The sequence below is a fragment of the Helobdella robusta genome (assembly GCF_000326865.2).
Source record: "Helobdella robusta unplaced genomic scaffold HELROscaffold_80, whole genome shotgun sequence".
Lineage (NCBI taxonomy): Eukaryota > Metazoa > Annelida > Clitellata > Rhynchobdellida > Glossiphoniidae > Helobdella > Helobdella robusta.
In genome coordinates this window covers 435,387-507,475 of record NW_008705460.1, presented here as the reverse complement: position 1 = coordinate 507,475, position 72,089 = coordinate 435,387, and the positions used below count along the sequence as shown (strand labels likewise).

At 31.1% G+C, this 72,089-nt stretch overlaps 8 protein-coding genes across 8 annotated transcripts; 6 read left to right on the top strand and 2 right to left on the bottom strand.

Moving 5' to 3' along the window:
* Positions 1-2,584: 2,584 nt before the first annotated feature.
* On the bottom strand, positions 2,585-4,914 carry HELRODRAFT_182127 (hypothetical protein; the record flags this gene model as incomplete). Its single annotated transcript, XM_009032424.1, has 3 exons — positions 2,585-3,778; positions 3,969-4,318; positions 4,407-4,914. The coding sequence occupies 3 exons, from the start codon at positions 4,912-4,914 to the stop codon at positions 2,585-2,587; spliced, it is 2,052 nt and encodes a 683-aa protein (XP_009030672.1).
* A 10,133-nt stretch (positions 4,915-15,047) lies between these two features.
* Positions 15,048-16,660, bottom strand: HELRODRAFT_194507 (hypothetical protein). Its single transcript, XM_009032423.1, has 2 exons — positions 15,760-16,660; positions 15,048-15,566 (listed from the first exon to the last, which is right to left on the bottom strand). Exons 1-2 carry the CDS (start codon positions 15,881-15,883, stop codon positions 15,355-15,357), a joined length of 336 nt encoding a protein of 111 aa, XP_009030671.1. The 5' UTR covers positions 15,884-16,660; the 3' UTR covers positions 15,048-15,354.
* Positions 16,661-24,336: 7,676 nt separating this feature from the next.
* Positions 24,337-27,111, top strand: HELRODRAFT_182125 (hypothetical protein; the record flags this gene model as incomplete). Its single annotated transcript, XM_009032422.1, has 9 exons — positions 24,337-24,394; positions 24,660-24,683; positions 24,974-25,116; positions 25,628-25,773; positions 25,848-25,921; positions 26,154-26,278; positions 26,422-26,510; positions 26,776-26,881; positions 26,941-27,111. 9 exons carry the CDS (start codon positions 24,337-24,339, stop codon positions 27,109-27,111), a joined length of 936 nt encoding a protein of 311 aa, XP_009030670.1.
* Positions 27,112-30,580: 3,469 nt separating this feature from the next.
* On the top strand, positions 30,581-37,163 carry HELRODRAFT_182124 (hypothetical protein; the record flags this gene model as incomplete). Its single annotated transcript, XM_009032421.1, has 10 exons — positions 30,581-30,793; positions 31,013-31,173; positions 31,311-31,476; positions 31,979-32,146; positions 32,574-32,768; positions 33,023-33,198; positions 33,311-33,402; positions 33,757-33,881; positions 34,329-34,472; positions 37,023-37,163. The coding sequence occupies 10 exons, from the start codon at positions 30,581-30,583 to the stop codon at positions 37,161-37,163; spliced, it is 1,581 nt and encodes a 526-aa protein (XP_009030669.1).
* Positions 37,164-37,766: 603 nt separating this feature from the next.
* Positions 37,767-48,223, top strand: HELRODRAFT_182123 (hypothetical protein; the record flags this gene model as incomplete). The annotated part of the gene is made up of 16 exons (XM_009032420.1): positions 37,767-37,951; positions 38,181-38,343; positions 38,413-38,550; positions 38,885-39,040; positions 40,969-41,081; positions 41,219-41,381; positions 41,448-41,564; positions 42,028-42,165; positions 42,375-42,500; positions 45,381-45,545; positions 45,691-45,994; positions 46,134-46,283; positions 46,590-46,764; positions 46,923-47,031; positions 47,122-47,317; positions 47,922-48,223. 16 exons carry the CDS (start codon positions 37,767-37,769, stop codon positions 48,221-48,223), a joined length of 2,700 nt encoding a protein of 899 aa, XP_009030668.1.
* A 13,807-nt stretch (positions 48,224-62,030) lies between these two features.
* On the top strand, positions 62,031-62,252 carry HELRODRAFT_90300 (hypothetical protein; the record flags this gene model as incomplete). The annotated part of the gene is made up of 1 exon (XM_009032379.1): positions 62,031-62,252. The coding sequence occupies one exon, from the start codon at positions 62,031-62,033 to the stop codon at positions 62,250-62,252; it is 222 nt and encodes a 73-aa protein (XP_009030627.1).
* A 1,526-nt stretch (positions 62,253-63,778) lies between these two features.
* On the top strand, positions 63,779-65,478 carry HELRODRAFT_182122 (hypothetical protein; the record flags this gene model as incomplete). The annotated part of the gene is made up of 3 exons (XM_009032419.1): positions 63,779-64,302; positions 64,353-64,428; positions 65,389-65,478. 3 exons carry the CDS (start codon positions 63,779-63,781, stop codon positions 65,476-65,478), a joined length of 690 nt encoding a protein of 229 aa, XP_009030667.1.
* Positions 65,479-67,793: 2,315 nt separating this feature from the next.
* Positions 67,794-68,820, top strand: HELRODRAFT_182121 (hypothetical protein; the record flags this gene model as incomplete). The annotated part of the gene is made up of 3 exons (XM_009032418.1): positions 67,794-67,834; positions 68,209-68,437; positions 68,653-68,820. The coding sequence occupies 3 exons, from the start codon at positions 67,794-67,796 to the stop codon at positions 68,818-68,820; spliced, it is 438 nt and encodes a 145-aa protein (XP_009030666.1).
* Positions 68,821-72,089: the final 3,269 nt, after the last annotated feature.

Below are 72,089 nucleotides of genomic sequence, written 5' to 3'. Positions count from 1 at the left end.
TATCTTCAGCTTTTGATGAGTGAGTATACGCCCTGTTGACAAAGGCACTGATCGTACTGGCTAGGAATGTTTCAGTGCACCCACTAATCCCATTGAGACAGAGTCTTTTGTTTGTTGGTTTTGTGTAGACCGTAGTTGTGAATTTATTTCCTTTTTTGTGTGTAAGCACGTCTAGGAATGGTAATTTATTATCAGTTGATTTTACAATTTGGATTTGTTGTTTATTTCCAGTAGTTTGGTGATTGTATTGGGGTTGTTGTAGGCAACAAATATATCGTCGATGTATCGACAGTATATTTGTGGTTTAAGCTGTGGATGATTTGCGAATGTAATCTCTTCTAAGTGACCCATGTAAAAATTTGCAAAAAGTACATCCAGTGGAGAACCCATTGCGATGCCGTCGATTTGTTTATAGAGTTTGTTGTCTGGACAGTAGAATGGCGTTTCCATTGTGCAGGTTTCTAGTAGGGATTTTAATTATTTTTTAGGTATGTTTAAAGGCGTATGTTTAGAATTATAGATAGTGTTTAATATGATTTCAATGGTATCTTTGACGGGAACATTAGTAAATAATGATTCCACATCGAGTGAAGCAATGTTTGTGTTAATTGTTGGTGTGGATGGAGGATGAAATGATGTCTAAAAATTCTTTACTGGATTTTAAATTATATCTGTTTGGTGTGTATGGAGTAATGAGTTTATTGAGGATTTTAGCAATGGGATAGGTGACAGTGAGTATTTGGGGTTATTTTCTTTGTTTTTACATTACCATACATATAGCCAGGCTGGTGTTCGCCTATCAGTTCTGGAATCAGATTATTAGTTGATGAAACACTGATTGATTTTATTATTTTATTAAGTTTGGTTTTTAATTCAGTTGTTAGATCTTTTTTAATTGATTTGAATTTTGAATTATCGGACAGTATTTCGTTGATTTTGTTTCTATAATCCGTTTTGTTGACAATTACATACATTGGAGCTATGTCTGCCTTTCTTATTACAATGTTGTTATTGTCTTTCAGAGATTTAGCTGCATTAATTAGTCTCTTTGTAGGCAGCTTGCTTTTGAAGGATCCTCTTTGTTTCTTGCTTTTGGCTTTGAGTTCCGCTTATAGTATTGCTTATTGTTATTATTTGTTGGTTTTCGAGATTGTTGAGGTTATCCATAAGTTTTTCAATTTCGATTTCTTTTTTATCTATTTTGTATTCTTAAACATATCATCAATAAAAATGTCATACCAACCTCACCCAAATAATAAAGTTAAACTCCGAATTTATTACAACAATAAAAAGACGTCTCACTTAATAATGAAAAACAACTGTAGTCCTAGAGATAACTAACTTTGTGTGAAAGCGTAATCACGTAATATATGAATTTAATTGCCCCTCTGACGGCTGTGCACGTCAACATGACTCATATATCGGGATCACTACTATTTCACTGACTAGAAAATTACGATGCATAAACATAGTGGTGCTATTAAATCTTATTTGGACTCAACTCAACACACTCAATCATTATAAGCCGTGAAATCCTCGACAGCAACATCAAAGTAATATACCAGAACACCAGCTACACGCATCTTAAAATTGCAGAAGCAGTCCTAATTGACATCAATAAACCAAAAATTAATATACAACAAAAAATGACAACCTCACTCCCAACCCGGCGCTTAATCAACGATGAAAACAAAGAAGTAATAAAAACTAGCATTGTAAATAATGACAAAAAAAATATGATGGTATTGACGAAGAAAAGGAAACCAGCCAATAAAGAAATCTGACACCTAATTTCCATCTAAGTTCACTTTGACAAAGTGAATATTTCTCTATATAAACTAAATTGCACTGATGATGATTCATTCAGAATCGAAATATGGCCTTATTTGCAGCATGAATTCGGAAAATAAGTTTATTTTGAATTTTAATAAGCTAAACGTTCTCCAAAAAACCTTAGTGAGAAAAATCGAAAAAACGAACTGCAAACATATTAACGCCAAACATTCTGTAGAATTTATAGAATATTGTAAAAATTATGGTCTATTACCAACACACACACACACATATATATATATATATATAACCAACATATATATATATATATTATATATATATTACCAACATACATATATATATATTAGGGTGGTTCAAAAAAAAATTTTTTTTTAATATTTAAGTGCACACCCCTTATATTTTTTCCTTAGCTGAAAGTTAGCATGTGTGCAAAATTTTATTCAATTCTGACAATATTTAGAGGTTGCTCAATGACATTCAGTTTTTCACCAAATTTAGCATATAAGCGAATATTGGTCAGTGCTACAATTTTGTGTTTAATGTTTATTTTGCAGTAAAATGAACAACATTCTTGTGAAAATCATGTAAGATTTAACAGTTCTACAAATTTATACTCAAAATAACAAAATATTCAACACTAAACAAACAGTTCTCACAAGGTAAAGGCAACTTGATTATGCCAAACGAAAGTTCAGTACTGTTAATCTTTGATTGAGAAACTGAAATTAACTTGAGGCAATTAATGTACTCAGTTTATGTTTTTCTGTTAATTACTCATAGTATGTCAGACTCAAAACATAGCAGCAGCTGCTTGAGCACTGGCTAATGTGCGCTTAGAGGAGTCCGGAATACGTGTTCGATTGTCCTCCACCACCTGTATCAGTTTTTGCAGTTCTGTTTCATTTTTGGTTATAGACTGGTTAAAATTTGTCATGAGTGCCACAGTGCGTTCTGCAGTGTCATTAACGACCTTAAGTGACTTCACAACATTTGCTACTTTTTGAAATAAAGGAAGATCATTCCATGAGTCTGGTTCAGTTTCACGCAAGATAGCAACATCCATTCCAAGTGATAACAATGCAGCACGAGATGTACCTGATACCAGATCATGCAGTGGTTTGCTTTTCACCTGTTCCAGTTCAGTTGCAGGATATTTGACACCTCGCACACTCCAGTCAGAATCTACTGCAGTCATTGCTTCCACAATCAACTGCTTCTCAGCATTTGCAACCTTATTTGAGAACAATGACAGCCAAATCATTTCTGTACCGAGATACCACAGATGATTCTTCAACTTTTTTGTGGCAGCACTTGCTACATTCTTGTTGTTTTCGGAGTATTGTTCAATTCTGCTCAGAAGTTGCAGGTCATTGACTGGTGCATCACTGGGTATTGGGCACAACATCCATGCTGGCACATATATATGGGTTGCAAATAGGCAGAATTCAGTTAAACTTTTTGTTTCAGTTGCTGTTAGCTTGAATTCATTGCGGAACAAATACATTTTGAGACAGTAGATCACTTTGGCCATCCATCTGGCCATGTGATATGCTCCAGGAACACGGAAATGGTACTTGCCATCAGTCTGCATTGGATAACTCAGCACTAAGAGACAGAGTTCAACCAACTCCTTGTAATCCTCTCGTGGGATGTATGAGCTGTCAGCTGAAAAAAAACATGTCAAAGATGGTACTATGTCAGACCGCATCATCTGTAGCAATGAGTGGTTCATCCTGTCATCATCAAGTGGCTTGTGGTTTGACTGATTTATATTTGGCCAGTAGGCTTGAAATCTTTCAAACATTCCAATGTTGGGGCCACGGCTTGGACCAAACAGAACTGTGAAAACTTCACCGATTATCAATTCATGTACAAAAATGACAACAAGCAAAGTGCAAGAGATTTCTATGGAGCAGTTTCTCCAGCAAAACACATGCTCCACTTGACGTCCCAGTATTGGCAGCAGTAGTATCAAAGCACATGCCTATAATGTCTTTACTAACGTCCCATAATTTGAGCAACTGAAAAGTTGCATTGGCCTGTGCTTGTCCCGTGCTTGATGCAATTTTAACAATTCCTAAGATTTTCTCCACATTACAGCCAGTCACAACAACAGCCAGTCTATCAGTTCTGGAGTGTGGATCATCATTCATGATCTTTCCATCTCAGTGAACCAGAAGGGGGTTTCTGTTACGATCCTGAAATTGTTGACGAATACTGCTGTCAATGGTTGATCGATGTTGCTGTCGTTTACGATGAACTGTGGAACGTGACAGAGATGTATCCCTGATGTCTTGCCCACTAGCTTGTGCAATGGCTGCTGCTAATACTGTGAACTTTCTATCTGACAGGTTTATTCTATCCAGTGCTGAAGCAACATCTGGCGACGACAACATATCCTGCACAGTTCGTGTTTTTTTGCTGGCACTGCTTGACAGACTGTCTTCTACTTCATTGATCTGCTTTTTGTAGTACACTGGAATTTCAATTTCATAGTTCCTCTGTGTCCTGCTGTTCACTATCACTGTCATCAGAACTAGATAAATGTAGTGAGGTACTTTCTGTCATCCGCTCCTGCTCTCGCTCTTTTCTCTCTTCTTCTTTGCATTTACGTTGTTCTGTGCGCTCTTCTTTCTTGGTCAGGTCTTTATCAATGCCACTCATTTGCATTCGTCGACTGCCCCTCTGGTCTTCAAGAAATTTTATATCTTCCTGAATTCGGATGAGCTGCATGGCGTGTTGGTGAGCAATATCAAACAGCATGTGCTCCTTTTCTTCAAATTCCTTCTCTCGTGCTCGTTGTGCTTCACTTTGTCTGTTTTTGTTCTTTTTTATTAGCTTGTAGTCATCAACTACCGACTTTACTTTTTCTACAACATGAGTATGGTAGGTTGTTGGTATTCTAGCCTTGTTCCACATGTTCCTGACCTTATCTGACGACAGTTTTGCACTTTCAGGCACAGCTTTCTTTTCTTCTTGATGATAATAAAAAAACATTCTCAGGACATCACCTGTTGTAGGCAATACATTTACTGGAAGTTCACTTTGTAACTGTCCAATCAGCCATATGTTAGTCATGCTGCGTGTTGTAAGAGCACCACAGTTTGAATTAGAAGCCATTTTATACGTAGTTAAATATGTACAGAACCGGTATTTCAAAATCACCTCAAATTACTAGTAAATAGACACAGTTAAATTATGCAGATATTTATCCTATTTTACTTTTTGCTGACAACAAATATGGTGACCATAGAATATTTAATAATAATAATGCATTTTAAAATATCTAATATCTATGTTTTGAATTAAGTAAGTAACCAACTTTTGATACTTTTCCAGTTATATTTGTATTTGGTTTCGAAATAATGAATTATCACATTTTTATATAATTTTGAGATGCATGAGCAACCTCTAAATTTAATTTGATTTGTCTTATTTTTGGTTTGTAAGTTTTTAGGACCCACTGGAAACTTTTCTGAGGGTGTGCACTCAAATCTGACAAAAAATTTTTTTCTCCTCTCTAATGTGATCCACCCTTATATATATATATATATATATATATATATATATATATATATATATATATATATATATATATATATATACATATTTTGTTATATACAATCAATCTTTGTTTTGCGTCCAGAGACCCGGTTTCCCGAGGTAGGTCGTTGTTTTCTTTGCCAGTAACTTTTTGCGCCAAATTAGACGATCAGTTGTATCCATTTCATTTAAATTTAGAGCTTTCATGTCTTGCTCGATTGTTTGCGACCAGGACTTCTTTGGACGGCCTTTGGAACGTGTGCCAGTTACTTCAACATCTGCAAGAAAAGTTATGGCACTGTTTCCACTTCGTTTGACATGACCAAACCACTGCAGACGGTGTTGCCGGCATTCGTTCTTTATATCATCTAAACCAGCACGACGCAGGATTTCAGTAGATTTGATGTGATCCTTCAGACTAATTTGTTGCATCCATCGGAGCATTTTCATGTCGGTTCGTTGGAGTTGTTGTTCCAGTTTGGTTGTCATTGGCCATGTTTCTGCACCATATAACAACACCAGACGTATCACAGATTTATAGTCTTGATCGTAGTGGTAGTGGAATGTCACGCCGCATCAATATAGAGGCAAGGAGATGCCATTTATTTCAGGCTGCACGTATGCGTGCTCGAACGGCAGCTTCAGCTGTTCCAGTACAATCCAGAACATTTCCTAGATATTGAAACGATGTGACTTTCTCTATTTTAATGGCTTCAAAAACAGTGCTATTTCGAATTTGTTGTTGTGGATTGATGCAAGCAGGACAAACAAAATTGGACACTAGATAAAGTACCAATTATTTTTGAACAACGTTTGTGACACCACTGGTTACACTGCTGACACTTGATTGAATTGTTACCTACACCAGCTTTACAAACTGAACAGGACCATCGTCCAGTAGCTGTGGATTGGATGGGTTCACCAGTGTTCATTGCTTTGGTTTTGCTGATGTTGACTTTGAATCCATGATCGGCGAGTCTGGTGTTCCAATCTTCAAACATCTGTGCTGCATTCTGCTCAGACGTGGCTGTTAAAACTCTACATACATATATAAATATGTATATATATATATACTGTTGTATATATATAGATATATATTGGTAACAGACTGTTGTTAACGCAACACTTCAAAAATTAAACACTACTTTCAACATTGTTAAACTTTTTTATATTTCTTTTTCATTTTAATTTAACGTCAGAAAAATTAGACATTTTATTGTTTTGAAAATTTAATTAAATAAATTTGCAGATAACTATTTCGAGTTATAGATAACTCATCTTTACTGAAAATAGCTCAAAAATAGCTATCTGCAAATTTATTTAATAAAATTTTTAAAACAATAAAATGTCTAATTTTTCTGACATTAATAAATTAAAAAGAAATATAAAAATGTTGAACAATGTTAAAAGTAGTGTTGAATTTTTAATATATATATATATATATATATATATATATATATATATATATATAGTTTGGAACGAGGCTTTCTTTGATGCATATATCGTTAAATTTATATGCCCATTCTGCATTTAGTAGTTTTTTAAAGACAACTTCAACACGACGTAAATTTTTATACTCGTATTTATTTAATGTCATAATTTAATTAATGTTGTAAGTGTCAGCTGACAGCGCTGTTTCGGCTATTTAGCCATCGTCGGAGCTGGATTTAATATTTTAAGATGAAATTAAATTAAGATTATTAAAATAATATTAAAGTAAATATTGAAATTAAATTGGGTTTTAACAATGATGTGAAACAATTTAAAAGATTTAAAAAGATTTAAAAAAACATATGAAACGTATCTTTAAAACAAGGTTAAATAAAGGAATAAACGTGAAAATGAAATTGATAATTAAATAATTAAAACGAAGTTAAATAAGGTAAAATTAAGTTATTATATATTTAAATAATTCAATTAAACTATATTAAATATGTCTAATTTAATTTAATTTCATCTTAAAATATTAAATCCAGCTCCGACGATGGTTAAATAGCCGAAACAGCGCTGTCAGCTCACACTAACAACATTAATTAAATTATGACATTAAATAAATACGAGTATAAAAATTTACGTCGTGTTGAAATTGTCTTTAAAAAACTACTAAATGCGCATATAAATTTAACGATATATGCATATATATATATATATATATGTTGGTAATAATATATATATATATATATATATGTTGGTAATAGACCATAATTTTTACAATATTCAATAAATTCTATCGAATGTTTGGCGTTAATATGTTTGTAGTTCGATTTTTTTCACTAAAGTTTTTTGGTGAACGTTTAGTTTATTAAAATTCAAAATAAACTTATTTTTCGAATTCATGCTGCAAATAAGGCCATATTTCGATTCCGAATGAATCATCGTCAGTGCTCCTTGTTGTATATATAGGAAAATATTGACTTTGTCGTTGTAAAAATTAACTTTGGCGTTGTAAAATTGAACTTTGATGCGAATTAGGTGTCAGGTTTCTTTATTGGCTAGTCATCTTCTTTGGTCTCCTTTTCTTCATCGATAGCATCATATTCTTCTTTGTCACTATTTACGATGCTAGTTTTTATTACTTCTTTGTTTTCGTTGTTGGTTAAGCGCCGGGTTGGAAGTGAGGTTGTCATTTTTTGTTGTATATTTATTTTTGGTTTATTGATGTCGATTAGGACTGCTTCTGCAATTTTAAGATGCGTGTAGTTGCTGTTCTGGTATATTACTTTGGTGTTGCTGTCGAGGATTTAACGGCTAATTGTGATTGAGTGTGTTGAGTCCAAATGAGATTTGATAGCACCACTCTGTTTATGCATCGTAAGCCTTCTAGTCAGTGAGGTAGTAGTAATCCCGATATATGAGTCATGTTGACGTGCACAGCCGTCAGAGGGGCAATTAAATTCATATATTACGTGATTACGCTTTAACTCAGAGTTATCTCTAGGACTGCGGTTGTTTTTCAGTATTAGGTGAGACGTCTTTTTATTGTTGTAATAAATTCGGAGTTTAACTTTACTATTTGGGTTGGTTGGTGTGACATTTTTATAATTCACATCAGGATATATATACTATATATCCTGATGTGAATTATTTTGGTAAAACGATAAATCCTTGCAATTATTTTAATGTTAAAAATTCATTTTCTTCTAGTGTCAACGATTTTGAACAAATTAGCTGACATTGATCTTTTTTTATATCAATGTGGCATTAAATTTATGATTATCGCTGTTACTGAAACGTGGTTAAATAATGATAAGGCTCCTTTAGTATCAATTCCGAATTATAATTTCTTTTACAATAACCGATCGCCACTTCATCAACAGCTGTTTGTTATCATGTGGGGTTGGTTTATTTGTGCACCAAGATCTTGCTGTCTAATAGCTTGTTGATTTACGATCTTCATCGCATTTTTATGAATCCATGGCAATTGAAATTTTAGTGAAAGACAATCAAAAAATAGTAATTATTGTTTTTTATATGCTTCCTGACTCTGATCCATTTGTTCAGACCAACTTTCTAATTTCTTAAGAATGAATTAGGCTTTACGTCAAAGAAAGATCTATATTGTAGGTGATTTTAATATTAACTTAACTTAATAATTCTGTTTTGTATTTTGATACCTTATATTCATTGCATTATCGCCACTAGAATTACCGACTATAGTTCGTCTCTCATTGTATATATATATATATATATATATATATATATATATATATACAAACAATTAAGTATCACATGTCTCTGGAATCATTTCCACCAACCTATATTTACAATAGCTGAAGAAAAAGTATCAGACGTTGAGGTTGAAGTGGTATATAAGTTATGTTTTTCTAGGCGAAACCTGGAAAAGGTTAATAACCAGCTGTTAACATTTGATTGGTCGGCAGTCTTTGCTTCTGTGACATCAATATTGCTGTTAACATTTTTTTGAAATATGTTACCTCCACCATTTCTAAATTTTGTCTTAAAACTCAAGTCACTAAAAAAAATTCAAAAAACCATGGTTCACAAATGAGCTACTGAAATTATCTAAACTTAAAAATAATCTTTACAAAAATTAAAAAAAAATCCAACTGGTTTTAATAAGCAATATTATTTAATTTATAAAAACAATTTTCTAAAAGTCAAAAAACAATCAATTGCTTTATTTTTAAAAAATGAATTTAAAGCTTGCCATAATAACATAAAAAAAGAAACTTGGAAAATTATAAATGGTTTACTAAATAAAAACAACATCTCTAAACGAGTTTAGAAAGTACTTTAAATCATAATGGGGATATTATTCATTCGAGTAATTTGATTTAATTAACAATTGTAATTTTCTTAGCTTTATGCCACCTTCCACATGTTCGTCCATTTTTTTCTGTGAAACCAATGAGCTTGAAGTGTTAAAAATTGTTTTTAAATTTAAAAATTCACATTCGTCTCGCTACGATGATATTTCTAACTACATCATTAAAAACCTAGCTTGAAGTATTAAAAATTGTTTCTAAATTAAAAAATTCACATTCGTCTGTCCATGATGATATTTCTAACTACATCATTAAAAATCTAATTAATTCATTTCTAATGCCACTAACATATTGCATTAATTTATCTTTTATCACAGGAATTGTGCCTAACTGTCTTAAAATTACAAATGTTATTCCAGTTCACAAAAAAGGTTCCTTAGATTTGATATCCAACTATTGTCTATCATTAGTGTCGTCTTTGTTGAAAATCATGGAGAAAATTATATGTGGTAGTATTACGTCGTTTTTAAATAAATTTTAAATTTTGTCTCCTTGCCAGTTCGGTTTTAGAAAGGAGAGTTCAACCGAACTTGCTATTTTGGACTTAAAGCTTTCTGTTTGTAGTAACATCGATTTAAAACGAAACACCATTGGTACGTTTATTGATATAAAAAAAAAACATTTGACGCTGTCGATCATGTGTTGGTGTTATCATGCCGCATTATGGAATTAGAGGACCTTTGTTAAAATGGTGTCAAAGTTACCTTGCAAATCGATCTCAATATGTTGTTATAGGTAAACATCATTCTTCCTTGTTGCCTATTGTCTCTGGAGGGCCTCGAGGTTCTGTACTTGACTCTGTTTTTTTTCCAATATATTTATTAATGATTTATGCAGATCGACTAAGGCTGTTAAATATATTATGTATGCGGATAACACTACCATTTTGGCATCTGGCGATTCCATAGGTGAAGTTGAATGTATTCTTAACTCAGAGCTTTCAAGAGTTCACTTGTTGATGATGAATAATAAACTGGAAATTAGTTTATCAAAAACTTATGCGATTCTTTTTGGTCCTAATATTGTCACCAATTTACTAACATTTTCTATTTTCTACAATAACAATTTGGTAGATCGATTGGACAAGTTAGTCTTTCTAGGTGTTACAATCTTTGCAATGTAAGTTGGAAAGAGCGCACAATTAGCAAATCAAACAAAGTATCTAAAAATCTAGGAATAATCTATAGACTAAAATATTTTTTACCGAAATGTGTATTACTTAATTTATATTATTCTTTTATTTATCCTTATTTCACTTATTGTATTGTAGTTTGGGGTAGTTACATTAAGTCTCATATTATTATCTTAGATAGATGTTTATATTCTTTATTCGTATTTATTATGACCTTAAAAATATGATCATATTTCAGATTATTTATCGTTGTCTAATTTGTTGTCTATTCCTAAACTGTACATTCTCAGATTATTATTATTCTTATTTAATGTTATAGTAAAGAAGAAATTTGTTATGTTTAATTCGTATTTAATTAAATCTTCTGAATATTGCAAAAGAACAACTCGGCATACTCCATTATGCAATTGTATTGTCCCTCGTACTGTTTTATTTTCATCTTCAGTTTTTGTTTTTGGTTAAAAACTGTGGTCAAAACTACCGTGTTTAGTTTTACAAGTACCTAACTATGGGCTATGTAAAAAATCGATTTTTGATATAATTAAAAACAACTTTTTTTTACAGGATATGATTTAATTATTTCAATTATTTAAGTTATTTTATAAATAAAAATTTCTAATATGAATTCAATTGTTTTGTTTAACTTGATAAATTTTGATGAGCATTTTTGTTCTAAGTAATTTCTACCCATTTTTGGTTTAATTTAACTTGTTTTCATTGGCTAGCTATACGATTTTATTTTCATTTATGTTATTTTCACGTAGGGATATGTTTTTATTGGGTTTGGGTGGCCGTACAAGCTCGTTTTTGCTGAATAAAATTGAGTTGAATTTATATATATATATTTATTTATATATATATACATACGTACATATTTACGTATATATATATATTTATTTTGTTATATATATAAATATGTATATATATATATATATAAATATATATGTATTGGGTTGAGACTATCTGATTTGCAGTTGTTTAAAATATCACAGCATTGCAGGCATTTTTAATTTGAATTTGAGCTTTTCAATTTTTCGTACGGCGAATTTCAGTTTATTATTGAGTTTATTCAATTTATAAACAAATTTTTTTTTCATATTTTACATTTTCGTTTTCACAATTAAATAAAAACTCAGTTTCAAATTCATTGACTGCAATATTGTGATATTTTCAAACATCTGCATGTGTATATGTATATATATGTGTGTGTGTTTGTGTGTGTGTGTAAAATTATACATTTATATATATATATATATGTATAATATATATATATATATATATATATAGATATATATAGTGCCGCTTAAAATGACAGGAAAGATCGTTTTTTCAATTTCTTTGAAATCCGTTGATCCAAATTATAACAAATCTTTATGGTAATTTTAATCATTTAAATGCAAAAATTTACAGATTTAAATGCAAAATCCTTAAAGTTTATTTATTCAGGTTAATGCTAAATTAATAAGCAAATCTAACTTACGATGCACATTAGAAGGACTATTGTTGTTTTGTTCACTTTTTAGGCTGATTTGAAATCCATTAAAATTGTTCTTTAGAATGGGTAGAGGAAAACAAATGAACATGGAATAAGGGATTCTAATTTTGACATTAAAATCTAAAAACTATAGTCTGAAAAAAGTTTTAAAATCGTTGAATGTTTTTAAAACAATCGTTTTAATATTTGAAAAATCTATTGTATTATGGAAGGAAAGAAAGTAATGGACGACCGCAAAAGCTGTCAAAATAATAAACAAAGAAACTTTTAATTCTGAGGGCCTGTGAGGGTACACTCAGTTCTACTAAATTAAAAAATGACCTACAGTCGAATTGCGGTATTACTACTGTAAAAGATGCCTAAAATTAAGTGCAATTGTTTAAAATTTGAAAAAAATTAGATCATTGCCACTCACTTTGGCATAAAAACCAATAATTATAGTGGGCAAAAGATCATTTTACTTAGGGTGGAAAATGGAATCTTGTCATTTTTTCTGATGAAAAAAATGAATCTCGATGGTACAGATGGTAATCAATTCTATTGGCACGATGATAGAAATGAAAAAAGAAGATTATTTGGAAGGCAACTAGGAGGTGGGTCGGTCATGGTTTATGGTGCTTTTTGAGCAACTGTCAACCTTTCAAGGACATTAAAACGTTCATGTATATATTTTTCACTTTTTTTAATTTGGCAAAAGAGTTTTTTAAAAAAATAAAAAACGCTGATCGTACCTATCATTTTGAACCGCACTGTATATGATATGTAATATGTGTGATATACATTTCTATGATTGATTTAAATTAATTGATCAATAAATAGACTGCTGAAGTATTTTCAGTCAAACACCTTATATCATATCATATTATATAAACTGTTTTAAATTCTTAACAATTAACTTGAAGTTTAATTTGTTTTTAAAAGCTGTGTTATTGAAATTTATTTTCTGCTTGAAACTAAATTCTCCCGTGCCGATTCAGTGCGCATTTAAGGATGCAGCATGGAAATTTGTTCTGAATGCCAAATTATGAATATATTAAATTATGAATATATTAAATTATGAATATATTAAATTATGAATATATTAAATTATGAATATATTAAATTATGAATATATTAAATTATGAATATATTAAATTATGAATATATTAAATTATGAATATATTAAATTATGAATATATTAAATTATGAATATATTAAATTATGAATATATTAAATTATGAATATATTAAATTATGAATATATTAAATTATGAATATATTAAATGCGTGATCTAAATGAAAAAGTATGAAAATAAATAAATATATCATTTAAATTAATCGTTTAAATGAACATGCAATCGGACAAACAAGTGAGCTCTCAATCACACGACAAATAGAGAAAAACACACAATCAAGTCACAAATACAAACGAACATACAATCAAGCCACAAATACAAATGAACATACAATCAAGTCCCAAATACAAACGAACATCAATCAAGTCACAAATACAGAAAAACACACAATCGAGTCACAATTTCAAATGAACATACGATTATGAATCGAGTAAACAATCTGTCATCTCATAACTAAACAAACAAATTGGTAATATGAAAAATTCTTTGAACGAATTTTTCGAAGCGTGATAAAATTTTAATTAAGCAAAACAAAATTTAACCGTATTGTTTAAAATCCATTTCTTGGTTTTTTCTATTTTTACCACGAGTGATAAAATAAATTTATGGATAAACATTTTCATGTATTTTAATGTTTCCACTTTTTATATGAAAATTTTGCACTGTTTTTGTGCACCAAAATTTGATTTGTTAAGTTTTTTGAAGTTTGATTGCATTATGTCATCGTTTTTTTCTTATTTTTCGTTGTGTCACTTCTTGTGAGGTTTTCAAACGAGTGTGGAATAAAAAATAATTACATTGTTATGTTGATAAACTAATAGCAAACAATAAAATAACTTCAATAAGCTATATTTTTCAGTTTTTAATATAAAATATTCATTTCTAAAAAATTTTAGTAAACTTCATAAACTTGAAGTACAATGACAAAAAATTGTGAAAGGCCGTTTATCAAAAATACAATTTTTTAGTCGATAAAAATTTAATTAACCGACAAAAAATTGTGAAAGGCCGTTTACCAAAAATACAAATTTTTTAGTTGATAAAAATTCATTCAAATAACCATCTATTTATTTGGAATGAACATTCGGCCTCAAGGTCAAAACTGAATGTGATAATAATTAGCTTTGGAAAATTCCTTAAATTTTAGTTATTGTTAGTGATGTTATTAAAGGCAGTTTTACTCCTTTAGATTTGTTCTCGAGACACGTAGAAAATGTTTAGCAAATATTGTAGTTAGAACCAAATTGCCCGTCACTTAAAAATAATTCTAATTTGTCGCTCACGTATAAGCATGAAAAATGTACTACAGAACTGTTTCCAATCTCTTTTTTAATTCTTAGGTATTCGAACGGTATTCTGTTGTTGCCGGTAACTTACTCAAACTACAGATTGGGTTCATTTTCAGAAAAAGCCTTGCTCGAGGTATATGGTGATATTTATCAATTAAGGGGATTAGTTGAAGTTGAAATATTAAGATTAGTTGCCTATGACTTGATGGCAGTTTCTAAAGCTAGGACAACACAGAGTGGTAAGTTCATGCAGGGCCAATAATTCGTCTCAAGAAATAGATATTAGTTAAACTACAAACAAAGTAATTAATCGAAAATCAACCCTCTGAGGAATACCAAAAAGCAATTAATAATTATGTCTACATTCAAATAGGGTTGATTTTCAAATTTTTCAAATGAAATGTTTATAAAATCTTCTAAATTGGGAAATTGTTAATTAAAACTCCGCATGAATGTTTGAACTGAATTTTTTTTAGTCTTCATTATTGCAACATTGACATACGCAGAACCACTTATAATGTTACATATATATTATCTATAATCTTTTTTCTTTTATATTATGTTCTTCATATCTTCATCCATTGATTTGAAGCAACCATCTTTGCTAAAAAGGCTGTTTATTCATTTCACACGACGTGTATTTATGTGCCCGCGCAAGCACTGCATCTTATACGCTGAGTATATGATAGCCATCGAGATTTTTAACTCAGCACGCATTTGAACCACTGAGCCATCTCGCCGGTCAACATGCGACAACATACGCCGTCTCCCCATTTACCGACTTCGGAAGGATGGATGGCTGGGTTGGCCGGGGGCCGGCTACCTGGAAGGACTTGCAGAAACTGCAGGATTCGAACCCTATATGTAGACGGACAGGCTAACCACTCGGCCACGAGACCCACAAATTGCGTGTCTTCATACAGACAACCACGTGATTTATGAATATTAATGAGCCATCTGAGTTACAATTCATTCATGTGCTTAAATAAGATTTAGCAAAACTAATAGTTGAATCGTAACATGTATTTTGTTTGCAAGCTAATTGAATTGAATAAAATTGACAATTTTGTATGACATCAAAAATGTTTTAAACATATTTTACTAACGGTTGTTGAAAAGATAGCCAACGGTTATCATCGGCTTGCGACCATCACTACCGGCAAGAATTTCCCTCATAAAAAAAACTTTCATGTTAGCAATGTGACTAAATATTTTCTTTAGCGACATCATTGAATACCTCAAAACGATTTGTGTTCAAGTCATTTTGTGCAATCCAGTTTCAAGAAAGAAGGACGATAATGTCGAAAATACGACTTCCAGCCATCCACGTCATTCAAACTGTGCATTGATGCAAAATATTTAGACGTTGCTACCAGTAATAGTACCTAGATGACTCGAACAAGTCACAATAATGGAATGGACATTCAACAAAAGTAGCAATCAACTCAAGTGATGTGATACCTAATACTTGTAAAGAAAGAAAAAAGCATTTTGAACACGGTATTCAATCAACAAATCAATCCCTTAAATTTGTACAACCCAGGTTTTAAAAGTTCAACTAGGCTCAACATAAAACTCGCAAAACAAATAATTTCAATGAAGTACAAAAAATAAAATAAAATAAAATAATGCTAAAAAGAAATAAAGAAAGAAACTAAACCATGTATTAAAGCATTTCAAGACACATAATAATGACCGTTTTTAAAATTATATCAATCATTTTATATTATTCTTTTAATAACATTTATTTGATATTATTCATCCGATTTCATTTATTTGATAGTGTTCATTCAATATCCTTCATTAGATTTTATTAATTTTATTTATTAACTATGTAACGAATTTGATAAAAATCTTTTATTGGATAATTCATCATAATATACCGCTCATTTAAAAATTCACCATCCACTTGATATCATTCATTAGAAATCCTTTATTGACTATCCGGATTCTTTAGAATTTCTTTGTTAGATATCATTCATTTAATAATAATTGTTAGAACTCTCATTATATATTGGTTTTTGTCCCTTGAGAATTCTTCAATGAGTAAGTACCATTCAATCGGTATCAATTGTTGGATAATCTTTATTTGCATCTTTTTTTAGACATCATTTGTTAGAAATCTTTCATGGAATATCATTTATTTGATATAAATCATTTGATATCATTTGCAAAAAATCTTCCATTTGATATCATTTGTCCAAAATTTCTCATCGGATATCGTTCATTTGATATCAATCGTTCGACATTATTTGCTAAAAATCTTTCATTGGATATCAATCATTTGATATCAATAATTTGCATTTTTTGTTAGATATCAATCATTAGAAATCCCGCATGGGGTATCTTGTTTTTAAATTGGTAAAAATGGTAGTTCAAAAACCTGACTTTTATTTTATAAACCACATCATAAAGCAAACAATCATTTTCTTAATTTAGAAATATTTTTTGAACGCTAAAACATAAAGAAAAAAATCATTTTCTTCAAACAATCATTTTCTTAATTTAGAATAATTTTTTGAAGCTAAAACATAAAGAAAAACTTTATTATATACGTTTTTATTAGTTTCCTATTTTCCCAATTTAGACAAGACCAAAGTATTAAAACATAAACAAATAAACTGCAAAAATTATGACAACATCTATAACAAAATTTTTACGGAGCATTTTTACTATTCAAAGTTTATGAGTAAAAACAGATATTTTTAAAGTTTTCTTAAAGAGGATTATGTCTAAATTGTTCAAGCAAGTTAATCAATTTTTATACACTTTATTTTTTTTACAAAAATATTATACATAAATTAAAGTGGTCGTTCTTTAGACGTACAAACATGACTACCAACGTTAACCTTGAACAGGCACCCTATCTACTTCCTCCACTTCATGAGAATTTGTATATAATAAGTTCATTTCACGATGAAAACAATTGGTAAATTTTCAAAGTTTTTTGAGAACTTATTCTTAAAGTTTTAAAATTTATTTTGTCCAAATAATAACGATAAATTTATCGGCTTTCGTTCTTGTGGACAACGTCAGGAAAAGATTGAAAATGAAGAATATTTTCTTGTTGGTCTTGCTGGCAACTGCCGTAGGTTTGTATGTTAAGATATTCAATTCATGTTTTGTATTATGCTAAAATAGTTTTTTGACATACATCTATATCAAAATTAAATTCGATTTTGCATTTAAAAATGTTTAATTTTTGGCATATTCGGGAGATGGCATAGCATAGAAAATAATAATAGCTAACCTAAAATCTCACGTTAATGTATGTACATATATCCTCAAGTTCCCAAAGTGTCACACAGACATAGGCACAAAGGTGCACACATACACCCAAAGGCACACACATACATACAAGCACCCACACACACCAGGCACACACATGCACTCACATACACATACAGGCACACATGCACACAAAGGCACATACCTTACACACAAGTACGCGAATACCTACATAGGCACACACATACACATATAGACACACACACACAGACACACGCACATGCACATATGGACACACATAAAAACATAGGTACACACATACATAGGTGCAGTCATTCTCAAGCATTCGCTTGTTTACGAACTTAACACAAAAATAAACGAAAAACAAGTCGTATGTTCATATCTTTTATTGTTGAAATGGTAGATGGAATAGATGGTTAAAGGTCAGCTATTTTGACTTTGTGAGTGAGTAGTAATGCGAGAAGATACAAATTTCAATAAAATTAACATTCATGCTATGTATATAACAAACAAATAATAATTATTTTATTATTCTTGACGATGGTGTTGATAATGATGATAATAATGATACATACATGAATATAAAGATTGCAGATATAATAATAATTCTAAACATTTTTATTAGTAGTAGTAGTATAATTATTATCATTATAATTATTATTATTATATTAATAATAGTAAACGTTTGTTAACAAACACCATTTCAATCATTATTTTATATGTTGTTATCATTGTTGTTGTTGTTATTATTATTATTATTATTATAAAATATTATGATAGTATCAGTAATAACAATCACATTTGGGGTTTTCAGTGGCATTGTGCAACGAATGTGGTCGTAGGTGCCCAAAAATAATGAAGTTTTTGTAAGGAAAAATGGATGAATTTTGCAGTTAATTGAGTTAATAACTAGTTTTTTCTTCAAATTCAAATTATATTTTATTAATTGCTTCATCCGTAAATATATTAATAATTGTAATTGATAATATAATGGTGTTAACGGCAAATCATATAAGTATGCTGAACTGATGGCATGTGTGCGAATGTATGTGTATGTAACGTACATATATCGGTAATATCCTATCCTATATGTATGTTTAGGTTATCTTATCTTATACATACATGAATAAAAATAAAACATAAATAAATGAAATAATATCTTTATATAGAAGATAGTAAATACTTTTTTTTTATAGTTATTACAATTCATATTTCAATAAAAGAAATTACGATATATTTGAATTGAATTGAATTGCTCACAATGACAGTGATTATGAAGATAAAAATGTATATGTACATGTAAATATTAATAATGATTAGGATAACAAAACAACGATGATAATGATGATAACAATGATAATGATTACTAAAATGACAATAAAGAAGTAACAATAATAATGGTTACAACGATAACGGTGAATATGATGATAATGATGAATATGATGATGGTGATAAATAAGATGATAACGATGAATATAATTATAAGGATGATATGATGATGACGATGAACATGATGGTAAAGATAAGCGACTTTTTATTTGCCTCTGAAAATTTAAACGCATTAATGTAGGGAGGCAAGATGATGACTGCGGTGATGACACCGCACAGGAATGTTTCAAAGTTGTACAAACAAAAATAACCATTCACTTTTCTGATATAGTCCACTGTATACCTGTTAGATTTGGTAACGATGAATATGATGACAACAATATCACGACAGTTGTAACGACATCCTAACAACAATGACAACGGCAAAAGTTTAAATAAAATAGTTGAAATTGCGAAGTTCCAGTTTTTTCCAGAGGCGTAGCCAGGGTATTTTGCGCTCGAGAACAAACTATAAAATTGGCGCCCCTCCTCCTCTACATGTTCAACCACATTATTTTATAACATTAACATCGTAAAAATTGCTGTTTACAAAAACAATTTAAATTTTAATGAAACATTGTATTTAAAAATAAAACATGAATATAAAAATTATAACATATGATTCAGTCATTTTCAAAGATAATTTACATAGTTTACAATAGATTTATTTTTTTAGATTTTACTGTCGCAAGCTGATCAATTATGTTATTCAAATATGTCATTTCCAATGTTTCTCTTTCAACACTGAGAAGGGCAAGATCAATGAGACGATCTTGTCCCATTGATGCACGCAGATACGATAAAATAATACTTTATAAAATACAATGCTTTACTTTAAAAGAGTTTCTACGTCCTTGTTTACTTTTAAACCAAATTCAAAACAGTACATTTTACATGGAAACGGTGTGTACCGGTGGCGCTTGTGCTCTTTATTTCAACTGTAGCGTTGTTGTGTGTTAAAAAATGGGAAGTCAAAATTTACCACAACATTCATTATTAATACTTCATATTTTTGATTTGATCGTTTATTTTGACATGTAAAGTTTTTTTTAGTAAATAATTAATTTTTTTCATTTTTTTGCTTGTGATAAGATTTTTACTCTTGTAAAAATTTTGTCAGCCTCATTTTGGCGCTCCCTGTACTTGGCGCCAGGAGACATATGTACCCCCCGCCCCTCCCTAGCTACGCCTCTGGTTTAGTCTTCAGCTTTTATGCTTTTATTTTTGTTGTTGCTTCTAAAAGCATTTATAACACAACTACTTCTACCTTCACGACGGCTAGTGATAATTATCACAATTTTTTATTGTTAACCAGTCTCATACAATTATTATCTTCCTCGCCATAAGCAATTAGCTTCAGCCACTGTATCACAGTGTTAACGTGCATCCCGTAAAGAGGCTTGTGAATTTTTACTTCAAATCTTAAACCATTTGAAGTAATTGCATTGCTTGCACATAATAATAAAAAAAATTTAACGAAAAAGGGATTTTTTTAACTCGAACTGATATTAAAAGTTGAAATACAAATTTTGAATGTTGAATCCAATTATGTTCTGAATGGCCACATTGAAAAAGTAACTTTTCATTAGTGGATAACGCAATGTAGAATAAATAAAATTTGTGAAGTTGTTAAACACTATGTTTAATAAATTAATAGTTATACTAGAAACTACGTCATTACAAATTTTATATAGTTCTAATTAACAACAACAACAAAATAAAAAGAACCATAGTTGCAAATAAAATGAACAGTTGAATTTTAAACCTTGACTCCAGCACATGTAATAAATTAATTTATTAAAGCGAGTATATGTTTTGAGCTGTCATTTGAAATGCACAAAATTCAAAATTTCAACGTTTATAGTACATTAAACTCAAAAAGATTGAACACAATGATCCAATCGAGATATAAATTTTTGGTAAACCTGGTCCCTGCATATATTTTTGCATTACATGACTTAGCAGTTTAAGTCAAATCACTTCAAATGAATGCTCGCACGCACTCACAAAAGAACTAAATAAATGCACAAACCCGCACAAACGTGAACACAAGTACACACACATGCAATCACATATGCACACAAATACGTGTGAGTACACTCTTATACAGAAGCATTTACACAAACACAAACATACACATGGGCATCAACATGCACAAACAATCATAGCACACAAGCATACACACGCGTACACAAACACAAACATTGTTTTTAAGTCGAAGTTTCCATGTGTGTTACGCGTCACACTCGCTAACAGACTCTTAATTGAACGCATAACTCATTATAATATAAGGAGGTGCTGTGTACGTTTATACGTTGACACCGCACCACCCAAGTACATGAATAACATGATAAAAATACATACATAAATGTATATATATATATATATATATATATATATATATATATATATATACAGCAACCCTGTAGAAGAATGAGAATGAAAGAGAGAATGTCATTGGACATCAGCCTCGTGGCAATACTGCGTGTGTGTGAATATATATATATATATATATATATATATATACATATATATATATACATACATATATATATATACATACATATATATATTGATGAAAATCACAGCATGTTCGCTCACAGCATGTTCGCCGTTAGTTAACTTCCTGTTTAACTTTCCGATTTTCCTAAATCATTCTCAAGTTTCTTGAATTCAAAATCAAAATTTTTGTTTAATTATGCATAATAGAATAAAAACGCTTTTTTTTGGTATTCCTATACCATCTTCGGTTTTTGAATTGATACGTTGTGTATGTGGTCAGATGTTTATATATATGTATATACTGTGTCTCTACACTACTTTGATGATTTCTTGTTTGTTCAAAGTAATTACTAAATGCTCATTTAATTAGCTTTACAATTTTCAACTTCGTCCAACTTTTACTTGTTTTCATTATTGATGATTCCTCTTTTTATAAATTTATTAGTAGGAAGAATTCCAATTGTCCGTTGTTGAATACTTAGTATTTGTTATATGAGTATTGATTCGGCTAGTCGTAAATTATTATTGTTGTTATTTTAATGTAAGATTTTAACATTGTGGTCCAAGATTTGTCTACTAATTTTAGTTTTATGTTTCTCTTTCATGGGATTCTTTATAGCGCCAGTTTGTACGTCTTCTTGATAACTTGGTCGTCGTCATACCAATATATTTGGAATTATGGTGCCCACACTCAACAATATTACATTTTAACAAATATATTGGATGGCTATGATCCATTATCCAATATATTATGCTCCATTATTCAATATATTAGCCATCAAATACTGGCTGGCAATTTTTAAAGCAATTCCTCGGTACACCGATGCGAGTTTTTCTTGCGTGTCATCGGTTTTCAGTGTATCAGCCTAGAGAGGAATTCCGTAAGTCAATACCTAAGTAACAACAAACAACAGCAACATCCTCTTGTTCTGTTTTGAATCTACCACTTTAGACATTATTTGGGATAAGGCTATCTTTACTCTTGTTTCTTTGTTACTAACGTGTTCCAATTGCTGTTTGATGTTTAGTCGAGTATCAATCATCATCTCTAGGTACCGAATAAATAGTTGGGATACTATTTGGTGTTCTTCAAGTGACAGCTTAATGGTTTCAGCTTATTTTCTTCCTCTAATAAGCACATGGGCTTGCCAGTTCTAGGTTGACTGCTTTCATTTCTTTACTAATTTTTGCGAAAGAGGTGTTAAAAGCAAGTTTTCTTTCCTCAAGGTATTTCGCAACGACTACCACAGCCATATTATCTGCATAAGCCACGAGGCTGATGTCCAATGGCAATTTTAGCTCCAGCAAGCCGTTGTACATTGCGTTCTATTGAAGAGGACTTAAAATTGAGCCCTGAGGTCGTTTATTCTTTTGGACCTGCATTTGTGTCACACTTCAATATTCTTTGTAAAAAAAAAATAGCTTGCTACTATTTCCTGTAAATATATTAATACATCCAGCCGATCAAGGGCATTCCAAAATGCAATCCCAGTTATCGGAGTTAAAAGCATTTTAAAATTCCAAAGTGGCCACCAAAAAATATTTTTTTCATCTTTTCCACCTTGTCCTTGCACTGGCGTTTTTGGCTTTTTGAACAACAAGGCTCACAGCATTCAGCAAAGATCGACCATTCCGGAAACCAAACGGCTTGCCAATCAGTTGCGAATTAACTCTTTCTTCAATCTTTTGAAATATAATTCTTTCCAATATCTTTTCAGCCGTATCCAGCATACAAAGCTGGTGTTTTTTCCTTTAGTGTTAGCGTGGCGCTTCCAGCTTAATCGTACTAAGCTTTGACATCCAAGTAATCCGGACTTGTGATCCGAAAACAGCCTCGGTTTTTCCATTAGCCCGCTGGTATCCCTTCGTCTTTTTTTCGCTTTGCTTCACATGGCCAAACCATCGTAGGCGATGACGACGACATGCATCTTTCAACGTGCACAATCCCGATCGGTTCAGGATTTCGGTTGGTCCCTTAGATCAACATGCTGCATCTAACGAATCATCTTCATGTCAGTTCGGTGAAGCTGCTGTTTGAGTTTTGTTATCATTGGCCACGTCTCTACACCATACATCAGAACAGAACGTATAGCTGTGTTTTATAGCTCTGAGCGAAGCGGTAGAGGAATGCTACGTCGCATCAATACCGAGGCAAGGAGGTGCCATCTGCCCCACACCGCACGTATGAGTCCACGAACGGCGGCATCAGCTGTTTCAGTACAATCCAGTATATCTCCCAAATACTGAAATGAAGTAACAGTTTCGATTCCGGTAATCGTATCATCATGTCGCGTTGATGCAGGCGGGGCTTACGAAATCAGTCACTTTCTTCAGTGAGCCGGTAATTCTCGAGCATCGTCTGTGACACCACTGCTGACATCGTTGGTATTTGATCGAGTTGCTTCCAACTCCAGCCCCACACACCGAACATAGCCAATGTATGTATCTATGTATGTCTGTCTGTATGTATGTATGTATGTACGTACGTATATATATATATATATATATATATATATATATATATAGGTTTATGTTCTTTTTATAAATCAAAATATAAACGTAGAATGGTATTAGATGTTGTCGAAAGTGGTTTAAGTTATTTAAATAGCGGCTTAAATGAAAGTAGCAATCATAATGATTAATTTAATAAGTCTTTTAGAGAAAAAAATCAAATTATAGAATCTTGCAAAAATGAGCCAGGAAATAGGACGGTGTACATCAAATTTTCAGTGAGTCTAACTAAATATCTGCATATCGGCGACGAAAATAACAAAATTATTTATTTACCTATTTATTGTTATCAGTTTGTAACTTAAATATTCTATCAATATCTTAATATTTTTTATTAACAGTTTTATAATTCATTAACATTCATTTATTTTTACAGCGGCATACGAATATAGGAACGATGGTAAGTCCCGATTACTGAAATTTTTTTCAACATAATCGCGGTCATCATAATTAACTTTGCATTTTGTTTTGTCATCACATGATCGCCCTCTTTATTTTCTTTAAGGACAACGTACATTATTCATAATCTCTATCAACTTAAAAATCATCTATCATAATCACATCCAACTTAATCACCGTTCACAAAAAAAGCATTCAGTTTGATCACTATTTAACAAAATCACTCCTCACATAATTATCATCCATATTAATCACAATCCAACATAATCACCATCATTCATCTTGAAATAGCCTTCACCAGCAATCGTGAGTACGTTTACCATTATGAGACTCAGGTAATGAGCGCTATCAAAACTGCCAGCAGACAACTGACTGGCTTAAAGATCAGATCTCAGGTCCATCTCTTTTTCCAAAACCAAATGGCCTACATTAAGGTTTGATTTTATATGCTTGTCTGGTGATGCTCATTTATTTGACTAACCAAACAGATTTTAAGAGCAAGTGTAAAAACGAAATTTTAAGCGTAAATTGTTCAGGCGTCAATCTTTTTTCTATATAATTTCACTTCATTAATTTATGTATTTATTCATTTTTTTGTGCCAATCAATTTATTAAACTTTTAATTGTTTATTTTATTCTTTCATTCATTTTTATACATATTTTTTAAAAATTATACATATTGTATATATGTGTAAGTGTCGGCGGGCTAGCTCAGTAGAATTGCCATGTCTCGTGTAGTTACTCAATGGCCTGGTTCGAATACTGTCTGTTCGAACCTCAAAGACTATCATAACTAAGCGACGTGTTAATGCATAATGCGTATGTACATTGTTCGGCGTGGATAGTACAGCTTTTTATATATATTTTATTATATAACTATAAATATATATATATATATATATAATATGTCTATACAAAAATTAATTTTTACGTCATTTTTTTCAGTTGCAAAATATCAAAGTGTTTGAACTTGATGAAGTGATCCCCGCATCGCAGCAGCATGGTTTTCTACCGGAATATTTGCTAAGACCAGTGCCCTACGAAGTTGAAAAAAGTATAATGGCAGAACTCACAAAACCCATCAAGTTTCAGTTAGTTTATTATTTATTATAACAAGACGAGTTGGTTAGCAGTCATAAAATATCTTGCTCCTCATTGATTTTAGATATGACCAAGGAGCAGTGATCGATATTTTTCATGCTTCCGATGATTCTGATTGGTCTATCAATATCAAAAAAGGTTAAGAAAGCATTATTTAATCAATTGATTAATTACTTAATAAAATCAATACATTTTGGTTATTAGAAATAACTTTTTGATACAAAACAATCACATAAACACGGAGTTGAACGTCTGTCTGGTTAAATAAATTATCACTCAATCTTAAAATTTAACAAACAATAAAATTGTTAATAAAGTTGCAGATTTACTATTCAACTTTTTAACTAATCAATCATTAAATGAAAATCAGGAGTTATCAGTGCTTTGCAACTGCGAGTAGCCAACAAATGGCAACAGTCTGGCAGCAGTCTAGTTTCATCTGCTGAGAGATCGACTGATACAAAATCTCCGGTGAAAGTTTTCGAGACTGTCGAGGTAACTTCTTGACAGTTTATTCAGTTAACAAAGCAAATGCTACTATTAAAATTAATTATACGTTTTTATTAGTTATATATTCACATTTATAGTAAATAAAAAAATAAACAAAATTTCGAATAAATTGTTTTTTCCAATGTTAGACTGATGTCCTTGGCAAATGTACATCTACCTATGCCATCTACCATTCAACCGGAAGGCTACCCGATCCATTTCAAGCTTCTTTACCTAGGTTTATTTTTAACAAAATTCTAACTCACTAAACAAATTTGAAAACAAATAAGTAAGAATAGGTGACTGAGTGGTGTAATGAATAAGGTGTCTGTTATTGCTGTTGCAGTAACCGGATTTGAATGCGAAGAGATCTCCGCCTATCACATGCATTGTGTTTGACGCATAGATTCATGCGTATTAACAAGCGATGTGTATTTTGCTGTAGATTCACCTGAAAAATATTCAAGGGAAAATTGAAAAAAACAAAAAATTTTAAAATTAAGCAACGATGCTGTGGTTCGTAAGGTAAGAGACAGCGCTGGATGCATCAAAGTTTATGGAAAACCAGTGGGCCTTTATGCTGGCTTGCCACATTTGGCCGAAGAAAAAGTAAGTGCAATATTAATATAAATGATATTTTAAAGCATTAATTCATTGTTTCTTTTTAGGATTTAATTGATGGCTCAGTGACAGTTGAATCCCACATAAGCGGCAACCTTGAGAACTTTTTAATAAAAAAAGTAGAAGTCAAAGGTAAGTACCACTTCACTCCATACGTTGAAGAAGGAGGGCATGTTAGCACTCAAGTTCTGTTAGTAATCCATAGTTTTATTAGATGACAATGTGATTAAAAATTGAATAAATAAGCATTTAAGCATACACACACATATATGCAAAAATTGCGAACTAAGGTCTTGTTATAGGCCAGTGCGTATACATATTTTATTAAATTATCACTATAGTATTATTTATTAATTTAAATTATAATTTTTCTATTTCTAATAATATATTGCAATTTGTTATTTAGTTTTTTAATTAAATTAACGTTATGTTTTATAATATTTATTTCATTGCTGTTAATATAAAAATAACATATTAAAATAAAAATAAGTTAATGAAATATATTCTTCTTCCTTCTCGTGTCTTATCCTTTCAAGACATTGGCGATGATCGACATCCACAAAACCCGATCTTTAACCCTTTGTAGTAGTTGAAATGTGGTGATCTTCAACAAGTGACACAACGACTTCACGAATGTTATTCCTTTTTGACCGCTATCTCTTTTACCTACGATCTTTCCAGTAGTTGTTAGATTTTCCATTCTTTCCTCCGCATGGTGTGACCTAAAAACATTAACAGCCCCCGTCAGATTATCTGTAGTAATTTTTTCTTTTCATAGTCAGACTGTTTTAATACATCCTCATGAGAAGTCCAACTAATTTTCATAATTCTTCTCAAAAACTACATCTCAGAAGCGTTATTTTTTTCCATTTTTTTTTAAATTGTCTAGGACTCAGAGCCGTAAGTTAGCAGAGGAAAAATATAACACTCTAACAGTTTTAATTTAGTTGATATTTTGATTTTACTGTTGGTGAGGATGTTTTTCATTTTAGAATATGCATCTATCTTTTGATATCTATAGAGATTACACAGGTCTGGAGATAATACACAGCCTCGCCTAACACTTTTCTTGATTTCGACAAAACTAGTCATCTTGTTACCAACTTTCATTGCTGCTCTTTGTTCCCAACAGAAGTTTTTGATAATTTTCGTGTCTTTTCCATCAATTTCCAAATTTTCTAATATTTTAACAAGCTCCACGTTTTTGATGTAATCGACAAAACATACAAACAAGTCTTTCTTCATTTCAATCGCTCATTTACTGATCATTTGTAGCATAAAGATAGCGTTTCTTGTGCCACAGTCCTCGACAAAACATATTGAACATTCGAAATTTCAGATCTTATTTAAGTTCGTGCTTTCATCATGAGAAGAGAAATTTTGTAAGACGACTCATCAAGCTGATTGTTCGATGTAGTTCACATACCGTTGCATGGAGTTTTTTTTAGATAATCTTCAGGAATATATTAGATAAAAACCAATAGAATTAAAATAGTTTAATTAAAACAAAAAGCTTTCTTTGGCAAAATTGCCATCATAAGTGTTATAATTTGACCAGTGTTACGTATTGTTAATTTAATTAATAAACTAAATAATAATTAACAATATATTATTAAAAAAATTAAAAGTAGTAAATAATACAACAGCAATAGAATTTAACAGTGAGGAGAAGTGGGATCTTTTTTGATTACTTGGAACTTTTTTGTATCCTTGAAAACATCATTGAGTTTTTCATGATAGTCTGCTCGGTCAATAATGACATATGTGCCGAATTATCTGCGCGTCGTATTTTAATGTTTTTAGTTTCCCTAAGCTGTTTTGCCGCTTCTATTATTTCATCAGTGAGCAGCTTGCTTTGGAAACTTCCTTGTTTCTTGGTTTCAGCTTGAAGATTATCATGAAAAACTCAATGATGTTCTCAAGAATACAAAAGAGTTCCAAGTAATCAAAAAAGATCCCACAAACTAAACTTAACACAATAATTAAAAAAATAAAAAGCACATCACTTATAGGCGAATACTCTCCTGGCTACTTATATGGAAATATAAAAACGCATAAAAATAATCATCCCATCCAACCAATTATTAGCCAAATTACAACAGTCACATACCCTGTTGCAAAATTCTTGAACAAAATTTTATTCCAAACAATTACACACTACAATTTCAGATATGGTTCCATTGAGCATACCGAAAGCACAACTGAAGTCCATTCTTAAAATTTGCACTACCGAAGCACCATTCCACAGTCCCACAGGCGAACTTTACAAGCAAATCGACGGTGTCGCTATGGGATTTCCCCTCAGCGTCCTATTTGCCAGTTTTTACCTAGGACATCTGGAGAATGAGACCTTCAAAAACAATGCAAATTTAAAACCAAATATCTTTGCTAGATACGTTGATGATATCTTTGCCTCCTGTAACGATCATGAACAAATCAAAATTAAGATTTACCATTGAAATTGAAAAGGAACAACGTTTACCTTTCCTCGATGTGTTGGTCACCCGTGGCGAAGAACGATTCAAAACTGCTGTCTATGTCAAAGAAACAAATACAGAAATTTGTTTGAATGGACAAAGTGAATGTACCGAACAATTAAAAGACAGCACAATAAAATCATTTGTAAACCGGGCATTCACACACTCTTCCGATATTGAAAATCGCAACGCTTAATTAAAAAGAGTCACCAACCTACTTGTAAACAATGAATATAAGACTTATTCTATTGAAAAAATTGTTAAGGGCAAATTACTACACAACAATAACTTTTCTAATACCAACAATCAAAATAACGACATCATCTTGCATTACAGAAATTACATGTCAACCGCATACAAAGTAGATGAAGCTATTCTTAAACATATCATCAATAAAAATGTCACACCAACCAACCCAAATAGTAAAGTTAAACTCTGAATTTATTACAACAATAAAAAGACGTCTCACCTATTACTGAAAAACAATTGTAGTCCTAGAGATAACTCTGTGTTAAAACGTAATCACGTAATATATATATGAATTTAATTGCCCCTTTGACGGCTGAGAAAGTCAACATGAAAAGTAATATACCAGAACACCAACTACACGCATCTTAAAATTGCAGAAGCAGTCCTAATAGACCAAAAATTAATATACAACAAAAAATGACAACCTCACACCCAACCCTACGCTTAATCAACAATTAAAACAAAGAAGTAATAAAAACTAGCATTGTAAATAATGACAAAGAAGAATTTGATGCTATCGATCGAACCAACGAAGATGGACCAGCCAATAAAGAAATCTGACACCTAATTTCCATCTAAGTTCACTTTTACAAAGTTAATATTTCCTTATATAAGTCAAATTGCACTGATGATGATTCATCCGGAATCGAAATATGGCCTTATTTGCAGCATGAATTCGGAAAATAAGTTTATTTTTAGTTTTAATTAACTAAACGTTCTCCAAAAAACCTTAGTGAGAAAAATCGAAAAAACGAACTACAAACATATTAACGCCAGACATTCGGTAGAACTTATAGAATATTGTAAAATTATGCTCTATTACCAACATATGTATATATATATATATATATATGTATATTTCAAAAACAGTTTTAGGAGTAAAAATTTTTCAATATTTCTAACATTTTAGTCATGTTCATTACATTCTACCACAACTAACATAATCTTTACCAGTGTTAACATGTTTCTAGGTAATTGTAATTGTTTTTTCAAACGCAGTCAGAAATTAGTTCTTCAATCAGTAAAAGACAGTATTCTTCCACAATTCGACGAAAAGTTTGATCGGGAAACTGATAGCCAAATAATGAAATTGCCAATCGATGAATTAAGACAGGGTGAACGATTTCCAGAAGATCAAGAAACTGTTCACACTATTGGAATTAAATTCGAAGAAGTGAGATAAAACTTAATGATGATCACCTAATCAAATCAATAATATTAATAGCAATAGTTAAAAAAACGGCGAAATCACAGTTATTTCGTTATTTAAAATTATCCTCAGTCTTGCTTTAATTTTGTTCTCTAATTGCTTTATTTAAATTATTTTATTTGATTAACTATTTTAAATTGATTGCACATTTTAGTGGTTTTGATGTACTTTTTCAACTACTAGCTGGCAGTTTTGATTGAAACCAACGTACTGGAGGAAACACTTCCTCAAAAAATTATGCAACTGTCACTTCTAATGAAAGAACTTTCCAAAGAAGCTCTTGTTACTATGTTTCAGACTTTAAAAAGTCAAGTAAACACTAATACACGCTCCAAAATAAAATTGTTAGTGATAGAACTGTTTAATTAGTTCCTTGGTGGCTTGTTTTTACGTTTTTAAATATGTTAATAAAATATTTAAATAAAAAAATCATTGCTGGCACTGTGAGAAAAATAAATATTTTTGTTCAATCAACCAACAGCGAAATCTTTGCTGACTTGCTACCAACGGCTCAGTCAGCTGCTGTTGTTCCTGCAGTGGTTGATTTAATAGCTAGCAGAAGTATCTATGGTCTTAGAGCTCACATCGCTCTGAACGCTATTGCTCTTATTTCTTTTCCTACAAAGAAAAATGTTGAATATTTAATGGTTAGATTATTTTGGCGCTGCGATGTTTTGAAACATAACTTAAAATGTTTATTAACTCTTCAAAACACTCAAATTTATTTTTTGATGATAACCAAATTAAAACTTTAAGCATAGAAAATTTAGAAGTAGACTCCAATCTTTGTGTTACACATTAATGGACTGGCAAAACCTTTACAAATTATCGTACAAATGAATATGTAATGTGTATCGGTATTTGCTCACCTGATCCAATAAAATAACTGTGTAGCCAAAGAATGGGCCTGCTTTTAAATTTATGAAACATCATTTTGTACAACAAAAACTTAACAATAACATGTAAGCAAGATTATAGTATTTTATTTCACAAATTTTGATATTTTATTTAAACGATGACGACAAAATCTCAATGCAAAAAAAAAATAATTACATGTTGAGGAACTTTAATCTACATATGATGTATAAATGCTTCATATATTCACATATTTTTGCACAATCCCATTAAAATAGTTATAATTATATGCAGCGGTTGCTCGAGAAAATTGGAAATTCTGAAGGACCAGAGGAATGTAGCCACTTGAGACAAACTGTGTTACTCACCATTGGATCTCTGGGAAACAAAGCCATTACATTGATTAGACAGAAAAAAATGACTGACGTTGAATCGAAAGATATTCCCGACAATATTCTTTTGGTAAATTCGATATTGTTTATGATGCTAATATTAATATTTTTATTAAAGATCACTGAAATTGTTCATGATGTTATTATGTCTAAGGAACGATCATGATGATAGATGTGTAATAGGAAAGCTGGCAAAATTTTTTATTTATTCTTTATAACTGATTAATTAGTCAGTTATTTGTCGTCCATTCAATCGGTCATGACATTTTGTGATAAGGAAAATCATGCACACCAGTTTTATTTGACATCTTATCGGCATTAGTAATTATGTCAACAATATTGTTAAAGATAGCTTATTTGTATACAACAGGGTATCATATTCATCTTTATATAAGCTGTTTAATTCTATCACAAACTGCCAGCTAAATTATTAAATTAATAAATCACTTTTTTGTTAACCAAAATCTCACCTGTCACAATCGTCATTATCCATGCAGAAACTCGCTCGTCTGTTGTCCGAGCCACGAGATGTTTTAGAAAAAATTGCAGTTGTTAAAGCAATGGGCAACTTGGGTTCAAAAAAATCAGTTATCCTACTTAGAAATATAATTTTTGAACCATCTCTATCTGAATCACTACGTATGCATGCCATTTATGCCCTCAGAAAAACATCTGTATTTTATCCAAATGATGTTAGTGCGCTGTTGATGTTGTGGAGGTTTATTGTCTTTTTGCAGATATTTCAATAGAATGTTTGAATCGCTTGAATAATCGTTTCATTTATTTAGCTATTAGCAATCAAAAACAACTAATATAACTCTACTAAAACAGTATTTACCCTCCGAGAATGAATTGTTTACGAGTAAATTTAAATGAATAAATAAATATATATAATAAATAAATTTAAGTAAACTTTTTCAAAATTGTTATATAATGATTATTTTAGGTACATCCAATTTGTTTGGCTGTTTTCATGGACCATTCTCAGCCAATTAAAATAAGACAAGCAGCTTTTGACGTTGTAAGAAATGGTTTTCCTTCTTTAACAGTTCTTCAAATGATTGGACAAAGCATGAGAGATGAACCCCATCGTCAAATCAAGACTTACGTTTACACATCGTTGTTAGCTCAGGCTAATCACATGACAAACCAAAAAACATACAAACAGTCGTTAGTATAAGAGATTGCTTTAACATTTTTACTTTAATATATTGTGATCAATAATGATTTCCAGAGCGGAATATGCCAGAAAAGTCTTGAAACAAATCAGACCTCTTATTCCAGGCTTACTTGATTCAAAAGCCATCGATGCCCAATTTTTCAGCGGTCAGTAGCAAAAATAAATAATTATTAAAAACACATTTAATGAAATGATTAAAAGTTTAATTGTAGATTCAGTAGATGATTAAGTGCAAATACTCGAAACTAAATTATTAAATATTAACTATCGAGTAATTTGTTTTAACAATTAATATAAGTGAAGTGATGGCCTAGTAGCTAAGGTTGCCTGGTCTTTTCGCGCAATGACCATGTTCGAAAAGGAGAAGGATTCCCGATTGTCACGTGCATTGCAAGTGATGATTCGCGTAGTAATCATTCATACACGCTGCTAGTATGGTGTTGATTCATTTGAAATTTTAAAGAATTTAATGGACATTTAACCTTTATGAACATTCACAGAAAAGTTAAACATTGGTGGAACACTGAATTTAAGAAAAATTAGACAAACGGAATCACCATTACCCGACAAATTTATTCTCAGTTCTCATGGACATATATTCGACAACCATCTAAAATTTATTGAAGTATTAATATATATATATATATATATATATATATATATATTGGTAACAGACTGTTGTTAACGCAACATTTCAAAAATTCAACACTACTTTCAACATTGTTCAACTTTTTTATATTTCTTTTTAATTTAATGTTTTTCTGTTTTTGATTTCTGCAGAAATACTCCGTGATTTAGTCTGGCGTGTAAATTTTGGTAACAGACTGTTGTTAACGCAACATTTCAAAAATTCAACACTACTTTCAACATTGTTCAACCTTTTTATATTTCTTTTTAATTTAAATTTTTAAATTAAAAAGAAATATTAAGAAGTTGAACAATGTTGAAAGTAGTGTTGAATTTTTGAAATATATATATATATATATATATAAACAATTAATATTATACATATATAATAGATAAATATCTACTTCATGAGGTTTGATAATATTAATTGAAAATTAAACATCAGATTGGAGTTCAGTTGAACAAGGTTTACGAAATGGTCAGAGATATTTATGGCCTTGGTCCTTACGGTGAATATTGGACACAAGGATCGAAAGGATTTAAAACTGAAATTGAACTGCCTAAAGAGTTGTTGGATTGGCTGAAAAGTGTAAGTACTCATTTTACTGTTTTCTTTTGTTCAATTTTTGATATAGATTTTTTTCATCAATAAACAATCTTTTCAAATTCTTACAATTATAAAATTATAAAAATGGTGTTAAACTATGATACAGCTTTCTAGATAATTTTTGCAAATCTATACACAATCTACGTGCATAGCAAGTATATTTAAATATATATATTTTTTACAACATTCTATAAATTCTACCGAATGTTTGGCGTTAATATGTTTGTAGTTCGTTATTTCAATTTTTTTCACTAAAGTTTTTTGGAGAACGTTTAGTTTATTAAAATTCAAAATAAACTTATTTACCGAATTCATGCTGCAAATAAGGCCATATTTCGACTCCGAATGAATCATCATCAGTGCTTTCTGCTGTTTATATAGGGAAATATTGACTTTGTCAAAATGAACTTAGATGGAGATTGACTTTGTCAAAATAAACTTAGATGGAAATTAGGTGACAGGTTTCTTTATTGGCTGGTCATCTTCTTTGGTCTCCTTTTCTTCATCGATAGCATCATATTCTTCTTTGTCACTATTTACAATGCTAGTTTTTATTACTTCTAAAGAATATATATACATATATATATATATATATATATATATATATATATATATCTTCGTTTTGCGTCCAGAGACCCGGTTTCCCGAGTTAGGCCGTTGTTTTTTTTGCCATCAACTTTTTGCGCCATTTAAATCTAGAGCTTGCTCAATTGTTTGCGACCAGGACTTTTTTGGACAGCCTTTGGGACGTGTGCCAGGTACTTCAACATCTGCAAGAGAAGTTATGGCACTGTTTAAACTTCGTTTGACATGACCAAAAAACCGCAGACGGTGTGGCCGGCATTCGTCCTTTTTATCATCTAAACCAGCACGACGCAGGATTTCAGTAGATTTGATGTGGTCTTTCAGACTAATTTGTTGCATTCATCGGAGCATTTTCATATTGGTTCGTTGAAGTTGTTGCTCCAGTTTGGTTGTCATTGGCCATGTTTCTGCACCATATAACAACACAGGACGTATCACAGATTTTTAAAGTCTTGATAGTTGTGGTAGTGGGATGTCACGCCGCACCAATATAGAGGCAAGGAAATGCCATTTATTCCAGGCTGCACGTATGTGTGCTCGGACGGCAGCTTCAGCTGTTCCAGTACAATCCAGAACATCCCCTAGATATTGAAACGATGTGATTTTCTCTACCTTAATGGCTTCAAAAACAGTGCTATTTCGAATTTGTTGTTTTGGATTGATGCAAACTGGACAAACAAAATTGGACACTTTAGATAAAGTACCAATTATTTTTGAACAACGTTTGTCACACCACTGGTTACACTGCTGACACTTGATTGAATTGTTACCTACACCATCTTTACAAACTGAACAGGGCCATCATCCAGTAGCTGTGGATTGGATGGGTTCACCAGTGTTCATTGCTTTAGTTTTGCTGATGTTGACTTTGAATCCATGATCGGCGAGTTGGGTGTTCCAATCTTCAAACATCTGTGCTGCATTCTGCTCAGTCATGGCTGTTAAAACGATATTATCAGACGATATATTAGATTCCAAATGTCACCAGTGCGTATCGGTTTTGTGATTTCTTCCATCACAGTTATAAATAACAGTAGACTGAGAATCGAGCCTTGGTGAACTCCAACGCCGATGTCAAATGCAGCTGTTTTTCCAACCGTTGTGCTGACGAGAGTCTTAGTATTCGTATACATTTCCATTACAAGTTGAACAAGATATTCTGGAATAAGTTGTCGACGTAGACTTCACCTGATTGCTTTACGGGGAACTCGATCAGATGCTTTTTCTAGGTCTACAAAATGTGTGATAGTTGTTGATGCTTTGCGAGGTACTTCTTTTGCAATTGCCGAAAGATGTGAATTGCATCAATTGTTGATTTCCCCGCTAGGAAACCAAATTGATAATTTCCGATTGTGATGCACGACGTTAATCTTCTCTCAATGATTTTTTCGACAATTTTCAGGGAGTGTTCTAACAGACGTATACCCCGATATGATGAACAGTTCAATGGATTACCTTTGCCTTTGTATTGCGGGACTGTCATGCTATAGTTCCATTCAGTCGGCATTGAGCAATTTCTCCAGATTTTACTGCAAAGTTGTAATAACGTTAGGATACCTGCAGTACCAGATGCTTTGATAATGTCATTTGTGAGTCCAGAGGGCCCTGCTGCTTTTCCATCCTTCATAGCTTTCAGAGTTTCTGTAAGCTCCTCTACAGTGATGTCTGGAATCGGACCTTCGATGGGTGGAACGTCAGTTATATATATATATATATATATATATATATATATATATATATATATATATATTAACGTCAAACATTCGGTAGAATTTATAGAATATTGTAAAAATTATGGTCTATTACCAACATATATATATATATATATATATATATATATATATATAATAAATATGTAAACTATTCATACATGTTGATCGATTTATTTATTTTAAACTAGATAAATTTACATACTTAGTAAATAAAATTAACATTTTATTGAGGCAGAAATCATCAACCATGCCCTTGAAAGAGCCTCAGCTTGAGGCTTACCTGGACATTGTCGGCCAAGAATTGCAATTTGTTGAGTTGAACAAAGAACGATTGCTAGCCATCAAAGAATATCGTAAAATTAATATGTTTCATTGACATTTTTTTTACAAATTAATTGAATCAAAGAAATCACTCAATCATTAAAAATATGCTTACTAAATTGAATAAATAAATATTTCTTGTAGTATCATATGTATATATATATATATATATATATATGATACTACAAGAAATATATATATTTCATATATATATATAGATGATACTACAAGAAATATTATATATATTTCATATACATATATAAGTTATTAAGAAATATCACCGCATTTTCCGCATTGTTGAGTTTGTAACTAAGTCATGGACTAGAAACATCACAGATGACTGTAATGCGTTGAATTGAGAATTAGATGACAATAACTTAGTTAAAACAAAACAATGCGGAAAATGTGGTGAAGTTTCTTATTAACTGTATATACAATTATTTATATATATTATTTATATATATATATATATTTTGGTAACAGACTATTGTTAACGCAACATTTCAAAAATTCAACACTATTTTCAACATTGTTCAACTTTTTCATATATATATATATATATATATATATATATATATATATATATATATATATATATATATATATATATATATGAGTTATTTATTTAATCAATTTTGCAGTTTACACACTTTTCATGATGACTCCAGTCCTACAAAAGACACTGAACAAAATATCATACGATAAGTCTATGGCCGTGGTCTCCAATTCTGTAATTTTACCAACTCCAGCCGGTATCCCGCTTAAACTATCAATTTCTTTTGGTGGAATTGTGAGTGTCAAAGGAGAGATTATGCCAGATATTGAATTTAGCATGACACCAAAGTTCAAGCTTGAAGGAAGCATTACACCTGTGTATGATTTAAAAAAAATTTTAAGCTATAAACATTTGTAATTTAATCACAACAACTGAAAAAATTCAAATAAAAAAGGAATAAATTAATTAATTAACCACTAATTGTAAATTAAACAGAAATTAACATGAACACAAATTATTCAGAAGTTAACATGAACACAATTTATTTAGAAGTTAATATGATCACAATTTATTTAGAATTAACGGACAACTCTTTGCCTCCATGGGCGTTGATGCTCAATGGATCAAAACAGGAGTTGCTGTCAAAGCAGTTGTCAGAGGAGCTTTGCCCTTTTCCGGTGCTGTTCACCTTGATGTTGCTCAGAAAAAGTTGACTATTCGCTCTAAAATTTCGCCAAATGTATGGTTCACGTTATTGTAATGTTGATCCAAAAATCATGAAATTTAACAGCAATATTTAATTTTGTAGACTCCAAAGTTTTTCCACGTTGAAGTTGTACCAATAACTATCGTTTATCATCTTCCAAAGTCCGGCGTCCAATTACCAATCTATTTTCGGATGAAAGAATTGAATGTTAATGATTCAGCTGTTCTCATTCAGAAAACAGTAAGTTATGACGCTGGTAGCAACAAAAACAGTGCATTTAATCGTATTGTTGGAAATGTCGATGACTGAATCTAAAATTAGTAATAATTATAAAAATATGTTGTTTACATTTTTTAATTTAAAATAAATAAAAAAGTAAAATTATAGGCAACGCCCACTGCATTTTTCAAAAAAGTTGTTTTAATAATTGATTTTATTTTTCCATTAAAAACAGTTTAATCATTTTTTAAAACAAATTATTTGAAAATAGTAGGAATTTAATTATTACAGAAAATGCTATTTATTCCAAAATAAAAATTTTCATTTTTACAAATTTCTTAAACTTTTCAATCAGCATGAATTGAATCTGTTCGGTCTTAGAGGCTCCGTCATCGTTGAACGAACCAAATCAGCCATAACGTGGGGACCGTTTGTACCATTGAATGGTAAACAAAGTATCCTCATTAAACTTCAAGGTCAAACTGAAATTGACGAGGAAATTTATTTCAAGGTATAAGTTAATTTTTATATACATTTATATAATTAATTGATTAATGTTTTTAGTCATAACTATGTGCCTTATTTTTATTATATAACGTGTATAAGTACATATATTTATAAGACGTCTCACCTAATACTGAAAAACAACTGTAGTCCTAGAGATAACTCTGTGCTAAGGCGTAACCACGTAATATATGAATTTAATTGCCCTTTTGACGGCTGTGCACGTCAACATGACTCATATATCGGGCTTACTACTATCTCACTGACTAGAAGGATTACGATGCATAAACAGAGTGGTGCTATCAAATCTCATTTGGACTCAACACACTCAATCACTATTAGCCGTGAAATCCTCGAGAGTAACACCAAAGTAATATACCAGAACAGCAACTACACGCATCTTAAAATTGCAGAAGCAGTCCTAATTGACATCAATAAACCAAAAATAAATATATAACAAAAAATGACAACCTCACTTCCAACCCGGCGCTTAACCAACAACAACAACAAAGTAATAAAAACTAGCATTGTAAATAATGACAAACAAGAATATGATGCTATCGATGAAGAAAAGGAGACCAAAGAAAACAACCAGCCAATAAAGAAACCTGACACCTAATTTCCATCTAAGTTCACTTTGACAAAGTCAATCTCCATTTTCACAAAGTCAATATTTCCCTATATAAACAGCAGAAAGCACTGATGATGATTCATTCTGAATCGAAATATGGCCTTATTTGCAGAATGAATTCGGAAAATAAGTTTATTTTGAATTTTAATAAACTAAGCGTTCACCAAAAATTTATATATCTATATGTATATATCTATCCAGCTTAAAATGATTTCAATCATTGTTGCCTAAAAATCTTACATGAAAATGTTTGATCACATTGTTAATTAATCAATAAGATGCATACCTAAAATCAAGCTCACAAATATAAATCTGAATAAAAATCAAATCAAATTAAAATCTGCATTTTCAACATTTAGACTAGATGAACTCGATGTTATTGCATGCCGAAATTGATACAACTATATCAAGAGCAAGCTAAGATCAAAATTTAGCAAAAATTTTAGTTAAAGAAAACATTAATAATAAGTCAAACTTTATTGAAATTTATACTTATGATTAAAAGAAGGATATCAGCGATATCAGCAGTGGTAGTTTATCGATATCAGCAATGGTAGTTTATTAACAGCGATTACATCCACAAACACTTCACCTTCTATGTCATGCCACAATATAAACTGCAGAAACCATAGTTATAGACGCGGCTATAGACTTCATCGCTAAATTGACTGAAATGTTTTTTATAACATTTTCTAATTCTTTATAAATTTTTTAAGCGCTTAAAAAAATACAAACCTCAACATCCACTAATTATTCAAATGCAAAACCAAATATACACAATACTGAATAACCTAAATAAATTAATATGATGTGGATTTCCAGCCATATTGGAATTAAAGGTAACGAAACCGTGGACCAACAAGCAGCATGAGCCTACTCAATTCTTATATCAAACATCCCATTACCGCACAGCAATTTGATGGTTTCAACAAACAACCACACTGTCGAAAAATAGCAAAATAAATGGAATGAAATCTCAAAATTTTCATCTATTTATAGTAAATACATAAAAGAATGAAAATGCCTATCTAAATCGTAATCCTCAAACTATTTCTAATAGATTGAAATAAGTCATTTGGCCTTTACCCATTCATGGATCTTTGACAAAATAAATCCACTTATATGTGAAATTTGCAGCAACAGATTAAAGATCCAACATATTGAAATAATATTGGAATAGATTGAGGCCGTTGTTTTTCAATAAAATTTATTAAAAATAAAGTTTTTATTTAGTTTAATAGATTAATATTTAGTCTCTAAAAATTATCAAAAAATTTTTTTTTAATTTTTCCTCTTTTTGAAAGCTGATTAACTGGGAACCTGAAACTGGTTTAGGATTTTTCGGTTTGGAGTATCAGACGCAAGAAGAATTAGTGAAATACAGCAACCTACCACACTGGAAAAATGAAGATATTGAGTATGTTCTTCTTTTTTCATAGTTTTAGGTTATATAATTTTAGTTTTCGAATGATATGATGTTTTTCTGTTCAATACACAATAATATTAGTTTGAAACTTTTAAGATCTTTCTATAATTTTAAAAACATTTTTACAGTTCATATTTTACAAGCTCATTGGAACAATCTCCAGAATTTAGTAAAGTAAAAGTTGATCCAGTTTTTACCAAACCAAAAAAACTTGTTGCAGTTTTTGAAATCGGCAATTCGAAAAGCGGAGCAATTCATGCTAAAACTCAAATTACTTATATCCACGGACAGGTAATGACCAAAACGACATTATGTCATTGTCACTTTTATAAAATCTCATCTTTTAAATAATCTCAGAAAAACATTGGTACGCATAATGTGCTGTATACAAATATATTTACACATTTTTGTAGACTCATCTGGAGCAACAACTCTCAGTACAGTTTTACCTTCCCAACGTTCCAACAAAAGCAAGTTACTTTAACTTTTTATAAATTAATTATTAAATTATTGATATAATTGTATTTAGTGACAAACTTGTAGACATAACAAATAAAATAAAACTCGAAATTTCAAGAGGTAGTTTGCACCGCTACTAATGGCTAAAGTATCCGTAAAGTTAGTCCAAAACCAAATGTTACACAAATACTTTCTTGACAAAACTTCCGGAGTAATAGGAAAGGCACCAGGCCCCGCTGTGAATGGGTTTTCTGGCAAAAATAGTCACACTTAACACATGCAATGTGTGTGATTTGTTCATTCATACGTATTTACATGCGCTATAACAATACAGACGTGTGTTTTAAAAAGACTTTTTTCTTCAGGTTGAGAAACATTTAAAAAGCATATTTGCTTTACTGCAGATACATAGTTGAATTTATCAATATTTGCAGAAAATAAAAATATTGAAATAATTGTTAATATGGACGATGAACAGGTGGAACTCCACGCTTCCCTTCGAGCACCTCCAAGACTTTCGCATTTACCAAGTGATCAAGAAATCAGTGTTTTGAAATTGAGTTTAAAAACCATCAATCTCGATTCCGCATCGTCATCGAATGGAGTCAGCATAGACGTTAGTCGAACGATTTTAGTTAGATTTATTTACTTTATTACTGTTATTTATTTAGTTTATTCATTTATTCTGTTTATTTATTTATTTATTAAGTTATTTATCAAGTTTATTCAATCGGTTTATTTTTAGTTTGTTTGATTTTTTTAATTTTATAATTTATTGTTATATTTTTGTGGGCAACATAAAAATCTTAATTTGTTGCTTCACAGGTTAGACGTACTGCCAGAAAAAGTTGGGTTGATCAGCTAAGAAAATTTTATAACGGATACATTTCAAGCAGTCTTAGTACCACCCCTGCTGATTATATCTACAAAACTAAAATTCAAGTTCAAAAAGTCAGAATATTATATATATATTATTAACATATTATAAATATATATATAGTATGAATGCATAAATTCTACTGATGTGTTGGCATTAATTAATTTAAACTTTAAATTGATTAATGCCAACTATTCGGTAGAATTCATACAATACTTATATTGCTTACAGTAGATTATTTACATTATCCCCCACCTTAGTCTTAGTCCTTAGCATAAGCGTTATTTCTTTATTCCTATGAATTATGGCTAACTTATCCAAATGGACAACTTTATTCTTTATCTTTCGTAATCATAGGTCCTGTGTATCACATCTTTTATCTTATTAATAACTTTGTACTGATCTTTCCAATTCTTTGGGAGTTTTGCCGGGCCTCGCCTTCTTCTGCGCCGTAGGTTGTACAAATGGACCAGGTCATTGCTTTTGAAATCTGAGTTATTTCTGTTTAGTTTACGCAGAGCTTTTGTTGTTTCAGTTTTTCTAGCCATAGGCAGACGTCGTGGTCTTTACTTGATTTCGTTGGCACTTGAATCAAGTGCTTTTTCTATGTTTACGAGGTGTAGAATAACCAGACGGATAGCTCTGATGCATATTGTAATATTCGTTGTTCACATCTTTCCTGTCGATCATTGATGCAGCGATGAAAAACTCCTCTTCATCAATCAGCAATGAAGCCGCCGTTGATGTCATCATCCAGGCAGACAAGGATCAAGTTTTCATTACAAGTGCGTTCAGGAAAGGTTTTCTCAAAACTTGAAAATCATCTGTCACCAATTCGTGTTTGGTATAAATATTTGCATCAACAATAACATCACGGTCTTGGACATCGTTAACGTTTAAATAATCGTTGTCGCTTTTAGAAAGAAAAAAAGACGAGTTGCTGACGGCAAGATCAAAGTGGTAGTCCAACTGTATATCAAAAGTTTCAATGTCTTTGTCACTATCAACTTAAATATTTTCAAGACCTTTATCATCGTCTTCGTCATCATCTTTTCCATTTCGATCGAAATGAAAACATTATACAACTTGCTGGCAGAAATATTTGAGTTTCTCACTGCTTATCAAAAGTTTCAATGTCCTTGCCAACTTCTGGACTATTCTCAAAACCTTCATCATCTTCGACATCATCATCATCATTACGGAGTCCTTTTGGCGGTTCATCAAACTGTCTTTGCTCCTTTCAAATCGATTTTGATAGTTTCGATTTTGTAGTTCCCTCCTCAGATTAGTTGCATTGAGTTCTTTATTGCTGAAAGTTTCAAATTATCAAAAATTTTACTTCTGGCTCCACTTTTGAAAACTTAAACGATCGTCACTACCGCCACCAATGTTATAATCTTCAAAGATCCAGATTTTCGAAACCAGTGTTGTAGTTTCCAACGATTGTCAAGTTCAGTTGTCGTTATTCCGTAGGTTCAAGATGATTAGATAAACACAACTGTTTCAAACGCAAACTTTGTTGAACGTTTATTTAACTGCTAACAGTAATAGAAATATCAAACTAATCCAATTAACTACATAAATCACATTTACGACTTCAATTCACACCTTACTATTAACCACACTATGCACCAGTCTTATATAGCCTACAGTAGATTGATTTTTCCATTTTTAGCGTGGATTTACAAGCAAATTTTCTTGCTTCAGCCATTGGAAATAATAAAATTGAATTAAATTGAACATATATATTATATATATCAAGTTTTTACAATATATATATATATATATATTGTATATAATATATATATATACAGTATGTATATATATATATATACAGTATTGTACGAATTCTACAGAATTGTTGGCATGAGTCAATTTAATGTATGTCTTTTCAGTTTTCTTTGCTAGAATTTCATACGATACTGTATAAATAGTTTACTAGAATTTCATACGATACTGTATAAAATAAGGTCTCCTTCAAACATACATATATATATATATATATATATATATATATATATATATATATATATATGTTGGTAATAGACCATAATTTTTACAATATTCTATAAATTCTACCGAATGTTTGGCGTTAATATGTTTGTAGTTCGTTTTTTAATAGTGACAAAGAAGAATATGATGACATCGATGAAAAAAAAGAAACCAACGAAGATGGACCAGCCAATGAAGAAACCTGACACCTAATTTCCATCTAAGTTCACTTTGACAAAGTGAATATTTCTCTATATAAACTAAATCGCACTGATGAAGATTCATTCGGAATCGAAATATGGCCTTATTTAAATGAATTCGGAAAATAAGTTTATTTCGAATTTTAATAAACTAAACGTTCACCAAAAAACTTTAGTGAGAAAAATCGAAAAACATATTAACGCCAAACATTCAGTATAATTTATAGGATACTGTAAAATATATATATATATATAATATATATATATATATATATATATATATATATATATATATATATATATATATATATATATATATATATATATATATATGTTGCCCAAAGGAGTTACCTGTCAATCATATTATTCATTCATTCAATCAAAACGTATTTCAATATTTTAATATTTATTAAAAAATATATTTATATACATTATATTATTATATTTATATAAGTTACGTGAAACCTAGATTACGTAAAACTTGATATATACATGCACAATTTAATTCAATTTTATTATTTCCAAGGGCAACATATATATATATATATATATATATATATATTATATAAGTTACGTGAAACCTAGATTACGTAAAACTTGATATATACATGCACAATTTAATTCAATTTTATTATTTCCAAGGGCAACATATATATAACATATATATATATATTATAATAATATAATGTATATAAATATATTTTTTAATAAATATTAAAATATTGAAATACGTTTTGATTGAATGAATAATATGATTGACAGGTAACTCCTTTGGTTAGAAAGGTTATAGTTTCAACCATTGATGCAATCAAAAAAGGGAAAACCTGGTCGATATATACCATGATCCCGGAAGATTTCATGCAAAAGATGCAGCAGCAACCATACACCATTGATTCCTACGTTCAATATGTTCCTAGATTTGAAATGGTTGACAAACAAATATTTTTTAATCTATTCTATAATCATTTATAATGATATAGTATTTTACAAGAAAAGGCAAATTAAATCAAAACATTATATTTATCCATAAAAATAATTAAATAATTAATTATTTTTAATAAATTTTTTAAAGTTGAGCACTATCTTGTTGACTCCTGAAGAGCATATTTTAGCTGAAGGAATTGCTTTCAAAGCACCGATGCTTGGTGGTTTTGTTGATCCAATTTTGTCGGACGACAATCCTCTTAGTTATCACAAAAATTACAGTCTTGTGCAAGATTCCGAGTTTGATCGGTCACACGTCGATCAAGTTTTTCCGAGAGGTGACGAATCTGAATTATTTGTTGATGATCAAGATGATATTTCGGAATATTTAAGTGAAAAAGATTGGTACTCTGAAAAACCTCTAACTCCAAGATATCCAACACAATTTACCGGTTTTTAATATTGAATGATTCAATTAACATGAATTTGATTTTTAACTCTCTATCTTCTTTTAAATTGTTATTTACCACCATTTGTACTTTATTTATTTTTAATTATTAAAAATGTTATTGGTGTATTAAAAACTTTTAGGAAAATGTATCGTGAGTGATAACCATGTAACAACATTTGATGGTTTGCCGCTTATGATTCCAATTAGTCCATCCGGTTCTTGCAGACTTTTACTAGCTAAAGATTGTAGTTCAGAAAATACATTTGCTATTATTGGCTCTCAGAACAATGGTTACACATTATTTTATTTTATTTTTTTTATTTGGTATTAATGTTAGAAAATTACAATTTGTTTACAGTTAAAAGTTACAGTTTACGCAATTAATGTTCAAAAGTGAAATAAACAATTAATTCACAATTAGTTTACAGTTAAAAATTTACAATGTTTAATATTGGGAGACCTCGTCAAATGCATATAAGACGTCGAACGCGATAGCTTGGTTTTCCGCATTTGGATGTTTAATTTTTTATTTTATAACTACCTACCCACAAGCAAAAATAGTATTTTTGATTTTATGTTTTTAACTTTTATAAAAGGTCAGTGGAGTGCAGAAGTTTACGCCCCTAATACATTAATTAAACTGGTGCCAGACAGATTGGGAAAAACCTACCAACCATTCGTTAACGGCCAGCAAATAAATTTTGATAGACAACGCACACATTCAATTGGTTACATGGATGAATTGCACACCTCACAATATCAAAGTTTACCGTAAGTTATAAAACAACAAAATAATTGTTTTAGTGGAATAAAAAACTATTTTGACCGCTATCAGAACCCATTGCCTTTTAATTAACATTATGGTTAACATAACATAAAATAAAAAGTTTTATAACATGGTAAAAAAAACAAGTTGCTTTCTTCAACAGAGGTCGTGATGGTGTCGTTTTAGCTAAAACCCGGAATGGTGGAATCAAATTGGTTCTTAAGCAGTTAGGCATGACCATAAAAGTTGAGTCTGGAGTAGTTTATATCAAAGTATGATTTTTTTGTATGTGAAATAATGTTAAAAATATTGATATAAGAATTTTGATATGTGGTTGATATATTCACAAATTATTTTTCCAGCTTTCGCCTTTCTCTTTCCTTCAAGGACGCTTGTGTGGACTGTGCGGCGATTTTAATAGTGATCCATCAAATGATTTATACAATTTAAGCAACGAGCCCGCTCCAAGCCACCACAGTTTTGTTTTAGACAAACTTATTCCAAGTAGTCAGTGCCCCATTGAAACATACAAAAACTTGATTTCAACCCGTTATTCTAGTAAGTTATAATTATTTATTATCTTATAATATTTAATACAAACCTACTGTATTTGTTAAGGTAGTTTACTTTAGCATGCGATAACTAAACATTTGTTACTCTTTTACGTCATGTTATAAAAGATGTGAATTGATAACATCTTGAAAGTTATTATAAATATTTAACAGCTATCACAGCAGAGTTTTGTTATAAACCTCTGTGTTGACGCTATGATTTGCTGTCATGTAGTTTTTTTGTTTTAAAAATTTTTTTTAAATTTGTATCAAAGAGAAAAACGAAATTCTGACAAATTAAAAAAAAACTAACCTTAAACGATCTATAAGAATTATTAATTATCATAATGATATTATGGTATTGCTTTGGCATGAACATCTCAATAAATCTTTAAAAAATTTCCAACAAAATCTTTCTTATTTTCACTTTCCACAGCAATCCTGGAAATTTTCGATATTAAACGAAATTAGTTATTTCTAAATTATGCACAAGAACGTAATTATAATAGGTTTCTTTATTAATTAATCACGAATATAGGGATTTTTATTAACAAAATTGCAACGTTATTAATTAATTACTGGTACAGTTAATTAAATAAAAAAAACTGCAGCCGGTTGTAAAAAGGATCGAACACTGAAGATCGACCGCTTTAACAATGCCGGGGTACCACAAACCTGCTTATCTGCTCAGCCTGTCTTGAAATGTGCCTCCGGATGTAAACCTGTTGGCATCGACATTAAACAAATTCAATTCAAATGTTTTGAACAATCCCTAAAACTTCCCATTTTTGAGAAATGGGACAGTTTGAGACCTCTTGATACTGAAGATTGGAGAACTGTTGAAGGAACAGAACCTGAAGTTATAACCGAAATGGTAGCAGTACCCAGAAGCTGCTCTTGTCCTCATATTTGAAGATAAAACCTAGTTTTAAAATAATTAAGTTTATTTACTAGAATTATTATTCGATGAGTTAGTTAAATGATATAAAAAACTTAATAAATTTTGAATAGTTTATTCAAATTTATTCTATATGTATAAATATATATTTGTCTAATTTATATTTGTCTATTCGTTTATTTATTCTGTAAAATATTTATCGAATTTATTTAATGGTTTCACCCTATTTATTGTGAAACAATATTTATTCAGTATTCTATGTTTTAATTTATTTCCATATAAATTTTATTATTTACAATTTATATATAAAATGCGATGTAATTTGGTAATAAATATAAGAGCTTGTTTACAGAAACAAAAATTCATAGTGACCCATTGGCTAATATGTGGTGTATATAATGATCTTGCGATGAGGCTTTTTAAACACATTGATTATCAACATTATTTGAATAAACACAAAATTCACAATATTTATTGTTCAATTACTATATTATTGATTCACTATTAACTTTCATGTATTTAACCATTTTAAAAATTCTAAACGTTACTAAATATCCCAGGCCGTGTTTTTTGGTTAAAATATGCATTAGTTATATTATTTTGTGAAAAATAAAAAATTTTAAGTTCAATTTTAGTATTTTTTATCAAGTTATGATTAACATCTTTTAAAAATAAGTCTCTCGTATACACTTTAAAAAATATACGTAATGTTTGCCATAGAAGTCAGTATGATAATCGATTTTGTGCCATTTGGAATGCGTAACTAAACCATCGTAATCGTCGAGGATCGATTTGCTCCTCAAATGATGACTGATTGTTGCACTGAACCCGAAATGTTTAATTTCGGAGATGATTTCTTATTCAGACTTAATGATGCGTCCATCACATTGCATTAAAAAAATCTATAGGTTTAACAATGCCCACGTTTCGAACTCATAAAGAATGATTGATTTCATGATTATAATTTGATTTGTAGTGTATTATGTGCAACGGTGTTAACCGAAACCTTGCATCAGTTGGTAACATTTCAGTCAATTTAGCTCTGTCACCGATGCATCGGTTTGTTGATTTTGTGAGACAGCATGAGCTGGGACGTGGTGGCTTGATAGTATATTTTCGCAAAGAGTTTAATTACGAAAAGATAACTCTATCATTATATATTATGTTCGAGGCTGTTGCTATCAGGTTAAGAATAAGTGGGAATATACTGATCTTGCTTGCCATATACTGGCCAGGCTTATCATTAATATCTGCCTCTCTTTATGCCAGTCTTAGAGTATGATACGAATGTAAATTCAAATATTTTATTGGTGGGTGATTTCAATAACCATATCAAAAGAACTGCCAATTTGAAATCCATTCGTTTATATACAATTGTTGCTATGTTTCATCTAATTAATCATGTCTGTAAACCAACTCATATCCTAGGTGGTACACTTGATGCGATCGTAGTTATTTAAAATTTGAAACGATGATTGCTCAAAAAAAGTCGTAAAATAACTAAAAGATCTGTTCAAAATCGTAAATGTTTTCCACCAACAAATTATTTTTACAATTGTTGCTAATTCTAATTCAATTTTTTTCCGGTGGCTGTTGCGTTTATCAAAATAAAGTATATTTCTAATTTTTAAAAAAGTTTTTTTTTGATAATTATATGTATTTTCTGTCTGTTTCAAACATGCAACGATCTGCCCAATTTTGATAAAACTGGATGCGATTTTAATAATCTTAAAAACCATAGACTTCTATATAGAAAACCTGGACTGTCCACTGAAATGAAAATTTTTCGAAAACGGACCCTCAGAGGCGATATAAATTAATGCATTATTCAGTGAAGTCGGTGATGTCATCCAGCCGGTTCGCATCGGTATTCGCGCGAACCGGATGTTAAAATTTTCCAAATTTTGCGAACCGGTTGTTAAAATTTTAAAAATATTTTTTTTTTGAAAAAAAATTAAATTTATTCATATATAAAAACTTTTTGAAGCTAAAAAGTTGTAATTCACATTTTATTTTTTTTTTACATTTTTTTTTTGAAACTCAAATTTAAATTTAATATAAATTTTGACCGTTAGTACACCTCATTTGGTGGGTTCAGGTGTGGATATCTCAAAAAAAAAATTATTTTTTTTAAAGTCGAAAACATTGAATTATAATATAATATAAAGAAGCGAGATATGGCTTTGACCTTCATTCTCAAGGCCACAAAATCGGCGGCAACATTAAAATTAAAATACGATCTCAATGACAGATCGGCGACCGTTATTAAATTAACATAACTGTAGAAAAAAAAGATTTTTTTCTAATCATATCTCATTTTTTTCTATAAATACTCCAAAATACTCACAAATAATTATTTTTTAAACAAGTTGCCGCGCGAGGAATCTTCCCAACCGTAAAAAAATTTCAATTTTAAAAAGCCGGTAGGGCGCTTCCAGTTATTTAATTCCATGGTAGAATATTCATTTTTTAAACATAAATCGTTGGAAAAATTTTAAATATTTTAAGCGCCCTTTTTTGTTTATTTCGGGAATTTTCTTTGATATATCGTTTTGTAATTTGAAAATTTAGGAAATTCGGTATTTTGAAATTCATTTACTGTAAATTTAATCATTTAAATTAAAAATTATTTAATATTTGATTATTAAAAAAGAAAAGGCAATTGAATATGTTAAATCTTTTTGGTAAACATAAGAAAACCAATACTGAAGAAAGCGAAATTGCTACAAATTTCGATAATGCAAATTCGCGAAAAATGACAACTTGTTCTACTAAAATTCAGTTACTGGCGGAAATCTGAAACCTCTAATCTTTTATGCGATGAAGAAAAAAATTATAGTTCCAAAATTGAAATTCTCTTGAAGTTTCCCAAAAATCTAATCAAGATACTGAAAAGTTGTTACACTTTTGGAATGAGAACCGACAAAATCTTTTTAAAGCTAAATATGAATGGCCTGAAATTGTTAACAATAAAAATGTGAAATGTCAATGGTGATCGTAAATTTTCATTTTAAAGTTAGAAAGTGCTAAACATTTACATGTCTCAGTAGAATGGAAGTCCGGCGTTGCAAAAGCTTCCGGTTCAAATAAAAATTTTTTATAAGCATCAATGAGAGAAAAATATAACGAACACAATGAATTAATTTCTCATAAAAAAAGTTGGTGAAATTTTAAAAGCTGCTGAAGAAGTGTAGACTTGGCTAATGGGAATTATTTAATGAGTCTTTCAATACTATTTATTTCATTATCAAAAATAATAAACCATTCAGTGATTTCGAAAAATTAATTAGTTCACAGCAAAAAATGAAGTAGATTTGAGATTCTCGTTGCATTCTAGGCAAATGGTTCCAGTGGTCGCAAAGCATATACCTTCTGAAATACGAGAAACTATATTTGGAAAATTAATCAAAGCAAAATGTAAAATTTCAATTATCGTTAATGAGGCTTCAACTATTACACAAAAGTGTTTTAGTAATTTATTTAAAATCAGAAATTCCAGACTGCGATGATACTGCAACAATTTTTGTTCATGTGGAACTGAAAGGAACAACATCAGAAATAATTTTTAATACTTTAATGGCAGTTTAAAAAAACACGGTTTCGAAGAAAAATATTTAATACTAATACAGACATGACTTTGCATAGATATTATCCAATAAATGCTTTAAAATGATGTAGATTTGTGCATGTCAGATGTAGATGGGTGAAAGCCAACTCTCGACAAGATTTTGCCCCAACACAGAATTTATTGCATTTCCACTGGCGATTTCATCATGGATATATGTAATATGGATATGGCAGACGCGTTATATATATATATATACATTGTTCATATATATATAATTTGATACGAGAGGTTTTCAGAAAGACATGTTCGATTAAAAATAAAACCCCCAATTTGTAGTTATTTAAATAAGACTTCAACAAGGCGTAATTTATCAGATTCATATTTATTTCAGTCCGTGATTTGGCTGACGGCAGTTTCGGCTGATAAATGTGGCCTAAAAAAAAAGGCCGGCATGTGTGATAACATTTGAAAAATCAACATATTATAAACAATTAAAATAAAGTAATTAAACTTTTAAACTTTTAACAAAATAGTTAGTTACGGATAATATATATATATATATATATATATATATATATATATATATATATATATATAAAACATCAAGGTCAATCCACATAACTAGACTAGAATAAATATAACGGCCTTTGCTGATTTTTAACGGTCGAACAAGGAGCTAAATTCCGGAAGGGATTTGGAGGGTGATTTTTAATCGTTCGAGTAAAAGTTACGATCGTATGTTTACTAATTTCGGAATATTGCCTTTATTTAAAATGTTAAAATTTTATTTGTTTTTTTTTATTTTTAAAATTGTTATTCAATTTGTTAATTAATTCGTAATAACTAAAATTAATAACTTTTATTTGGTATAAATTTTAAAAAATAAAATCGGCATTACCGAAAATAATAAAATTTGAAAAATTGAGGTTCTCTGCATATCTCTGCCTCAACCCATAAGAAAGTGTTGTATATTGGTCTCCCCTTGGGTCAATATGCTACATAGAATCACTATATTTGTTGAAAAGTGAATTTAAGTTAAAGTAAACAATCAGTTTTTAACCGGTTGTTTAGCGATTATCGTCCTAGTTGCTTTTTTTGTCAATTTATTGACATTCAATTCGAAAATTTTCTAAAGTTTAACAATAAAATACGATACTAAGACGTTTGATCATTTGATCGTTAAAAATCAAAAAATGTCAATTACTACAAAAAAAGGTTTAATGTTTACGCGTTTATTTACATAAAGAACTAAGAAAAGTTATTAGGCAGGTAATAATTATTATGCCATATCCATTTTATATCCATGGATATCATTATATGAATCAGCAGATTCAAATGTTCATCGTAAAAAAATCTAAGTCAAGGGGTTGAAATGAAAGTTAAACGTGTAAAGCCGGGGGTGGTGCCTTCACTATTTCCAAATACACCAAAATATTTATCCATATCAGTTTTAAAACGATCGACCACGTGTGAAACATCGGAACAACGTAAAATCTCTAAATTAAATTAAATGTGTTATTGAATTAAACGAATGTGTGAAAAACTTGAAATGGAAGAAAATATAATCAATTCTTCACTGCAAGAAATTGTTGAAAAATTACTCAGAAAATTTACCATCAGGGTTTTTAATAAATATCATCGATGATGTCCTAGTTGTTTACAAAATGAAAGTCGAAAGTGAGCCAACCATTGATGCTACCATTAACATTTTTCAGGACAAAACGTTTAAAATATATGTCATGGGTCAACAGATTTTTGATTCCAAATTTTCTGATATTGTCAATAGCAAGTTAAGTGAAATATTAGATATAACAAACATAATGTCTAGACTAAATCATTTTTAAGAAAATGCTGTTAAACTGATTCTTTCAGCTGTTTTCAATTTTTTGTGATAATAACCAATTCAATTGTATTTATCTAAATCTCTTTTTAATTCTTTTAGTAAAAATTTTGTAAAATATTAATATTTTTCTGATGTTAATAATTTGAAGAATGTAAATAGCAAAATACAAAAATTTCAAAAAGAAAATTGATGTATGCACTGCACATGCACAGCGCATGTTGTACAATACACGCATTGTAAAAAGATCGCCTCAGCTGGTCCGATGCTAAAAATGTTGACTGTCCTGGTATATTATACAGATGTCCAGGTTAAAAACTAACTACAGGCCAATATAAAATTCTTCGTTTCTTTCGAAGATCATAGTAAGTGTTGTTATGAAGATTCTTTTCTTTTAAACCGTTCAATATTTTTTCTGGAAGCCTTAACATTCTTTTCTAACTATTTCTCCATCACATGCAAAGTTCATAGCAGATCTCAAGACCCTTCTGATTGTAAAGTTTACTAAAGAGCGCTGTTAAACATTGCGCAAATGACGATTTACAAGTTGTTTTATTGATTGTTTGATTAGTTGGTTGGATGGTTAGTTGGATGATTGATTGGTTGATTGATTGACTGACTGACTGACTGACTGACTGACTGACTGACTGACTGACTGACTGACTGACTGACTGACTGACTGACTGACTGACTGACTGATATGATTGATTGATTGAATTAAATTACTTTTTTAACTAAAAAAATAGACTTCCAGGATATTTTAAATGCGAAAAACTTTATTGCACGTCGCACGGCAAAAAATTTTTTGCAATTATTAATTGCGACCTAAAAAAAATATTTTTGCCACTTATGTAGAATTAAATTATTTTTTGAAATATGTAACAACCACTGTTCAAAACTCGTAAAACTGAAAATTTTCATTTTACGCCGTATCGCAAAAAAAATTTTGCCATTATTTATTGCAACTTAAAAAATATTCCAACTAGTAATATAGAAATATATAACACTAAATAACGAGCTGCATAGATGTTCAAAACTCGAAAAACTGAAAAATTTTATTATACGTCGTACTACAACTAATGTACATTTAAATTACCTTCCAAAATTTTTAATACCACTAAAATAAAAATGCTTCCAGGATGTTCAAAATTTAAAAATCTGAAAAATTTTATTGTATGGCATTACAAAATTTTTTAATTTTTTTATTGTATGGCATTACAAAATTTTTTTAACCAATAATAATTGCGGCCTAAAAAAATGTTTCTACTACTCTTATAAATTAAGACTAACTTTCAAAATTATTTATTGAATCAAACAGGCCTCCAAGATACTCATCCCGAAAATCATAAAATACTCCGTTATGAAAATTACTCTTCCCAACCGTCAACCAAAAGCTTGTAATCAAATTTTAGTCTACCAGCAGCAGCTCTGGGTTCAGGATTGACTGAAGGACAGCAATTGATTATAAAACAAGTTAAAGCAGTAGTCCAAGTCCAAACGAGATGTTATGGAGGCATTGACCGAAGTTTCCAATGTTGATCCATTTAGTGAATGTGTTATTTGATATAAATTTTAAATAGGTAGCATATATGATAGACATATTTTTGATGCGATTAATCATCGCCTACCTTGATGAAACTGAAATCAACCTTTGTGTTAATCGGGGGGCAACAGTGTTTTCCATTCATTTAAATTCAGTTAGTTAGAAGAACAAATCAATTATTCTATATTTTATAGGTAGCCAGTGCCAAAGATGGGCAGTAATGTAATTCAAGTAATGAAATTACGTAACTCAAATTACAATTGGATCATTTGATAGTTGATACAATTGATAATTTGTATCGAAATTACTTTTTAAGTAATTGATAATTTGTAATTTAGTAATTTCATCTTTCATGTAATTTGATAATTTCAAAGTAATTTTAAATTACATTTTGACTAAAAAATATAGTTTATATGTGAGTGAACAGATATACTTACACAAATTATTATTGTTGTTGAAACTTTATCGTCATATAGCTACGTCAAAGAAGTTTACTTCTTTGATGTTTGACGCTTCTTTTTTCCTCTTTTTCTTTCTTTCCTTCTTTTTTTTTCAGTCGTTCATTAAATGATTTAACAAATTGTTGATCGAAAGAAAGTAAATTAATAAAAGAATATGAAAATGACATTAAAGAATATGCATAATCAAAAGTAGTGGTGAATAGTGTTTTTTTTTCTTCAGTCATTCGTTAAATGATTGAAAAAATTGTTGATAAAAAGAAAGTAGCTTAATAAATGAATATAAAAATGAATATCAGCACAAAGTAAAAATCAATGTCTAAATAACTTCAAAGAAAATTTTTTTCTTCATTTATTCAAAACTGGTTTGATGTAATTTAATTTCATGTAATTTGAAATTTGTAATTAGTAATTTGGCTATTTTATTAAATGTAATTTGTAATTGGTATCGAAATCACAATATTTAGAGCATTTTGTAATTTGTATCGAAATTACAATATAGTGTGTAATTTGCCCATCTCTGGCCAGTGCAAAAGATTAATAGGGAGATATATGTGAAAAAAAAGGGGCTCGAGCAACTAGACGAGCAGCAAAATAAAAGCTCTATTTAGAGTGTAGAGCAAGTTACAATAATCAATCCTAGATAAGACTAAAGAAGTAACAAGGAATAGAAGAGTAGGATGGTCAAGAAAAGACAAGTTTTTTTTATTCTACAAAGATGAAAGTAAAAACTTCTACCAACACTATTAATCTGAAAATAAAGAGACATGCTAGAATCAAAGATAAAGATTTATTCTACGTAAATGAAAGTAAGAACTTCTAGCAACACTATTAATCTGAGAATAAAGAAACATGCTAGAATCAAAGATAAAGCCTAGACTACGAAACGTGTGAGAAACATCAAGAGTTTTAGAATTAGATAAGATAATAGGAGGAACAGTAATAGAGTGTTTAGATTTGTTAAAACAAATTAATTCAAACTTAGAAAGATTAAATTATAGAGTCAGACCAAGCGATAATTGAAGAAGAACATAAACATACCATAACATAACATAACATAACATAATAGTTCAAATAAAGGGCGCAAACTAAAGTTTCTATGCCCCTAACAAAATCATAACCAAAATATAACCAACTCTAAATAACAGAAAATAATATGATCAAAATAAAACAACTAGTCTGAAATAAACAACAATAGTATTAACCAAACTGAAAGAGATAAGTATCGAGAAAAAAAAATATATATAATGTTATAAATACAGCGCTCCATAATTACGACAATAATTATCTATGGTACGCCGTATTTTAAAATGTCTATTCATTGCAAAAGAAAGCTGTATAAAGGGGACGACATACAAATTGAAGAGATGTGTGTTTACAGAAAGTTACCAAGTGTGGCAAGTACGAGTTGAAGTGCGTGTGTTTTACAAATTGAGTTCGTTCGTTTACAAGTGTGCGATTATAAAATAATTCATTCTGTAATTATTTGTTGATAGTTCGGCTTCTCTAATAAATTCGTATGGGACAATTTATCGTTCGAGTTGATTCTTATCGGATATGCGAACTACGATTGTCAGTTGTAAACAACCCCAGCGAATTTATAACAATATATTTATATATCAATCAAGCTTATAGTTAAATTTACACGGCATATCCTTTAAAGCATTGTCAAGTTTCTTTTTAAAATCATAAACATTGCATGCATTCACCACACCCTCTCCCAGACCGACCCACATGTCAACCACTCGATTACAAAAAGAAAATTTGTAATCGAAAAAAAAATAGATTATGAAGAACACTATTAAAATTAGATAGCGGAAAAGAAGAATAAATATAAGAATCATCAGCGTATGGTTGACTAGTGAAAGAAAAATTATTAATAATACGAGGTAGTTCAGATGTATAGAGTTAAATAAAAGAGGTCCAAGGATAGAAACCTGAGGTATCCCAAAAGTAAGAATAGAGTAGTTAGAAGCAGAATTATTAATAGCAACAGAAGAAAACAATAACAGAGATAAGAAGAAAACCATGATAGACAAGAATCAGTATTACTAAAAGAACGATCTAGCAGTCTCCAGAGAATAGTATGATCAACGGTATCACAAGCAAATAAAAAGTCAAGAGTAAGAAGAAGAGTAAGATTACTACTGTCACTAGAAAGACAAATATTATTATGTATTTTGAGCAAAAAAATTCAGTATTTTGAGCAGATCTGAAACCAGATTGAGATACATGTACCAAAGAGTTAAAGTTTAAATATAATAATAATTGATTGTAAACTACTTTTTCTATTATTTTAAAGATGAAAGTAATACTAGCAACAGGTCTATAATTAGATAAAAAAGAAGGTTCTAAATATGAGTTTTTAAAAATAGGAATAACAGTAGAATTGATAGAAGTAGTAAATTGGGATTTATAGAATAGACAGACACTCCCATAAAAAGGATGGGAGAAAGAGAGAAGATCTTCTGAGGGTCTAGAGTGTTCAAGAAAGCTGTAACTATCAGGAGTAGCAAGAATAAGAAAAGGAGAGTTAGAGTTTCATGCTAAGTTTCATTAAGTCAAAAAAAAAATCATGTAAAGAGAAAGAGATAATTTGCTGAATATAAAGTGATTTTTTATTAATAGATATTATGTTAATATTAAATAGTGAAACTGTAGAAGTAGGTTGAATATAGATTTTTTATGTCTAGTTATATTATTTAAATTAATAGAATTATTATTTTTATTATTAATTTAGTATTAATTGCATTAGAATAGAATTTATTTAATTTATTATGCTTGCTGTTAGTATTATTACTGTTACTAAATATATTTATTTTTTTATTAGTCACATTAGAATTATATTCATTGCACCTATTATTATTAGACCTAAGATTAAAGTAAAAGATTCGCCGCCGAACTACTCTTGCCGTAGACAAAGGAGTATCAAAGAAAGGCTTAGAGGAGAAAGTCTTTAAAATAAGACATAATAATTTTAACAAGATATAGAAAAAGATATAGAAAAAGACAATTATAGTAAAATATAAAAAAAATCACTTGTTCAGAAGCGAAAAAAAACAAAAAAAAACCACTTAAACTACAAAACCACCTTCAATTATTATTATTTTAAATTGATTTTTTGTTAATCTTATATATTTTTTATATTGTCCAATAGTTCACACATTCGTCGTTCATACACACGTTACTGAAATATATCAAATGCAAAATACGTAATTTAATACATTTATAGCTTTTTTACTTATAGAGCTATACAATTTACAGTAACATGTATTGAACACTTGTTTGTACTAAGCATATGGTCTTTTCTTTTTTCACGATCTCTCCTAGCATAGTATATAGGTCGGTCGGTCGGTGTAGCTTATTTCAGTCTCATGCCATTATCGATTTCGTCTATCGCGTGTGGTGGCGATATCTGAGACTGAACTTGGCAAATTATTAGCAAACTCAGGTATTTTTTAATTATTTGTTTCGTTTAGTCTGACAAAAATTATTTTTTAATTTTCTAAACTTGCTAGGCACTAATGGTAAAAGAACAATTAGTGTTGGTTACTGTTAGTTACTACTAACACTAACCTATAGTAATAAAATTGTATTATATAGTTATAGTATATTATATACTCATAGTAAACATGTAATAGAAGAAATATAGTACGTTAGTAGACTTATGAGGCGGACACACTCACCCCTGTGCAGTACAGCTTTTGTTTAATAATAAATGCATAGGTTTGCCGGATCTATTACACGCTCTATAAATAAAAAGCTGGTGATGTAATCCGACATGCCTCTCCTCAATTTTTTTACATTTTAAAATCTGCCTACATTATGAACAAGTGATAAATTGAAGAAGTATATAGAAGAATATAGTCATATATATATATATATATATATATATATATATATATATATATATGTATATATATATATATATATATATAACCATTCAATATAATATAGGATTGTTCAAAAAGTAATTTAGTTTTTGTGGTGAAAATAAAAGACGATCTTATAATGAATAAATATTTAAATAAATTATATCTTGGCCATTCTGATCCAACACCTTTTGCCATCTTTCTGATAGTAGCATGATCCAGGCTCATAAAATTTTTGGTCTTTGCTGGCAAAAAACTGATCCAGGTAATTTTTTACGTCCGAAAAATTTTACAGTGACTGGAGCAAATAATCCGAAGGATCTAGGTCTGGAGTATATGGTGGGTGTGGCAGTACATCCCATCCAAGCTGTAAAAGCTTTTGGCGAGTGACCAAACTTGTATGAGGTTTCGAATTATCTTAGTGGATAACACTACACCTTTTCTGTTTATTAATTCTGGCCTTTTCTGTTGAAGTGCATCATTCAGTTCATTCAGCTGATGGCATTAGACTTCCGAATTAATTGTTGTGTTATCCAGTAAAAGCTCAAAAAAGTGACTCCTTTAAAATCTCACCAAACAGACAGCATCACCTTTTTTGATGGATATCGGCTTTTGAAATGATCTATTGCATGATCTATTGCACTTGCATGATCTATTGCATGATCTATCTTTTCCATGATCTATTGCACTTGACATTGTTATATACAACACATTTTTCGTCCCAGTAACGATGCGCTTCAAAAATGGATCATTTTCGTGACGTTTGAGAAGTGAAGCACAGACGTCTACACGACGACACAAATTTCTCCGTGAGGACATGGGGAAACCATATATCGAACTTCGAGGTTAAACCCAGGTTATTCAGGTGGTCATAAACTGTTGAATTTGATTAATTTAACCTCTTACCGATTTCACGTGTTGTTATTCGCCGATTTGCATCAACTAATGCCTTTATCCAGCTTTTATCAGCTTCGACCGGCTTTCCAGAACGTGGTGCATCTTTGACATCAAAATTGCCAGATCGAAATTTTGCAAACCAGTTCTGACGCATCTCCTCCATACACATCGGTTAATTTCTTTCTGGCTTGCATTTTTACCTTTTCTAAAACATGGCAAAAATGCTGCTCATTGCTCTTAATATTTCAAAGAGCACTGACCAAAAACTACTGCGTAAAATCAATTGAACTTAATCACACACAAGCTTTGCTATATCAGCTGTCAAAACATATTGTTATAAATTCGCTGGGGTTGTTAACAACCGACAATCGTAGAGTTCGCATATCCGATAAGAATTAACTCAAACGATAAATTGTCCCATACGAATTTATTAGAGAAGCCGAACTATCAACAAATAATTACAGAATGAATTATTTTATAATCGCACACTTGTAAACGAACGAACTCAATTTGTAAAACACACGCACTTCAACTTGTACTTGCCACACTTGGTAACTTTCTGTAAACACACATCTCTTCAATTCGTATGTCGTCCCCTTTATACAGCTTTCTTTTGCAATGCATAGACATTTTACAATACGGCGTACCATAGATAATTATTGTCATAATTATGGTGCGCTGTATTTGGTATGGTATGGTATTGTTATGGTATTTATAACAATATAATGGCAATGCGACTTATGTTTGAAGTTAGCTGTGAAAAAATACAATTATATCTTCTGTTGGGAATAAACGAAATTACTTTCCAAACAATATAATATAATATTGTATGAGATCGACAAAAAATAAAAATTAATCGTTACTAGAAAAGAAAAATGTTAAACTCATAGGTATGTTAGAAAAGATGTGAAAGATCGTGCACGGTGTTATGTACAAAAATGCCATGTTTATAAATTTTGGAACCCCAAGATTTTGATTTGTTTATAAATAAATGTTATTGAATATTGTTATTCATATGTTGATCAATTATGAAAGTTAATAATAGATAATTAAAATAATAAACAAATTAAAAACCAATATTTCTATTGGAATAACTTTGAAAATGTGAAAATTCGTATGTAAAGTGTTTGTGTACAATATTTATAACATTATTTACGTATTTAACGTGTTCATGTGTTTATATAACTAATCTGTGGACTTTTAATAATTGGAGCTTTGAGTTTATCTTATTCTGCCACAGACATCTATATTGATACCTAAGAACAGAAAATTAAATTATCACCATGTCAAACACATTTACACTGAAAATTATGCTGCTTTAAATGATTAGTGGTATTATCCCCTTAATACAGTACGGTTGCAGTGTACGAATGCCTAATTTTGTGTTTTTTATTTTCTACATCAGGTTTATTTTTTTACCATAATGCTTCCAAATATGTTTGTAGCAATGAAGACAATTCAAGTTTTATATCGGCCTCATCTGCTTAGCTTGGCTTGGTTCAGCTCGGCTTAGCTACACTAATCTGAACATAAATTAGCTATACAAATTTTTATTATAAATAGAAACAAGTAAATAATATTTATCACAAAATTGTTTATAAATTAAATATTTAATTGCAAGGTTTAAATTGGATGAAAAGACAGATGTTTGGAATAAGAAGTTCAAAGTTTCGTCATTTGTATGGCTGTGTGAGTAGAAAAGAAGATTGTTATGAAGGAGTGAAAGTAACTTCTAATGCACATGATAGCAATTTTTGTGAAGTTAACCCAAAATTTGTAGCCATTGTCATAGAATCTATAGGAGGTGGAGTGTTCATTGTGATACCTATCAATCAAGTAATTGAATCATTATTATCAATGGCATAGCCAAAAATTTGCAACGGGTAGGGTCTTGGAGGTTTTCCATATTTTTATGGAACATTTTTTGACTAACAAACCATGCATATTTATTATGAAAATGGAGCCTTAGTATTTTGACTGGAATGTTGATCAAGAAGCGTTTTCATAATTAGATTTTACTTTTAGCTTTTGCAGGTCGTAATCGGCCAGTTGTCATATTTTATTTGCTAAATTTTATTTTATCTTTAGCTTTTGCAGCTGTTCTCAGTCAGTGCTCATATGCTTCTTAAAATGTTTCCTGCTCTTGCTTCCAGCAGTTTATAATACAATAAGAATAACGATAGAGAACGAGAAAATGTAATAGAGCTATTCTAATATTAAAATTTATTATATATGTTTAAAAACTGTGTTGTATTTTAGATTTATTATAGAAATATTACTTGAATTCATGAATACAGCTACTAATAAAAATGTCATTTATCCAGCGACTTATATATAGTGTCTGAAGGAACAAATAACTTTTCAGATGATTTTTGAAAAGGTGAAGTATTGGTTGTTACCGAATGAACAATGTTTCATAATGATGATGCATGAATGGAAAAACCATGATTAACAAAAGCGAATTTGTTAATGGGTTGATGTGGATTGGTTATTGAATCTGATCGAATATGATGATTAGTATGATGTCTTAAGCGCTGGAGATTTATGAAGTTGAGTTAGTTAGTTTGTTTTGAACATGCTTGAGGGAAAAAATGAGTTTGAAAGATGTGCAATTAAAAGAGTTAAAGTAGTCAAAACGATAGAGAACGAGACCGCGAGCTAGGGTAGAAGCCAAACCAGAGAGATAGCGACAAATATGACGAATTGAACACACGTTATAGTTACAAGATTTTTTAGTGGACAAAATTTGAGAGTGAGAGGATCAAGTATTACCTAGGAGTTTGACACTACTTGAGATTGGCAGAGAGAAGCCAACAATATTGTGTTGACAAATATGGAGGAGAGCCTTTTGAAAGCTGTTGATGGCTGTCCAGGAACACGACAACGGATTAAGTTTCAGGATTAAATTGAAAAAAGTTAGGTGTCAATCTTTGATGGCAGCTGTGCAAACGTTTAGGTTATCAAGTTGTGTTGTGATTGTAGATTGAAAAATACTTGTGATAAAGCAAGTGTCATCAGCATAGTGAGGAAAGGAAATGCCAAACTTAGAAAAACTTGATAGTGGCAAATGTGGCAGATATGTCCGTTCTAAGCCACCACCGCTCAGTTTTGACTCCTGCATATGCTGGCAAGTCTGTTTCAGTTGAAAAATACGTGGCCTAAAGGCAGACAAAAAAGAAGGATGTTAGGAGAAGAAGTGATGTGAAGAGTTTAGTTTAGTGTCAAACGTTCTGAAAGTAAAACAAGAAATAAAAAGGATGAATCTCAACATTCTAGGATTGAGCGAAACTCGGTGGAAGAAATCAAGTATCATAACCTTTGAAGAAGGCAGATTTATTTACTCTGGAGGTGATTCACACGAACGATGAGTAGGTTTACTTTTGAACAAAGAAATGTCCAATGATTTAGAAGGCTTTTCGGCGTTGTTAGATAGAGTTTTGGTTTTTTTGGTCAAAATACACGAAAAACCATTCAACCTAGCTGTTATTCAAGTTTATGCGCCAACTTCTGAAAGCGGTGAAGAAGACCTTGATGCTTTCTACAGTAATCTTGATGGTGCTTTAAAAACATTTAAATCTCAAAAAGTTATTTTTATGATGGGTGACCTGAATGCAAAGATTAGCACAGAAAAAAAACATGACGGGATTGGTTCTCATGGGATAGGTGAAAGAAAAGAAAGAGGAGAAAAGTTGATTGAATGGTGTGTCACAAATGATCAAGTTATTACCAACACCTGGTTCGACAATCACCCAAGGAGAAAATATACTTTGAAGAGTCTCGGAGACAAGGCACGAAATATGATTGATTACATTACAATAAATAGACAATTTCAAAATGTTGTTTTACAATACAAAATTTATCCTGGAGCTGATTGTGGCAGTGATCATAACCAAGTTGTTTGTAAAATCAGGATAAAGTTGAAGAAAATCCAGAGTGAATGGCCCAAAAACGTTTGAATTTTGTCAGTCTGTCACAAAATGATGAGATAAAGGTCAAGTATTACGTCGAAGTAGGGAATGGTTTTCAGTTATTAACGGAAGAGGTAAATAAATCTAAAAATACATAAATGATTAGAGAAATACATAAATATTTAGAGATGCCTTCACAGAATCAGCAGAGGAAGTTTTACCTGTGAGAGAGCAAAAAAGAGGTCATGAATGGATAACAGATGACATCGTATCTGATGGATGAACGAAAGAAAGTGAATGGTTGTGGCACAAGAAACGAATGCTACGAATGATCAGTGAACGAGCGATTGATATGAAGAAAGTTGTTTATATTGTTTAAAAATATTGTTTTTAATTAAAAAATTAGACCAATTACAAAATCAAAAAACCGTTGCAATTACAAGCAGAAAAATGGAAAACCGCAATAAAAAATTTTAAACACTGCATATATAAACATGCACCAATGTATTCTGCATGCCCCCATCCTATTGGCTATGCCTCTATTTAATTTTTTTAATTATTTTTTAGTTTCCATGTGGTATTAAAAATATTTACTGATATTTATTGAATTCATTATTTTAATTTAGATTTTTTTTTAATGTTAAATTATAAAATTTTTTAATGTAACACCTGAATTCATATTTAAAATTCAAGGTCATGGTTTCTTACATCGCTTACATTCACTCTATACTCTTCAAACCTATTCAATTTTGTTTCTGTTATATGGATAGTTTTGGGCCTAAATGAAAATTTAATTGACATTAAGCTTTTATTTATTATTATTATTGCGTTGGTTACCGAACAAGAATTTTGTATTCTCGCAGCTTGCTCTTTTGATAGCAATAATCCTGTTTTATCGTAGTTATAATGTTGTTACAGACGTGAGATCGAGATAAAAACTAATAGTTAGAAATTGTTAGGCATGCACTGAGAAATTAACCGCTTGTAAATTAATTAGGTGTGAAGTAATTAAAATGGTTGTAAATTCATTTGTGGATGTGACACTGCGATATGACACATTTACAAGCAGATCGGTAGCTATATAAACAACGCAGAAGCGAAATGGGACACACAGAGAAAAGAGAACAACGAGGAAGAAGACGGAACATAGGGAACTAGAAGTGAGATTCGATGCGAAGTCGTAAATATAGCTATTCGGATTAATTTATTGTTTCTATTACTGCTGGTATTAAATAAACGTTCAATTAGTTTGCGTTTAAAGTAGTTGTGTTCATCTATCGGAAATTTTTAACCTACCGATAAACGAACTCTTGACTATCGTTGGAAGCTACAACACGGTGCTGGAGATATAGCGAGTATTGAAGCTATAACATCGGTGTTGATAGTTACGAGGTCGAGGAGATTACAACACTGGTGTTAGAAGTGGGATCTTCAGGAGATTACACACTGGTGACAGAAGTAAGATTTTGATAGCTGGAAACTCACTGCAGTAAGAACGCCAGGGGCTAAAAGAACTCAATATAATTAGTCTGATTAGAGAAGCTTAATTATTGACGATTGGTTGTATTCCGTGATTTATCTGTCGATTAATTATTGTACTGTATTCTACCGATTATAACGATTGAATAAATGGTTGATCACAGCAATACACACAAGTTATTGCCAACATTGTTTTCTTTCTGATAAAGTTCATTTAAAATGAGTCGGTTCAGGAGTCAAGAATCCACGTAGAGAGAAATAACTGTACCCTACAAGTTCAAAGGGCCGGTTATAACAATATTTAAATTTGGTTTTATCAGTTTCGCAAATTTGTAGTGGATATGGTTGTCGTTTTAATTCCAAATTTTAACAAAAACTGGATTTTATATAATTTAATTTGTTTTTTTAATTAATTTTAAATCAAACAATTTAATAAACGCGACTATATATCCGATAAAATATCCGCTCTTATAGTAGATTCAATGGAAAAACTGCAAACAATTGTTTCCAAACTGGTTTTTGGAAGTGAAAGGAAAGGCTTTCAAATTAACATCAACAAAACATGATTATCAATAAAAGCAAAATCACCTCGGTACTCTCCATAATCATTAATGGTAAACAGATGAAACAAATCAACAGCTTCAATTATCTCGGAAGTCTGATTACCTCAGATTGTAAATGTGATATGGATATCAAAAGAAAGATAGCTATGGCGAAAGATGTATATTCTAAAATGAAAAACATCCTCACCAACAGTAAAATCAGAATATCAACAAAATTAAAACTGTTAAGGTGTTACATTTTTCCTGAACAATTTCTAAAAAAAAAATAGAAAAAAAGATTATCGCTGCTTAGATGTGGTTTTAGAGAAAAATTATGAAAATTTGTTGGACCTCTCATACTTCGAACGAGGATGTTTTAAACAGTCCGGTTATAAAAAGAGGAAATTACTACAAATAATCAATCGCGGGCAGTTAAAGTTTTATGGTTACATCATGCAACTACTGGAAAGATTGCAGCGAATAGAGAACGCCGTCAACAACGAATAAGATTCGTGAAGTCCTTGTGTCACTTGTTGAATATCACCACATTTCAATTACAACAAAGCGTTAAAGATCGGGTTTTATGGAGGTCGATGGTCGCCAATGTCCTGAATGGATAAGGCACGAGAAAGAAGAAGATATCCGCATTCTCCAAACATTAATATTTCGTCAAGTTTGTTAAAAATAAATGAAACAAATATTAACAAAACCTCCTGAAAAATAAAGATCAATCCTCGTTTATAGTCTCCATCCGTTATGGGTCGGACTTTTTTTATTCCATTCATCAGGATCTGCGACCAAGTGCCTTCAAGTCCTCCTGTATGGTCTGCCTCAAGGACTTCATTGGTTGACCTCTTGGGCGGGTGCCAGGCACCTGGTGCTCAGTAACGGAAATTATTGTATCGTTTTCGCTTCGCTTCACATGGCCAAACTATAGTAGGCGATGACGACGACATGCTTCTTCCAACGTGCACAGTCCCGATCAGTTCAGGATCTCGGTTGTATAGATATGGTCTCTTAGGTCAACATGCTGCATCCAACAAATCAACTTCATGTCAGTTCGGTTAAGCTGCTGTTCGAGTTTTGTTGTCATCGGCCAAGTCTCTGCACCATACATCAGAACAAAACGTATAGCTGTGTTGTATCCCTCTGAGCGCAGCGGTAGAAAAATGCTACGCCAAATCAATACCGAGGCAAGGAGGTGCCACCTGCCCCATGCCGCACGTATGCGTCCGCGAACAGCGGCATCAGCTGTTCCTGTACAATCCAGTACATCTCCCAAATACTGAAATGAAGTAACAGTTTCGATCCCGGTAATCGTATCATCATCTGGGCCCCGTTGTTGCGGGTTGTTGCTGGCAGGGCATACGAAATCAATTACTTTCCTCATTGAGCCGGTAGTTCTCGTTTGTGACACCACTGGTGACATCGTAGGTATTTGATCAAGTTGCTTCCAACTCCAGCCCCACATACCAAACATGGCCAATGACCAGAGACCACAGGCCCTGCGGTACCACCGGTGATCATAGTTTTTGTTTTGTCAAGGTTTACCCTTAGCTTGTGTTCGGCTAGCTGGGTATTCCAGACCTTAAACATTCTGGCTGCGTCTTGTTCCAAGGCCGCCGTCAGGACAATATCATCCGCACATATCACATTCTACATGTTATCTGAGCGTATCGATTTAGTTATTGTTTCAATCCCCGTGATGAAGAGCAGGGAGCCGAGTATTGATCCCTGATGGACGTCGACGTTAATGTCAAATTCATTCGTGTTTCCGGCTGTTGTGCTGACCAGAGGTCTTGTGTTAGAGTACGTTGCCATAACCAGCCGAACCAGATATTCGGGAACAAACTTTTATATCTGATAAAATGTTCTGCCTTCTTCTTGAAGTAGGTGTTCAACAGGGAAAATTCATGGCTTTCAGCAAATTCCAGAATCCGTACACGTCGTCGTCCACGATGTCTATGGAGACCAAAGCCTCCATAACCCATTTGCTTCATCTCTAACATTGCCGTTAAGGTTGCCACATATCAATGGTATCTCTGATGATGGTGTTTTCTTGACGGCATCTGAGAGTGTGTTCCAGAAGTCATTTTGGCGTCTTCAGATTCACTGGTCTGTGGTTTATATGCAGAGAAATCAGTCAGAACTTGTTTTCCCATTCTGAGTTTAATCAGCAATAGGTGTGAGCTGATTCGAGTCACCTCCAGTACATTTCTTGCCAGTGATTCGTATGAAGATTTTTACTCCATTTTGGACTGTCTTTTGGCCATTCCAGTACAACTTGTAACTCCCAATGAGAAAGACACCCTTTGATTTTCATCTTGTTTCCTACAGAAAACAGATGTCAAACCTTCGCCTTTCCAGCATGTCGACGATCTCCATGAAGTGTCCAGTAAGCGATTCAATATTCAAGTGCCAAGCGATTCAAGTGCCAAGTCTGATATTCCAGGAAGGGTCGCCCAATTTTCTACAACATCCCTCTACTGTTGCATACTTCCTTGATATTGTCACCTTTTGACCATTTAAGATCTTCCAGGGAATATTGGATCTTTTCTTTTTTTGTAAAGACATGGAAGATTTTTGGGTAAAAAAAAATTTATATCTGGAATTACCCAATTTCTAACGATAACCACCAGTTATAAGCAGTGGGCCTAATCTTTTTGCTAGAAGCACACAAGGCAGCGCTGTTGCAGTTTATCTCGTATCCAAGAGAGCACTGTTGTAAGCAGTGCACCTAGCCTTTGGGTCAAAAGTCCCCGTTCCACAAGGCAGTGTATTTAGAAAAGAAGATCCTCCACTGTTGGAGCCGTTGTCCTAGGATTCTCCGCCTCTTTCACTGTTGTCTTTTTTTTGGTACAGTTGGTTCGCGGCATCTTATACCATATTATTCGATGCAATCCTAGGTCTCCCTACTCAGGACTTCCCCTATCCACTACCTGGGGACGCTCCTCATAGACAGTGCACCCCAGCATGAGAGCACCCAAGCTTGAGATTACATTAGATATTCAATCAATCAATCAATCTTCGTTTAGCGTCCAGAGACCCAGTTCCCCGAGGTAGGACGTTGTTTTCTTTGCCATCAATTTTTTGCGCCAAATTGGACGATCAGTTGTATCCATTTCATTTAAATTTAGAGCTTTCATGTCTTGCTCGATTGTTTGCACTGTTTCCACTTCGTTTGACATTACCAAACCACCGCAGATGGTGTTGCCGGCATTCGTCCTTTATATCATCTAAACCAGCACGACGCAGTTTTTGGTAGATTTGATGTGGTCCTTCAGACAAATTCGTTGCATCCATCGGAGCATTTTCATATCGGTTCGTTGAAGTTGTAGTTCCAGTTTGGTTGTCATTGCCCATGTTTCTGCACCATATAACAACACCGGACGTATTACAGATTTATAAAGTCTTGATCGTAGTGGTAGTGGGATGTCACGCCGCATCAATATAGAAGCAAGAAGATGCCATTTATTCCAGGCTGCACGTATGCGTTGCTCGAACGACAGCTTCAGCTGTTCCAGTACAATCCAGAACATCCCCTAGATATTGAAACGATGTGACTTTCTCTACCTTAATGGCTTCAAAAACAATGGTATCTCGTATTTGTTGTTGTGGATTGATGCAAGCAGGACAAACAAAATTGGACACTTTAGATAAAGTACCAATTATTTTTGAACAACGTTTGTGACACCACTGGTTACACTGTTAACACTTGATTGAATTGTTATCCACACCAGTTGTACAAATTGAACAGGGCCATTGTCCAGTAGCTGTGGATTGGATGGGTTCACCAGTGTTCATTGCTTTGGTTTTGCTGATGTTGACTTTGAATCCATGATCGGCGAGTCTGGTGTTCCAATCTTTAAACATCTATGCTGCATTATGCTCAGACGTGGCTGTTAAAACGATATCATCAGCATATATTAGATTCCAAATGTCACCACTGCGTATCGGTTTTGTGATTTCTTCTATCACAGTTATAAATAACAGTGGACTGAGAATCGAGCCTTGGTGAACTCCAACGCCGATGTCAAATGCATTTGTGTTTCCAACCGTTATGCTGACGAAAGTCTTAGTATTCGTATACATTTCCATCACAAGTCGAACAAGATATTCTGAAATGAGTTGTCGACGTAGACTCCATTAGATATTACATATAAATTTATCTTTCGACTATTAACTAGTTTATTTAAATAGATGCAGATACAACACAGTTAATAGAATTTGGAATTTAAACAAAAAACACAACTATAATTAAGTTAAAATTATAAAACTAGATATAAACTTAAACAAATTTAACAGCAAAAGTTCATCAAAATAAAATTAAATCAGAAATGTCTGAGTAATCCAATATTAAAATTGATATTTCAATTACAACCTCTTGCACTAATGCTGAAACCTATAAGCCTATATAAAATTATTAAGTTGAAAAAAAGTTAAAAATATACCCAATTCGTGAAAATAACAACAAAGAAACAAGCTGAATAAATTTAATACCACAAGAAAATTAAGTTACACAAGCCAAAAGCAGATCACAAAATAAAAAGTTATTTATTTTATATCTAACTAACATTCCACAAGCAAAAGCAGTTTAATAGCCAAAACCAGTCCCAAAATGTTATTAATTCTTTATATTGCTATAACCGCCGGAAGGATCGAATTGCGCTATTTTATTTGGTATCTTAATTTATAAAGGATCGTAAAAAGAAGCCTATATAAGATCCTGCAGAGACCCAGATTTCCAGCGAGGTTTGATGCGAAGTCGTAAATGTGATTTATGTAGTTAATTGGATTGGTTTAGTATTTTTATTGCTGTTGGCATTCAAATAAACGCTCAAAAAAGTTTGCGCTTGAAGCCGTTTTGTTCATCTATCGGAAATCTTTAACCTACGGAATAATGAACACATGATGATCGTTGGAAGCTACAACACTGGTGTTTGAAATATAGAGATCATAGAAGTGATAACAATGGTGTTTGAAATATAGAGATTATTGAAGTTATAACATAGGTAGCATTAATATGTTCGGCAGAAACACTTTCCAAAAATAATAAATTCTTTATATGCACAGAAGCAGTCCTCAAAATTGTATAACCACCAACCAATTAGTTAACAATTATAATTATAAAATTATATCTGTCTTCTGTTTCATTTTATGTGAAGAGAAAATGTAGACAAACAAAATGGCAGTCGAATGTTTAAAAAAAGATCGGATAACATTTAACAGCAGATCAAATAAATTAATTTGCATTTAATTTATATTTTACTTAATAAACTAAGTATAATTTAGTAGTTAATAACAATCACTTTAACTGACTTTCACTAAAACTACGTGAAACAGTTTAATTCCATACGACGAGCGTGAAATCTGCAACCAAAAAAAAAAACTAAGTCTTTGTCAGAAATTTTAGTTAACTATAATGTTAATGAGTTTAATAATAAATTATTTATTGTATGATAATATTAACGATGCTATTGTGTGTACATAGACTGGTCGAGTAGGAGAGACTTGTTGTCGCGTAGAAGGTCATCGTGGATGTATAACAGACATCAAATGGCATCCTTTTGATGACAAAGTCATTGCTTCTTGTTCTGATGATGCTTCTGTAAGTAAAAATGTGTTATTTGTTATCTAAACTTCAATTTCATTTAATGTTTTGTAAAATTTTTTTAATAATCAAAATCAACGCCAACAAATAATTTGTTAAAGGTAAATGAGACAATTTGACACTGGTTACAGTTTTCATCATCTTTATTTTGTTTTAAAATGCT

What these genes read in the sequence shown, in the direction of transcription:
- HELRODRAFT_194507 (XM_009032423.1), bottom strand. Translation starts at nt 15,883, where the DNA reads ATGATGTCGCTAAAGAAAATATTTAGTCACATTGCTAACATGAAAGTT. An exon ending in TGGCTATCTTTTCAACAACC is followed by an intron (nt 15,567 to 15,759) that starts GTTAGTAAAATA and finishes GTCTGTATGAAG; the next exon opens with ACACGCAATTTGTGGGTCTC.